The sequence below is a fragment of the Mesoplodon mirus genome, assembly GCF_964341445.2.
Source record: "Mesoplodon mirus genome assembly, chromosome: 5".
In the NCBI taxonomy this organism is placed as follows: Eukaryota; Metazoa; Chordata; class Mammalia; order Artiodactyla; family Ziphiidae; genus Mesoplodon; species Mesoplodon mirus.
In genome coordinates, this window is record NC_138980.1 from 80238231 (window position 1) to 80310319 (window position 72089).

The window sequence follows — 72089 nt, forward strand, 5'->3', positions numbered from 1 at the left end:
GCAAATTATAATGACTTGTATCCAGTATTATAGTATCATACAGAATAGTTTCACTGACCTAAAAATCCTCTGTGTTGTGCTTATTCATTCTGTCCTACTGCATCCCCCCAACCCCTGGCAACCACTGATCTTTTTCGTTCTCCATAGTTTCCCCTTTTTCAGAATGTTGTATAGTTGGAATCACATAGTACGTAGCTTTTTCAAACTGCCTTCTTTCACTTAGTAATGTGCATTTAAGTTTTGTACATCTCTTTCATGGCTTGATAGCTCAGTTCTTTTTCCATTGCCTGGATGTCCCATGGTTTATTAATCCATTCACCTACTGAAGGACATCTTGGTTGCTTCCAACTTTTGACAATTATGACTGAAGGTGCTATAAACATCAGTGAGCACGTTTTTGTGTAAACTCAAGTTTTCAACCTCTTTGGGTAAATACCAAGGAGCGTAATTGTTGGATTGTATGGTAAGAGTATAAATAGTTTACCAAATTGTTTTTCCAAAGTAGTTGTACCATTTTCATTCTCATCACCAATAAATGAGTGTTCCTGATGCTCCACATCCTTGACAGCATTTGATGTTGTCAGTGTTCTGCATTTTGGTCATTCTAATAGGTAGCAGTATCTCATTATTGTTTTAATTTGTGTTTCTCTGCTGACATATGACGTGGAGCATCTTTCCATATGCTTATTTACCATCTGTATATCTTCTTTGGTGAGGTGTTTGCTAGGGACTTTGACACATTCTTTAATCAGGTTGTTCATTTTCTTATTGTTGAGTTTTAAGAGTTCTTTGTGTATTTTGGAAAACTGCCCTTTAGGAGAAATATTTCTTGATATATTTTCTCACAGTCTGTGGTTTTTCTTTTCATTTTCTTGACAGTATCTTTCATAGAACAGAATTTTTTATTTTAATGAGGTCTAGTTTATCAATTATTTTTTCATGGACTATATGCCTTTGATGTTTTGTCTAAAATGTTATTGCCAAACCCAAGGTCATCTAGATTTTCTTCTATGTTATCCTCTAGGAGTTTTATGGTTTTGCATTTAAGTCTATGATCCATTTTGAGTTCATTTTTCTGAAGTGTATAAGAGCTGTGTCTAGATTCATTTTTTTGCATGTGAATGTCTACTTGTTCCAGCACCATTTGTAAAAAAAAAAAAAAGACTATCTTTGCTCTATAGTATAGCCTTAAATTATTTTTAAAAAATAAATGATGTTAAATTGTTTCTTTTTGCACTCTGTCAATCACCATTGCAAAAAATTTTATTAGCTGGTGCTTTTACTCCTCACTGAATAAATGCCTCCAGTGTGAGGTCAAGGATGACTAGTTCCCCAGCTGTCAATATTCAGGCAGACAATTGATCTTCTCATTTCATTTAATCTTAGTGGCCATTTCCTTTCCCCCAGCTCCAACACTACTTAGAGAAGCTAAATATGTCCACTGTCATCAGTGCTTAGTGTAAGTGTAATATGACATGAATCAAATACGCTTCAGGCCAAAGTAGAGACTGGTAATTTATTACTGAAGAACAGAGGCTTTTCTGAAATTTTCTTTAGTTCAGGCAGATCACTATGAATTAACTAAGCAAGAGGGCAGCAGGTGCTCTCATTAAATTTACAGTCACTGGCAACAGATAGGAAAGTAGTTTTAAAGGAGTATGCAGCTGTGTGGACACCTGTAATGCAGCCATGCACTCCCAAATATGATGCAGTGGGGGTAGGTGGGCCAGCACTCCCTCACTTCAAGCAGCTCTGGTTGGAAGCGTCCAAGCAAGTGATTTCTAAACAGAGTGTGGGGAAGTGTTTTCCCTGAAATGACAAATGACCTTTTGAAAACTCAAGATTACATGACACCTTCCTGAGTTGTGTAGGAAATCAGTGCTATTTGTGGCCACTTCCCATGAAATGGAAGAGTCTTCCCTGGTCTGTCTCTTCTAGCCTCTTCTTTGTGCCCTTTTTAAAAACTGAGTTTAAAAGTGAGCATCATTTCTCTAGGTTAGTTTTGGTAATATATGTCAGTCTTATGATAATGGCCTTCACAGAGACATAATACTTCGTTAAAGTGGAATTTGTTCATTGTACATATTTTCTCAGAAAGGACCCACCATTCCAGTCAACAAGAGCAGAAAGAGTCCCTTGTCTTAGTTCTAAAATCTTTCTTAGACATCCATCTTTCTGGGTCTTTGTCTGTTTCTTCCCCTGACTATCTTTATCTTTCCTCACATTAATGGAAAGTTATAACATTTCCTAAGCTCTTGGACAGTTTGCAGTAATTTTGGTGAGGTGTCTTTCTTTTCTTCCTTCTTTCCTCCCTCCCTCTTTCTTTCTCTTTCTCTCTCTCTCTCTTTCCTTCCTTCCTTTCTTCCTTCCTTCCTTCCTTTCTTTCTTTCTTTCTTTGTCTTTCCTTCCTTCCTTCCTTCTCTCTCCCTTTCTTTCTTTCTTTCCTTCTCTCTCTCTTTCTTTCTTTTTCTTTTTCTTTCCTTCCTTCCTCCCTGCCTCTTTCTTTTTCTTCTTTCTTTTCTTCTTTCATTCTTTCTTTCTTCCCTTCCTTCCGTCCTTTCTTTTCCACTAGATTTCTTTTTCTCATTTATTTATTTATTTTCAAATCAGTCCACAGTTGATCTGTGGCTTACAGTTAGACTGCATTTAATAACATAACATAAAATATAAGTGATAATTTTAAAACAGAACTAAGAAAAGTAACTAAAACTATAGAGTCAAAATTAGAGGAACTATTAAGTAGGATAATAGTTAAGTAGGATAAATGAGCATGAGATATTGCTCTACTTGAAACTTGTATCTGCCCGAATCATTTTGGATAAAGAGTCTTGATGGATTTGTGGCAGAACAAATGATCTGTCAATAAACATTGCATTTTTCCTCTTTTGTACACAGTAAGTTACTTTAATCAGGAAAGCCACTGAAAATTTTTATTGTGATATTGTTTTGTTGGTGATACATTGCTAGTGAGATAGTAAATACAGTTACTCTATAGGCTACTAATTTTTCTCTATTCAGTGAGGATAGATTATGCCTCCAACTCTAGCCAACCACCTCATAAATCTAAACTAGAATAAGAGTAGAATTTTAGACCTGGAAAGGAGCTTAGGGTCCAACTCATCTGACAGTGGCTTTGCCACTAGTTATAGGAAATGAAGCTCAGTTGGATAAATCTGGCCAATCTGTCAGCACTAGTGAGGAAGGAAAAAAAGAAAACATGGCAAAGCTTGTGGTGACCGATGCTTCATATATACAGGAGAGCAGGTTTATTTGTTAATTACATTTCTAAAGCACAGTAATTGTAGCCTCCCTCCTGCCCCTACTATAGAGACAAAAATAACTTTTTAAATACAGAAATATTTGTTGAAATAATATTTTCTTTAATAGGAATTTACTTGTAATAAAGAAGAGCATATTCACTCTTAAACTTTATGAAATATTTTTAAAAACTTAAAAAAATGTGGTACTCTCTTTGTGTTATATCTTTATGTTGTAGCTGCAGATTGGCTTACCTTACATATAAGCATCCATTCACACAAGCATATTAAAATATCTCAAAATATGTCATGTGTACATATGACATTTTATGCAATGAATATAAAACATGTGAGAATTGTGTGTCAAAGGCCACTTAGTGGATAGCTATATAATCAGTGTAAATAAAATTTAGTAAAGGACTGTTTGCTTTGTTACTAGACTAACATAGCCTGTGGGAAGAGCAGAATGTCAAAAAAGAAATATGGGCTTGTGAAATTTTTGTGCTTGTCTTCAAGATAGCCATATGTTTGTAATGGGCATGGAAATAAAATTCAGTTCACAATATATATTAAAAATTAATATCTCAAGAAGATTTCAAATTACTAGTAGACAAACATAAGACTGATGCCCCCCTTTTTTGTAATGGAGTACTTATATGTAAAAGCAACTTAAATGTCTGACTGTTTATTTTGTGAAATATATGCTGGAACAGAAATGTAGCAGAATTGGCTATAAATCATTTAAAAATATGCCAATGGCAAGTGCCTTTATTTACTAAGATACTCTAGCAAATGCCTCTGTTGCCCCATGTCACATCACATCCCCTCTTGAGCCTCTTATTTTAAGCCAGAGCTACACTGGACTCCTCAGTGCCCTGACAGAGCCCCACCAAATATTTATCATCTGTTCTTCTGATTTCTGAGTATGGCCTTCTCTGTAGCAGCTCTAGGTGTAAGGGAGTTAGTGCCTCCACGGCAACCCTCTGCCAAGGGGAAGCTCAGCTGAGGCCAGAGTCTTCAGTCCCCTACACTTTAAGCTGACAATTCTGGAACGTATGTGGTCCACTTCCAGGGAAGAACTGCTAGAACTGAGCCCTTGTTGCCCACAAGGTTAATCTCTGAAGTGCACGCTAATGGTGACCTCTCCTCCTTTCTCTACCCTTCCCCCTCCCTTACTCCTGCTTCCAGGATAAACTAACTATCCCAGGCTCTGCATTCTGGGGAACCCAAACCAAGGCAGTTACCAACAGTATGGTTTTCTTCATTAACATGTACAGTGACAATTTGTGAGATTGAAGTGTATTCATATATAGCATCTGGTCAATTTGGGAGCTTAGGAAACCGGGGCTATACTCCTCACTGTTTCCCTGGCTATAGGTATGACCTTATCTGGGCTACAATTTCTTTAGCTATAATATGATAGAAATAGCCTCACAGCTCTTAAGGAACCATGGGCACAAGTATAGACCATGAAATAGTTTAATACACTCATATCTGTTGCATAGTATTTGACTTATTTTCTTTTGAGATGTGAAACATCCCTTAACCAGGGAGTGAAAGTCAGAATTAGTGGAGTTTATATTTATTGTTTTGTTATTTAATCAAAATATATATGCAGCACATGACAGAAACCAAATTATATGAAAGGACCATGAATGAAAGATAGCAATTTCTGTCCTGCCATTTCCCAGCTCTAGTCTATTTCCCATAAACAATCTTAACCATTTCTGTTTGTAATGTTTCAGCTCACTTCCATAATTTGAAATAAAATGCAAAATGTAATTTCTTAGTTTAAAAAATTACATTCCAGAAAGGAGTGGGAGAATTTCATCCCCTTAAAGTACTCCATGTCTCCACCCTGCCTACTTTCATAAGTACATTTTTTGATGATCCCATTTGTACCCTTATGGTCAATTTACTCTAACTCAATGTACAAATTCCAGGTCTGTACTAGCGAACATTACATGTATACTTGAAAAGAATGTGTATTCTACTGTTTTTTGGATGGAATGTCTTGTAGATAATCAGTAAAGTGCAACCCATCTATTGTGTCATTTAAGACAACTATTGCCTTACTGATTTTCTGTCTGGATGATCTTCTTATTGATGTAAGTGGAGTGTTAAAGTCCCTTACTATTATTGTATTGTTGTTGATTTCTCCTTTTACATCTGTTAGTATTTGCCTTATATATTTAGGTGTTTCCTTATTGGGTGCATGTATGTTAATGTGTGTAATATCCCCTTCTTGTACTGATCCCTTTATCATTATATAAGCCCTTCTTAGTTTTTTGCTATGAATTTTGTGTTAAAGTCTATTATGGCTGATATAAATGTTGCCATCCCTGCTTACTTATCATTTCCATTTGCATGAAATATCTTTTTCTGTCTTTTCACTTTCAGTCTGTGTGTGTCTTTAGCTATGAAATTTGTCTCTTTTAGGCAGCATATAGAAGGGTCTTGTTTTTTGATCCAGTGAGCTACCCTATGTCTTTTTTTATTTTTTCTGGTACGCAGGCCTCTCACTGTTGTGGCCTCTCCCGTTGTGGAGCACAGGCTCCGGACACACAGGCTCAGCGGCCATGGCTCACAGGCCCAGCCGCTCCGCGGCATATGGGATCTTCCTGGACCAGGGCATGAACCCGTGTCCCCTGCATCGGCAGGCAGACTCTCTCAACCACTGTGCCACCGGGGAAGCCCAACCCTATGTCTTTTGATTGGAACATTTAGTCCATTGACATTTAAAGTAATTATTGATAGTTATGTACTAATTGCCATTTTATTACTTGTTTTCTGGTTGCTTGTGTAGTTCTTCTCTGTTCATTCCTTCCTTTTGTTTCTTCCCTTTGTAGTTTGATGATTATCTCTAGTAGTATGCTTGTGTTCCTTTTTTTTTTAGTTTTTGTGCACCCATTGTAGGTTTTTGATTTGTGGTTACCATAGGGTTCATATATGTTGGCCTATTACTATATCTACTTGTTTTAAACTGGTAGTCATTTAAGTCCAAAGACATTCTAAAATATCTACAGTTTTTCCTCTCCTTTCTCACATTTTATGTTTTTCATGTCCTTTTTTACATCTTCATGCTTGTCCTTCAACTATTTTTTATAGTTGCTTTTACAAGTTTTTGTCTTTTAATCTTTGTACAGACTTATTTAATTTGTTGATCCTAAGTCCTTACTATATATTTTTCTTTCTTAGTGGGATTTTCTCTTTCCTGTAGATTCTTACTTTTTTTTCCACTTAGAGAAGATCCTTTAACATTTCTTTTAGGATAGGCTTGGTATTGATGAACTCTTTTAGTTATTGCTTGTCTGAGGAGTTCTTTATCTCTCCTTCAATTCTAAATGATAGTCTTCCTGGGTAGACTATCCTAGGTTGCAGGTTTCTCCCTTTCAGCTCTTCAAATATACCATGTTGTTCCCTTCTGGCCTTCACAGTTTCTGCAGAGAAATCATCTCATAGCCTCATGGGGGTTACCTTCTATATTACTTTATTTTTCTCTTACTATCTTTAGAATTCTCTCTTTAACTTTTGCTATTTTAATTATGATATATCTTGGTGTGGGTCTGTTTGGCTGCCTCTTTTTGGGGAACCTTTTTGCTTCCTGTACCTGGGTATCTGTTTCTTTCTTCAGGTTTGAGAAGTTTTTAGCCATAGTTTCCTCAAACACATTTTTGATCCCTTTCTCCCTCTCTTCTCCTTATAGACCCCTATAACGTGAATGTTGGTATGCTTAGTGTTATCTCAGTGATTTCTTAAATTGTTTTCATTTTTAAAAACTTTTTATTTTTCCTGTTCTGATTGGGTGATTTCCATTATTCTGTCTTCCAGAACACCTATGCATTCTTTTGTATCATTTAGTCTGCTATTCATTCCTTCTAGTGTGGTTTTTATTTCAATTATTGAATTCTTCATTTCTGATTGGGCGCTTTTTATATTTTCTAGTGCCTTGTTAAAATTTTCACTGTGTGCATCAATTCTTTTCCCTAATCCAATTAACATTTTTATTATCAATGCTTTGAATTCTTTACATGGTAAATTGTTTATTTCTGTTTCCTTATTTTTTTCAGGGGTTTTCTTGCTCTTTCGATTGAGAGTAGCCTCTCTGTCTTTTCTTTTTGCTTAACTTTCTCTGCCTCTGTGAATTTTGGTGAAATAGTTGCCTATTGCAGCCTTGAAGAGGTGTTCTTATATGGGAGGTTTCCTATGTAGACTGGGTGCCTAATGCCTTTGATGGAAAAGGAGGATTTGATATGGATGCAAATCATGTCTCTCCTCAGGGTGTGCTGGCAGCTATCACCTTGGTAGGGATTGGGGCTGGAGATGGAGGGGCTAGAGCTGGTGCTGAGTGTGAGGCAGGAATTTCCTTCTGCTCAGTGGCTGTCACTGATCTAGTAGGGACAAGATCTTATCCTAAGCGGCTAGGGCAGAAGCCCTGAAGGTCAGGCTCGAGCTGGCTCTTTTCCCTTTAAGTGTGTGTTTTTTTCTCCTTTAGCACAAGGAACCTTGCCTCAGAGTGGGAGGAGTGCTGAAGTAAGTGGGGTCCATGCAGGCTCTTGGCTTATGTCGGCTGTGGACCAGCGGTTCAGTGCACTACCTGTGCAGGCACTGCCTTGTGTGCAAGTCCCCTTTGTCCCTCACAGCTGATCACTGCCCCCAGCCTCCGCTGCCCCTGTCCTGTTGTGGAACCACTCAGTAGGGCTGGCAGGACATGTGTGGACTCTGGACATATGTCAGGGTGAGCTGTGGTGGAGTGGCCGCCATCAGTGATCTGGGCTGCTTCTGAGTTGCTGCTTGAGTAAGCACTATAATGGACACCACTGCTCCACCCAGACTCCACCCCAGGACTGGGTCACTTCTGTGTCCCATGGTCACATCTTTTCACTGGTCGTGACTGCCCCAGATCCATTGCCACACTGTGATGTGGAGTGAGCAGGGCCAGAGCATTTGCTTGATTAGGGCTGGGGCATGTGGTGAGGGAGTTGCAGAAGACCCGCCATCCACTAGAGCAGACCTCTGTCCACCCTCTCCACCCTGCCTTGGGGACAAGCTCACTCATATGTGCTCCTCATGAACAGAGTCCTGGCTTCCCACAGCCCTTCTATTAGACCTAGCTCTCTTCCAACCAGCCAAGGGGGCTAATCTCTTTTGCATAGGACCCCAGGACTGTAGCTCAAACTGCTCACTCTCCAGGGCAAGTGTCCATAGGTGTAATCTCCCTTTTTCTCTGAATCCCCTCCCAGGGGCACAGCTCCCAACCTGAGTGCTTTTCTTTCCTTCCTACCCAGTAAAGTGTGTAACTTTGTTATAGCCTTGGTTATACAGGAGTCCTTCTGCTAGCTTCCAGTTAGTTTTCAGTGAGAATTGTTCCACATTTAGATATATTTTTGATGTGTCCGTGGAGGAAGGTGAGCTCCACATCCTCTTTGCCACCTTGATCCAAACCTCAAAACCTCTGTGTAGCTTATTTTTATTTATGTCTCTTAACCAGTAGACTGAGAGAAGGGACCATGTCTGGTTTTGCTCATCATTGTATTTACAATACTGAGATGAGTGCTTGCCATATAGTAGGTATTTAATCAATATTTTTACATAAATGGATTCCTTCTTAATAGTCCTGTGTCTCATTCAATACACCTCATACTGAACTAGTGACCTCTATTTTCATGATCTCAAAGAGGAAGTACCTATAAGATTATTTTGGCAATTCAGAATGTGCTGAAAAAGACAAGGTTTAATTTTGGCATACACCTCATTTTACATTTTCACCACAACATGGACATTTTTGGAATCACCATAAGTAAGAAGTTTTGTGTTCATTGGCAGCTCTTAAATCTCTAGGTCAACACAGGCCAAGTTATGCTGCAATAACGTATTGACACCAGAATGTCAATGGCCTAAAGCTAAAAAGTTCATTTTTCACTCGTGCTGTATTTCTAATGCTGTTTGATGGAGGAGGCTCTGCTCCACATAGTTAGTAAGGAATTCAGACTGACTGAGACTCTGCCGTCTGGAACCTTTCCTCTGGCTATAGCAGAAGAGAGTACATGGAGCTATTGTACCTGCTCTTCCATGCTTTGACTTAGAAATGACACTCATCAATTCTGCTCATAGTTTATTGGCTGAAACTGGTCACATGAGTCCATACAACTGCTGGAGATTTAGGGAGTCTTAAGGAGCACATGGATATTTGTTGAGTCAAAAATGTCTCTGCCATAGTAGTCTTTCTTAAAGTAAATTATTCACTAATCCTTTACATTTAGATATTTCAAGTAAATATTGAGCAAAATATAACCAAATGCATGCATGAATTTGTGTGCACATCTGCTCTGTATCTGTGTGTGTAATGTCCCAGACTAATTCTCTACTTATTCATTTACCTTCCAGAGCAAGTTACTAAAGCATAGATAAAACTAAGTCCCAAACTTAAGTCTCTTAGATTTTCTGAGATTTTCCAAGGGATGTGTCAGAGTGATCATAATGTTATCTATTGTTTGATATCTTGTTACATTTCCCTGAATTTTAAAATTGAGGCATTCTTGAAAATTCCATAGATTTTTCTTATTTATACTTTCTTAGTCATGAGTTTTCTATTGTTTTGAGACTTTACTGCTATTTTAGCTTTTCATTTTGTATACATTTTTGTTTAGTTTTGTTTAATTTTGCTTTTCATTCTGGAGGTACTGTGCTAGGAGTTGTGGTGTGTTGTAAGGCAAAGCAAAAATTTTGGGTAGTTAGACAGTGACCTGTTTTGTCCTCTGAATTGTTTTCATAATATGGCTTTATTATTTTAGCTAAGTGACCTGAAAAATTTCTTAACTTATCTCTGATTCTCAGTTTCCTTTAATGTAAAATGAAGTTTATAATAATGTAGGAGAGAAAAACTTGCCACCCCAAAATGTCTCATTGACATGTGGATTATTTTGAGCTGAGAACAATCAAGGCCCAAAAGACACAGGAAGAAACTTTCATCTTCTCCCTAACTGCCTAAATGAATTAAGATAGAGGACCTGTTCCAGCAAGAGAACTATTACCATAGATTACTATAGTATGAGGTGTGAACTAGGTCTGCAGACAGGGAGGCACTTAGCAAAGTCTGTTTGTTAAAATTCCTCTCTGTGTCTCATTGTCTTTGCATGGCCTAACACACATTTGTTTACCAAACATTTGCTTTTCCATCTCCATGTGAATTGCCTTGCTCCTTTTTGAAGTCCCAAATCCCGATCCCAACACCCTTCTTTGTCATTAGCTGGAGATAATGTTTAAGGTGAGTGTTTCAGCTGTTTTGGGAAGTTACACAGCTTTCCTGGTGTCTCCCACGTATACATGTTATTAAACTTTCGTTTGATTTTTTCCTGTTCATCTGTCTCATGTCAATCTAATTCTTAGACCAACCAAAAGAAACTAGAATAGTAGAGAAAATTTTCTTTCTCCTTGACAATAACTTCCGCAAGGGTTTTTGTTTTGTTTTTTTAACAGATACAAACACTCTGTGTAAAATATATAACACAAAGCTTAGTACATAATAGACACCAAATGACTGTCAATTCCCTAATAATCAGATTGGTAATCAGAGGTGGTGGTAGGGTAGTAAGAGTCCTCAAGAGCTAGGCTGAAATCCATGTATCATCACTTCATAAGTGGATAAAAATGGCCAGTTATTTGCTCTTTCTAGGTGTTATCTTTACTCTGAAGTTGGACCAGAAATGACTAACTGATCATACTGTCATAAAAGAGTCAGTGGAGCACAGGTATGGAAAGTGTGGTCCTGGAGTCACACAAGGGAAACACATCCGAGTGTGCCCTTCAACTTGTTGATGACTTTGAATTTTTAGGTACCAGGCAAAGGCAAGAATGATTCCATTTGCGGGGCAAAGTTGAACGTTCTGTCCTTTAAATGAGCAATTAAGTGGACATTTCAGAACACCAAAACTTTATTTGCCACCTAAAAAAATATAATGCAACATTTGGATATTTCTACTGTAGTTTCAGCCCTGAGCTTATGAGGAGTCATCTAACTTTTATATGTGCCACCAACCTTTTAGGGACTGAAGATGTGAAGAATTTTATAGCAGTTTATATGGTTCATGTATTTAAATAATATTTTATAGTTTAGGTACAGTTAATGCATTTTGTTAAAAGAGGGAAACTTTGCTTTCATACTTCTATTACCAGGACTTCAAGATATTAGATTTTATCCCCATCCCAGATTTAAGAGAGTAAATGAACTTACACAGTTATTTATATCTCACATAAATTAATAGCCCTGGATTTCTTGAATCTTAGAGCACTCTTCTATATGTTACAGATTAGTGTCCAAGTTCTTATTCCTGTTGATAAGATATAGATATTATATCTTATCTATATAGATATAGATGTTTATCTTCCTCAGTGACACACCAGAAGGAAGCTATTAAACAAGTTGTAACACCAATGAAATATTTACTTTTTTTTCTAAATTAAGATTACATAAGCTAAGAGTAATACCAATATTGGAAACAAGGTTTTAAATAAATTTCATTTATTCTGCTTTTTACTAGAGGGGGGAAAGTAGGTGTTGTCATATGGTTTCATTATAGGTAAACCATATTTATGGTGAGGTTTATTTATTTATGAATCATTCAGGTAAGATATTTTCCATTCATAGTTGTCACTATTGCAGAAATTGTATTTGAAAGTAGATATCAAAAAATATCTAGAGTTTTTTTTTTTTTTTTTTTTTTTTTGCGGTACACAGGCCTCTCACTGTTGTGGTCTCTCCCGTTGCGGAGCACAGGCTCCGACGCGCAGGCTCAGCGGCCATGGCTCATGGGCCTAGCCGCTCTGCGGCATGTGAGACCCTCCCGGACCAGGGCACGAACCTGTGTCCCCTGCATCAGCAGGCGGACTTCAACCACTGCGCCACCAGGGAAGCCCCCTAGAGATTTATTTTTAACCGAGATTAAAATGAACTAAATATATAAAATACCAACAACAAATTATTTAAAACCAAGCACATCTAACTTAGGTATTTTATTCATTTGTTTTCTATAAGAAACCATCACAGCTTGACATAACACAGTATTGCAATATCTGACCTTTAAGAGATATACTCAGGGTTGGGGGCTCTGTGGAGTGGGAGAAGATATCACTATTTCACATCATTCTGTCCATGTGCAGACTCTCTTTCAGGATTACAAATCACTAAAGAGAGAGTCATCTGTATACTCTTTGAGGAGGACATTTCCTCTCTTCTGTTTCCTATTTACAATACACTGGGCTCATAAAATGGTCAGATGCTACAGAGCCATGAAAGAACTACAGAGCTTTTAATAGAGCCATTCATCTGCTCCTTTTGAAGGTTAGTACTCTCCCTCGAGGGAGGGTTCTCAGATAATAAGAGGAAAATGAATGCCAGTTGAGCACCTGTAATCAAATTACTCTTAATTCCCTCAACTCTTGTCAGATATTGAGCTCCTCATGTCGTTTCATAGGTGGGCATTTTACAGAACCCCGTGCTGTAGTACAGTTAGTTTCTAGCTTCCCCTTCTCTTTCCTATGCTCTAGCTACTATCCATCATGATTGGGTAAATCCTGTCAGATGGAAAGTCCCAGCCATTCAAACAGTCATACACTACGCCAGCCTGGTCTACTCATGCACCTGTCAACTTCCCGGCATTCAGCTTGTGAGGAAGTGGGCCAAGAGAACATTTATGAAATGGATGCAGGCAATGTGCCCAGTATGTCAACAGGCACAGTGTGGCCTCTGCCTGGGTCCTGGTAGGATGATACTGCTCGTGAAAAGATTCACAGTCTGCCCACCCCCACCGCCCAAGGAAGAATTGATCTATGTAAATGCTTGCTGTTGCAAACCTAGAGCTAACCATAATTTAGTCCAGACTCTCACAGACCCAATGTGTCACATGTAACAAAACAAGCACAGTACAAAGCACTGAGCTTCTGACTCTTTCAGCTGGTCCATAACTCATCCTGCTGTAAAGGCTGCAGAGGGAATTTGTAGAATGGGGTGAAGTGTTCCATTTCATTTGTACTGTATCACTTGGGATCTGAGATGGATTCAGGATGCAGCCACAGACATGCTTGGAATTTCATTGATTTTATTATGTTGGTTGGAACTTACATATGCTTTATGGTTTTTTTAATCTCAACTTTTATTGAATGTAATCCAGGCATAACACATGGAAAATAATGGTAGTATACAATGACTGAGGAAAGTAGAACATTGAAGGTATTGTTTTTTTGATTCTATGTCAAATAACTTTACTTAAAAAAAAAGAAACTTGAGTCAGGGATATATGCAAAGATATAAATCTAAGAATTGTGCCCTTGTAATAAAAATAGTGCTTAAACTTTATTCTGAAACTGTTTGAAATCAGATAACTCATTATCAGTTACGGCAAAATGAATGTTAGTCTTGAAAATGTCTACCTCATCAGTTTGTTGTAAGGGCAAGTTAAAACATTTCCTATCAGAAATATGCTTGTTAAGTCAGTTGTAAAAAACCAGGTATGCTTCCTGGTTTTTGATAGATAGACTCAGAGGTCTATCTATCTATCTATCTATCTATCTCCACTGTATTAAGCTCTGGATTAAAATAGTGAATGAAACAGATAACATCTCTGTGCTTCTTGAGCCTATGGTCTCATATTTTCTAAGTATTTACCAACAATGAAAGTGGTTATACATATAAAAATCATTACTTAGAAGGATTCTTTAACCACCAAGTTTATACGGACTCTAAAAATGTATAGAACATGACTGAACCAGACTCTGCCATGAGAATAATACATATATTTTATTACTCTTCCTTTCAAAAAGACCCCCCACACATGCATTCTGATACTAATATGCAGTTTATTCTCCCTGTGGACCTGGTGATAAACCCTTAGCAGAACATGTATGGCAATAATATCTCTGCTGTTTGGATCGTATGTGTCCACACCTTTTATCCCATCACATTTTGTTAGGATGGTCACTTCTTGCTCCAAGGCCTTCTTTGTATTTGTTTTAAAAACTAAGACTTTGTCATTTGATTGCAAAGAAACATTAACTCTTCAAATACACGAAAAAAAAAAAACCGGTTAAGTGATTACCGACAGATGAATACTGGCTGCTCTGGGTCTCTAATCTAGTGTTTTTCAATATTTTATGATCCATGAAGCTTTTGAAAGCATAAATATTTCTCACACTCTGTGAAAGACACAAGTTGTCATCTAACCAGTAGCTATTTCCCCCTTATTCCTCACTTTCAAAATGCTGACTTTGTTCATCATTAAAGAGTATCCAAGTACTTTTGGAAAAGCAGCTGAGGGAGAATCTTGATTGGTCCTAGACACTTAGTAGCTTCATTTCCCATTGTAGTTAATTGGTTAGGTTGTGATCACGTGACATAATTCTGGCCAATGAGATGTTCGAGCAATTCTGGAAGGATTTTCCTCACTTGTAAAAGAGACAAATGAAGAGATATTTCGTTTTCTTCATCTTGGCGTTGTTTCAGTGTGTGATTCTGGGAACTGAGATAGCCATCTGAGGACCCTGAAGAGAAGAAACTTAAAGCAACAAGTCAAAACTCTGGGGAAGTATATAAGACATAGAAAGAATCTGTCTTTGAAGACATGTTTGCTTACCCAGCCCTGGAGTTACCCTCCTTCCATGCATTTGTTATGTGAGATAATACATATACATACTGTTTACTTTGCTTGCTATGTTTTCTGTGGCGTGTTGCCAAAATATATTCTAATTCACCTATCTTTCTTTAAATATATTTAAGTTTTCAAAATATAATGAATGTCACGACTAAGATTAAATCAACCCAATTTTGAACTCGAAAGAAATTAATTTTTACTTGATCATTTGGTGTCAGTGTAAGAACTGAGATTACTTGCTTATCCTAAGCTTTTACTTCCTAGGTTGTGTGGAAGGTAAACGACAAGATAGATTATTTTCAATATCATACCTGTGCTTTGTTTTGTTTCCAGCTACACATGTACCACTTTCTAGACTCTTACAATTCCTGTCCTCTTAAAGAATTATAGCCCTAATATCATATATCCAGTTCTGTTGTTTGGTGATGAGATGGATGTTTCAACTCCTGTGATAGGCAATCACATCCTGCTGGGAATAGAACTAAAAATATGACCCCCATGTTCATTTCACAAACACTCAGCACATGTACCTCTTAACTGAACCTGTGTAAGCTGATATCTTGTGGTGGCCATCTTCCCCACTTTATGGGGAGTACCTAAGAATGAAGCTAAATCAGAGAAAAGTGTTACCAGGATGGAGAGTCACAGAGTCCTGTGGGTATTTTGAGCTAATAGATTCAGCTCTCCCTAAAACTTAATCTACTCACTAGACATTTTCCGTCCCACAGTTGTAGTTACAATGACCATGGTAGGCAGAATAATGGCCCCTCAAAAATGCCGATGTGGCAAAAGGGACTTTGCAGGTGTAATTAAGAGAACAGATCTTAAAATAGGAAGATATTCTGAATTTTATGTGTGGATCTAATGTAATCACATGAGCCCTTGAAAGCCAAGTACCTTCTCTGGCTAGGGTTCAAAGATTCATGCAACAGGAGGGGGAAGTTGGAGACATTCCAAAAGCAAGAAGAATTCAGTTGCTAATGTAGGGGCCCACATGCAAGAACTAGTGAGGCTGCTGGGAATTAAGGATGGCTCCTAGCTGAGAGCTAACAAAAAAATTAAGGACCTCAATCATATAACCACAAGGAATATTCTGTTAACAGTCTGACTCAGCTTTGAAGTGCCTTCCAGTGACAGTTAGGCTGCTTGACACCTTGATTTTGGCCTTGTGAGACCTAGAGCAGAGATACTAGTCAAGACAATCCAGCCTTTTGACCTACATAAATGTGAGACAATAAATATGTGTTGCTTTAAGCTGCTAAGTTCATGGTAACTAGCTATAGCAGCAATAGAAAACTAATATAGCTACTAAGGAGAATTTGGGGTTTTTCTAAACAAAAGTGTCTTGATGAATATAATACTGGTTTTATACCCAAATATATTGCAATATTGGAAAAAACATGTTGGATTTTCTTTTGAGTATAAAGTAGCCATAGTCTTGGGGAAAAAAACCACAAAATTTATTCTGAAATATATTTGAGGTCTTAGAATGTTGTGGTGAGTTTTTGTTTGTTTGTTTCCTTATGATAGAAAAGCAGATATCTTGAGAACAAACACTGTGCACCGGTTGATAATACGTGAATTATATAGGGGGTAGAAATGAAAAGAAAAGAACACATTTGAAGTACTGGTTTGACAATGGAACTTGCTTCAGGGATGACTGAGCATATTAACAGGTCAGAGTCAAGTTAATCAGGAAAGACTCATGGGCTTGCACACAATGCCTGGGCAGGTGAAAGGCTCAAGGGAAAAGAAGGTTGATGAAGAGGGACTGGGCAGAACCAAAGGAAAATGAGACCTCTCAAACTGATTAGGGGACATTGGGGCAAAAATTTTAAACATAAAATTAAGGGAGGAAAATAAAAATCTAGGAAATTAGATTTATAATTCCAAAGCTGAAGGTGATAAAGGAGATGCTTGGAGAAAATTCAAGTTATGTCAAGTTAGATGTTCAATCTGTGTTAAAATGTAGCAAAACAAAACGTTGCCAACCAAGGATATTCCCCTGAAATGCTTGCCTTTGTGTTCAGGATTTTTACTGGACGTCAGTCACACAGGATTGACTGACCTCAGCTACTCAAGACTCCAGCCCCTCACAGCAAAGGCAGGCATTCACCGTAAATCCCATTGTTAGCATAAACTATCAAACCAGTCGGTAAATTGTGGCCCAAGTCTAAGGCATACAAAAAGACTATTACAAGGCAGAATATTCCAAGGCTCAGAGCTCATCTCCCAGAAGCTGGCCAAGAGCTGATCCCGAAAACAGGTCAGTCTTGGGAATGTACAGGGTTTGAACAACCCAAGCCTGTTAACTCTTCCTGCACAAGAAGATTTGTATCAGAGCCCTTGGGTTATAAAGCCCATGAGGTTATATTAAGAGTGATGGAATGCCTTTTACAAGCAAGTTCACAACATGCCATGACCACATCAGGAAACACTGTAGCAAGAATTCTCTTCACTGGAGCCACATACCCAACAGAGGAAGTCTGTGCTGAGAAGGAGAAGCAGAGGGAAGTATTTTCTCTGGGGCCATTGCCTCCACCCAGGCTGGAGTCTGCAGCCTTTTATCATGAACCAGGAGCCCATTTCTCAAATGCCACAGATTCCTATCAATACCCATGTAGCAGCTTCAAAGCTTGTGGGAACTTCCTCACTTTTCAGTGCTTCTTGTCCTTTCTCATGTCATAACTCATGTAGAATATGACACACTGAACCTAAAAGGCCACTCTTAGCCAGAGGACACCAGTTCAAGTGTCCTACTGATGCCAAAATACTGGCTTTCTGCGCACCGATGCTGAACAGAAATATGGAGACAGAATCTTGGAGGAAAGAGAGAGTAGCTTTATTCTTTGCCAGGCAAAGAGGGAACACAGCAGGCTAGTGCCTCAAGAACTATGACTGCCCCCCCCCCTTCCCTGGGGAGTAGGGAAAAGTTTTTATAGCCAGAGCTTGTGGTCTGGGGTAGGTGATAAAGCTCAAAGTAATGAAAGTCTTGCATTTATTTTTCTTCTGTAAATTCACAGCCAAAGCTGGCATCAGGTGGCTCAGCAACTGGGTCTGGTGTCCCTGAAGTTATCGGCCCATGACCTTCTTTCTGAAATGAAGAGTGCTACAAGGGAGTGTAGGGAGAGAAGAATGCCAACTGCAGAGTATAAGTCATATGGAGTCAGAGAGTAATTAGCTTTGTGAAGGACAGGTCTAGCTACAAGTGTTTGTTAGTAGTAACAGCTAAAGTGTAACCAAGATTGCTTAACTCTTTCAGGCCTGTTCATGCTGTTTCCCCAACCTGTTCATTGTTTCCTTATTTTCCTTGTTTATCAGAAAAGTCTCATTTCTATTTTTGCTGCAACAGATTCCCCGCTGCTAGTTCATTCCCTCCATTTCAATGGAGGAAGGGAAAGGGGTATCGTTCTTGTCTGGCTGAGGACAAAACTTCAGTTTTGCTTCATTTGAAAAACACCAGCTGTCTGGCCCAGGGGCCCACCTATCTCCTACTTCACTACCCAGGCATCCAAGGGCTGAGAGGGTTATAAGTTGCACATCTGCCAAATATTAGCCGCTTAACAAGTTTGGGAGCTCTTGCTTCATATTCTTTGGTATGGTAACTCCAACCCTGTGAGGAAAAACTGCTCATTCACTCTCAGAACTATGCCCTTTCTTAGCCAAACCATTTTACCTTGTTCACACAAGGAAGTAGAGGTGTGAATTTGATTTTTCCCCATTGGAAAACAATATTTTTCTGTTACTATACTGATTAAAGTAGTAGATTCCATTGTGGGAATACCCAGTGCCCTGGAAAAATTACACAGAGAGAATGAAATAGAGAGAGAGAGAGATTAAGAGAGAGAGGCTGACTGACTTTGGAGGAATCATGAAGGGTAATGAGGAGTCATTTATTTGTGTGCATGGTTCCAGGGGCTGGTTTAGTACTGGGGCTACAGCAATGAAAGAACCTGCTTCTACCTCTATCTTCAAGGAGTTCATATTCCATTGGAGGTGGGGGATAAACAGAGACAGTTAAAATGAAGTTTAAGTGGTGTTACTATAGTAGTAAGCACAAAACTATTGCATGGGAGAAAAGACATCTTATTTCCTTTGTCTAAAATAATATACAGTCTTCCTTGGTATCTGTGGGGTATTAGTTCCAGGACCCCTGTGGATACCAAAATCCAGGTATACCCAAGGCCTTAAAATGGCATAGTACGCCCAGCCCTCCGCATCCCTGAGTTCACCATTCAACCAATGGAAATTAGATCCGTGGTTTGTTGAATGCGTGGATGCATAACCCACAGGTACTGCGGACAAACCGCGTTACCTTGCATACTTTAAAAAGTTACTTTGGGTTCTCTTTCTCATCATGGACTTTGGGGACCTGAAAGCTTAAAAAAGAGAAGACTGGGCACCTTTGAAGATGTTTACTGTCTGTGTGCAGTGAAGAGCCCCTTGAGTACAGCAACCCAGGACCTCAGCTAGTTGAGGAGACTACAACTGGGACCATGATTCATATGCCTCAGTCAACAGTTCCCCACTGCAGCAGTGTCACCACGAGATCTATTCTCAGATAACCTGCTCTAAGTCTGACATGTGTTAGAGAACTCACATAGTGTGACAAGAGGGGAAAAGTGAAGGGAGGATTTTAGATATATTATCTCTGGGTTGGCATGAATTTCCAGTCACAAACATAAGTGTAAAATTGTACCTTTTAAAATTTCTCTAATTTAATTTAGCTCTGAGGTCGTTTCAGCTAATGGTGGAGAACATAATTTTGTTCAATTTGGAGTAAGCTTAAACTCATTCAAATTTATTTAAACACACATTTAAACGCAGTCAATTCAGAATTTTAAAAGCTTTTCTGGGCTTATATTTAGCAACAACATAATTCTTCCCCCTCCCTTCCTTCTGTCTGTGGTGGCCTCTGAGTTCAGAAGGGAGAGTAGAAGGTGCATGTGTATCGCCGCCTCCAGGTGAGGGGCTGCTCCTAGTCACCCTCTGGAGACCTGGACATCATTGAGATATAACTCACCTCTTCTGGTCCTCATTTTCATGCTGTAATTCCCAGTTCTCAAGTCTCAGGTCCACACATTCTGCATTTTCCTGATAAATATCTCAAGATAATATCCTATTAAAAAGCAATATAGACATAAATTTACTTACCATTGTGAGGACCCTTTGTCTTACAGGATCCCTCTCACTCCTTTATGAGCTCTAGACACCTTGAGAGACATCACCCAGGAGGATGATGGGTGATGTCTTGCCTTACCTTGTGCTCTTTTATTAGAAACTTCTTTTTTCTCCCATGTAGCCGGATGTTCATTGTATTGAAACTCAACAAATTACTTAGTGCATAGGAGAGAACTAATGTGGCTACCATTAAGAGAGTCATAGAAAGTGTGGGAAATTAATAGTGTGGTGAGAGTATAGTAATTGTGTGCTAATCTCACTGCAAGTTATAATTATTTATTCAGCATATATATGTAACAACCAAACCAAAAGGAATGGGACATGCATTTAAAGGAATTACTCTGTAGCACAAGCATTCATAAATTTAAGCTGTATTACAAGAAATGTGTGCCTAGGCCTTTTAGTGACTGCTCTGGGTATTACCCTGCTTTGCTACTGGTAGTGGCTGCTGGACAGATAGAATCTGCTTTCAAGTGTGTTTTCCTTCCCCTAGATTAAGGGTTTACAAACTTGTTTTGTAAAAGGCCAGACAGTAAATATTTTAGGCTTTGTAAAACATGCTGTCTCTGTCACATCAATTCAGCTCTGCCTTTGTAACATAAAAGCAGCCCTAGACAATACATAAAAAATTGAACATGACTCTGTTTCAATAAAACTTTATTTCCAAAAACAGGGGGCTGGCTTTGGCCCAGTGATCATCATTTACAGACCTTTCCCTAGTTTTGAAAGCAGTCCTTTCCCAATTTTTGTCCTGATGGAACGAAATGATTAAGAAAGGTGTCGTTGAGGAAAATATACCCATTAACAACACCTCTCAATTCTCAAGGCCAGACTGCATCTCTCTTGTTCCTGTAACCCACATGTCTGTCATGATGTTCAGTACATAGGACGCATTTCAGTTCCTTAAAAAAAAGATGAACTTTTTTCTCCTACTTGACAAATGAGGACACATTTCCTGCCTCTTCTTGGCAAGTGTCTCTAGTCCAGGGCAAATCTGAGACATATGGACTACTTCTCAGTAAAGAAGTAACAGACACTACTATTGACAGCAAGAACATTCTCTTTGAAACAGACCAGATTCTAAACGTGACACATTCAAATGCTGAACTTGAGTCTTTTCTAAGGTTGACATTTTTCAAATATGTGTTCTTTACAGATAATTTAAAATATTTAGCACCTAAGAATTGTTCTGAATAGTATTGTTCTGAATAGTAATGTTGCTTGCTAATTGTATGTTGCCATTTGGCTACTTCTTTTGAGGGGGACTAAATGATGTCAACTATTGTTTCATTAACCCTAAAGGATGGAGCGCCTCTAAATTATACTTCCCAGCCTTTGTTCCTCCAAATTACCATTGTTCTTATTAGCACGTTAGAGAGCATGCAAAAAATATATTTCTGGTACATGTATTCATCCTAAAGATATACCTATTTGTAGATGAAATTGCAAACAATTGGTTTGTTGTCATAGTTTTCAGTGGCACTCACAGAGCTAGAAGATTGCAAGAGATTTCAATGCCAGCATTTTATTCATGACACACACTGACATTTTCCACTTGGGGCAAGATGAAAAGTCCCTTATTTTCTTCATTGTGATCCAAATTAAAGCAAAGTTTAATTAAAGTTTCATTACAGAAAGATCTTTTGTAGTTCTGGGAAGCATCTTTTTCTTTGAGCCAAATATGTTTTAGAATGACATGCTTTCATCTCAAGTTTTTAATGTTTTGCTGAGGGAAGAAAGGGAATAGATACACCATTAATGAGGTGCGATGTGGCTTAGCCAAGAGTATAAAGCACCAGGTGTTCTAACAGTTCTGGTATAGGCTGAGTATACTGCAGAGCAGCACTTATAAGCTTTCCTGACTGGCAGTCTCTTCACATGTTGCCACCTGAGTAACCTCTAATAGGGTGCTACTCCCCTAATCAGGCTTCCCATTGCATTCTCATCACTTTAAATATTGTTCTTTCACATAAACCTTTCTGATGCCAAATTTCTTCCCCTCTTCTTTTTATTTCCTTCACTGTCTGCCTAGAAATCCCTCCTTCATCATCTGCAAACAAATACACCCTGCTAGTTATTCTCCTTGGAAACGTTATATAACTCTTATTTTCAGTATTTTACAGATGCATTAATTTATTATTCTATTTGGCCTTTGATATTATTACTTGCAAATGAATTTCAGCATTTTTGCCTATAATTTGGGTGGGTTGTATGAAAGGGGTACACAATGGGACATGAGGGTACAAATAAAATGTACACGTTTCCTTAGCTCACATTTCCCTGGAAAATAGACTCTGAGACAAAAAAAGTGCTTGCAGGAAGATTATTGGAGAATGTCCTAGAGAACAGCACCTATGAGAGCATAAGGGAGCCAGGATTGGGCAGAAGGAGAAGTTAAACTGCAATGCAACTTCAGCTGAGAATTGAGACAATCCACAGAGAGCTCAGGCACTATGCTGACCCCTTACGGGTATACCTTACTTAACCAGCCATCAAATGCAGGAGGGCATTCCTTTGGGCACGGGAGTTGTCTTTGGGTGAGAGAAAGTCCTAGTACTCTCCTCCTTACTTGAGGACCTTACCAACCTCAGAATCTGTCCCTTTACTACCTCTTGGCCAATAGGTTTATAACTTGGGTTGAGTCACTGCATAATCCAGCAATGGTCACATGAGTCTAGTAAGGAAAGAAGGGGACAATTCTCCAAAGGAGCTGTAAGAAGTAGTTGGCATGGATTGGAAAGGACCAAAGTCTGAGAGTTCTTGGCTAAGGAGAGCATACTATAAGAGTGGAAAGAGAAGAGTTTATATTGGAACACTTTCCTGAGATACACAGGATTGAAATATCCTGGGAAAGATCCCAGGAGATGGGTGAAATAATGACTAGGATGGTTCCTGAAAGCATGGAGAAATGATGGCCCACAGTAAGTGCCATTGAAATGTCAGAATTGTCTTGACATATGGTAGAGAAAGAAATGGGAAGACTCAAGATGGTGGGCATACTAGAGTATATGTGGTACATAAAGCTAGAGGACCCACCAGGTGGTTGCGTCCCATGGAAAGGCTATAAGGAATGTACTTGTGAGAGAAGCACAAGCATCAGTAGAAAGCTGAATGGTGGCTCTCTTCTGTTAACCAGGACTGATGGTAGGAAAAGGCATTACGGAACAGATAGGTACTACAGAACCCTGAAACAATAAGGGCCGAATGGCAATTCTTAGATGCAGGAAACCACATGGATACAATTATCTTAATGAGTTGCAGGGTTGGAGTGATAGACAAGAGGGCCTGACTCGTAGAGAATTATGTAGATGTAATAAAGTATTCCTAGAGGCAAAATATTTGTGTAGCCAACATGGGTACTACTCACCCTGAGCCATCAGAAGAAAGCAAAGATGGATGTTGCAGAGGCTGAGTGCTCTTGCCCTAATAAAGAATCATGATCCTGCCTCCAGTTTCTGAATCAAACTGGTTTTCAGACAGGAAACCTGAGAAAGGATGCTGCAACATTACAGAAAGTATACACTGTGGTGATCCCTTTAATCCTTTCTTAAAAGAATCTACATTAATTTATCCAAGCTTGTCTAGGAGTGTTGGACTTAGGGTCCAAGTTGACATTAATACCCTCAGAAGCAAAGTGTCGTCATGACTCCCCACTTATAGTGGAGCCCATTTAGGGACCAAGTAATAAAAGGAGTCTTGACCAACATTTTGCTTACAGTGGGTCCACTGGGTCAGCTAACCAACTCAGTGGTCAATTCCCTGGTTTGAATGTTCAGTTGGGTTGATGCATGTCATAATTGGCTTAACCCCCAAATTGAGTCTTTGGCCTGTGGCTTATGAGCTTTCATTCTGGGGAAGTCCAAATAGAAGCCTCTGAAACTACATCCCCTCCTCCTGTCAAAATAGTAAATCAAACAAGCATCCCAGAGTGGGGGAGTAGATGAAAATAGTGCTATCCGTAAGGATCTAAAGCAGTGCTGTCTGATAGAGCTTTCTGTAATGATGGAAATGGTTACAAAGCACTTAAAATATGGCTGGTGTGACTGAGGAGATGGATGTGTAATTTTATTTAACTTTTATTGAATAAATAAATATTTAAATCTAAATAGCTGCATGTACCTAGTGGCTACCTTAGTAGATAACATAGATCTAAAGGGTGGAGGTCCCCATCTTGTTTCCATTTAACTCACTGGTTTGGCCTCTGCAGAAACCTGTTGAATGCTAAAAGATGGTAGCAGGCTACTAAAAACTCAACTAAGTAGTATCCTTAATTGCAGCTTCTGTTCTGGATGTATTTTTCTAGGGCCATTAACATGGCCTCAGGTCCAAAGTCTGAGGCTGATAACTGGTGAATACTTTTATCTATTCTAATCAGAATGTAGGATTAGGGCTTCCCTGGTGGCGCAGTGGTTGAGAGTCCGCCTGCCGATGCAGGGGACACGGGTTCGTGCCCCGATCCCGGAAGATCCCACATGCCGCGGAGCGGCTGGGCCCGCGAGCCATGGCCGCGGAGCCTGTGTGTCCGGAGCCTGTGCTCCGCAACGGGAGAGGCCACAGCAGTGAGAGGCCTGCGTACAGCAAAAAAAAAAAAAAAAAAAAAAAAAAGAATGTAGGATTAGAATTTCTGTTCACATGGAAGAGACAACAATTTGCTCCAGTGCTGTGTTAACTCTCCTGCTCTCTCCCATAACATAATCCAAAGAGATTGGGACCATCTGGATATCCTGCAGAACACATTGATCTAATACATCGATGGTATACATGATAAATCTGCCTCCAGTGAATCCTTCCTAAGAGTTGCTATCAGAGAGTCTAAAAAAAATGCTGTTGTCTTTTTTCTAGTAAATGTTTACATGAATGCCACATTTGGTCTAAGACTTCATTTCCTTGTATTTCTCTACTTGGCATCAGGGTTCTAGGAGAAGAGGTCTGTAGCATTTACTTATCTCTTGCGACTGAAGAATTCAGTATCTGCCGAAATGTGAACAAACTGGCTTTGGTCAGTTCTCAACAATCTGATTATATGTAGGCTGGTTGGGTGTGCTACTTCAATGAGAAATTGTATCTCCACTTCTGGAATATTTTTTTATAAAAACCAAGACTGGTAATTTAGAATCGGAGCACTCTTTCTTTGGATATTGATTAATTTGTACTATTCAGTGCTTTTTTAGGTTTACCCATTTGACATCAGAACCTTTTTTTGGTTATTAACATAATTACTTTATACTTTATTATAAGCTCTAAATATAAAGATTATACGTTTAACATTTAGTGATTCTATAATCATATTTTCTAATATGAATAAATCTTCCCTTCCAGCGTATTTCAGAATCTTCCCTTCTTTGGTGACATCCTTGGACATTTCCTTGGGTGACACATCTCATTCACTTAGTGTAATATTGAGATCCCAACCAATAGAGTCTATATGCGTATCTTCAATGTTCTTTACATTCCCAATCTTTAGTCCTTAGGTCAGTAGTGATTCCACTTGCTAGTTCATGGTTTGTGTGTTAAATTTAGTATTTGATTGAACTGTAAGTTAAGGTTACTTTTTCATGCTTCATCTGCATTCAATCTGTGTAAAACCTTAGTAGTATCTCTTGGTTTTGTTATACTCAAAATCCCTTAAAACTTTGTATTTTTAGGACTGTTTATACTAACCAGTTTCTCTAAAATGACCTTGTGAAGCCCATTGCTATGTAGGCATTCTGTGACTAAGATTCCATTACAGAATGGGGCTGCTTGATGGCTGAAGTTTGAGCAGACTCAGCTGGTTGTTACAGCTGTGGGTCGCAGCATGCTACATCAGACCAAATGTTCAGTTTGTAGACACTGCTGAAATCTTTCACTGACAGAAGTCCCATTGACTTTGAACAAAACATATCCAAGTGTCTCTTCAATGAGCATACTAGAGAGATGAACAAAAACTCAGCACCCGACATTTCTATGCTTGTAGAAAGTGGAGTTATAACTAAAGTTTAAATTGGAAGGTTAAAGCTTGTGCACAAATGTAGTGGTCATATCAGATAAGACTACAATCTTTCTTTTCATATGCTTCAGGCTACTCAATATCTGTGTAGAATAGAATGGGGATTTAATCAGCCAGAATGAAATATTATTGCTGTATAGTTTCAAACAAGCTTGTCTGAACTCCCCAAACCAAATATTGTTCAAATGATGCAGCAATTGTCTCTTCTCAGTACATGAATTCGAAGGTTTTTTAATAACCATTTTAATAAATGTACTTGAAAAAGACACCTGTAAAGAGAAATTTTACGTATCAAGTCCAATTTTACTGATTCTTTCTAAGTATAAAGTTAGAGAATGATTCTGAAAGCAGTCTTCTAGAATTGTAGGATTAAAAGTGAAGGGGCAGGCGGTAATACAAACAAGGCAATGGTAGTCTTTTTACTTCTCTTTCATTCTTTAACTGTTATTCTTTTGAGTATCACAGTGTCTTTTTCATTGCATCTATTTTGTTACCACCATCAAAAAGAGGAGAAAATGTGAACTGAGAGATCTTAGAAATAGTATCAGGATGGGTAGAGTAGCTTACATTTTTCCAGATGGAAATGTTAAAGGAAACAAACATCTTTCTACCATTCTCTTTATCTGTGCTGTTATTGGGAACCTATTGTCATAGTTTCATAGTCAACCTACATGTTTGTGATTCTCAAGTCAATATCTTAGCCATGTTTTTGCTATTAATTGATACCCCTTCACAATCTCATTTTCAAGTACCCACTGTCTCATGAACATGCTCCATATTTCTTTCACTCTCTCTCTTTCTCTGGTACCCTAACTCTAACAATCCTTCTCCCTTGCCAGTCCTGACAACCCATGATCCTATCACCTTTCCATCTCCCATGCCTATCTCATTTTCTATCTTTCCTATGTAGCCAACTTGAATTCAGTCATTTTAACTACTTCCTTGCAAACATCCACAATTCCATTTTCTATATTTTGTTTCATCATAATCTCTTAGCAAACATCAACCCTAAGTAAATAAACTGTACTTGTACACCTAAGCATGACTGAAGAACCATGTTGCCTGGTTTCACTTTAAATCCATGATCATTAACTCAAAAGTTAATCCTTAATAATGCCCAGCAGTCATATTTTCCATAGTCCATTCACTCACCTACTATCCTAGACAAATAATTCTTAAAATTTCCTCTCGCCTCAAATCTCTAATTCTTCCCCCTCTATTCTTATTCACAGTTGAGGATCTCATTTTCTATTTCATTAAGAAGGAATCAGTTGAAAGAGAACATTCATAAATTCTATCCTCACATCTACACTTTCCTACCAGAATCTGCATCTACCTGTTCTACCTTTCCTCATACTACTGTAGACTGAATAGCTTTTCTCTGACCTAATGCCAGGCACTCCACTTGGATTCACATTCACCTCTTTCTCTTTCTTCTTTCTCTGTCTCTCTACACCCATCATTCTTTCCACATATGAGCAAACCAGTATTTCTCTCATCTTTAAAATCTTTTCTTGACCTCACTTGAGCAAGTAGAATTCACTTAAGGGTGGAACTCCTCCCACCCCCACTTCATCTATCACTCCATTTCTCTGCTTCCCTTTACAAAAATTAAAAAATTAATTTAAAAAACTCATTGAAACAGTTCTCTATGCTAAGCCTCTTTAATTCTCCTTTTCCATTGATCTCTTAAATCCAGTCTGGTCTGGCTTTTCCCCACATCTGTTGAATAGAAATGCTCTTGCATTTAATAAAGTTTATCACTCTGTCCTCCTTGACAGACTTTCTTTTGGATTCTAGGTAACCATGCTCTTGGATTTCCTTGCCCCCCACTAGCCCCTTTCTCCTGGTATCATTTTGAACTTTCTGTGTTGCACACTGAATGCCTTTTCTCTCTTCACAAATGTGCTCTACCTGGTCAATTCCAACTCAGTAAATTGCCAGTCCTTCCTTTTGGTTGCTCAGGCCAAAAATCATTCTTGAATCCTATCTTGCTTTTACTCTCCACATGTATTTCCTTAGCAAATCCTACCTATCACTTCTGACTTCAGAATATACCCATAATCTATCTTCCTATTGATCTGAACCATCATCACCTCTTGCCTGTATTATTACAACAGCCTCCTGATTTCATCCTGCTCTCCATCCTGTCGTTTTTCAACACAGTGACCAGTATGTCTTTTAACGTGAAAGTTAATCATTTTTCTGCTCAAAACCATCCAGACTAAACCAAAACTCCCTACATGATCTGCATCTCCTAGTTTTGTTCCACTTTTCTGCAGCTACATTATCCTTCTTACTGTTCCTTGAATATACTAGATACCTTCCTGCTCCAGGACCTTTGCACTGACTGTTTCCCCTGGCTACCTCTCCATGTACCTATGTAGCTTTCCCCTTCAACTCTTTAAGTCTTTGCTCAGAAGTCATCTTCTCAGTGAGACTACCCAGACCACTCCCTCTTTTATACCTCAAACTTCTTCCACCACCCAACATTGGTAACCTTGACCAACTTTTCTTTCTTCTGAATGTGTGTATGATCTGCTATTTTACTTATTTATTATGTCAGTTTTCTATCTCCACCTATTAATAGGTAAGTTCCATGAAAGCAAGGATTTTTGTCTGCTTAGATCTTTAGCATCTAGATTGTTGCCTAGAGCATGGTACACACTCAGCAAATAATTGTTAAATGAATTAATGAATGAGATCCAGAGTCTTTCCCCCAAATATCTATTGATCAAGTGTAGTTATCTTGCCAGGTCCCTTATCTACACATAACTGTGCAAAACTCCTGTCTACTCAGTAATCCAAGAGAGTAGCCCTTTCCCTCATTGAGTTTAAAATACCTGCAAAGTAATATACATCATAAAATGTTTACTTAGAGACAAAGTGAGAGAGTGGCATGGACACACATACACTACCAAACGTAAGGTAGGTAGCTAGTGGGAAGCAGCCGCATAGCACAGGGAGATCAGCTTGGTGCTTTGTGACCACCTAGCGGGGTGGGAGGGAGACCCAAGAGGGAGGAGATATGGGAACATATGTATATGTATAACCGATGCAGTTTGTTATAAAGCAGAAACTAACACACCATCGTAAAGCAATTATACTCCAATAAAGATGTAAAAAAAAAAAGTTTACTTACAACAAATGTTTTGCAGACATCTGATATAGCACTTATTACTTTAAACTCTAATTATGTATATTTAATTTTTGAATTATTTAACCCAAAAATGTTATGACAGATTCTCATGTATTCTTCCCACAGGTTTAAGAGATGTTATCATTTTGACATTTTTGTTTCATAAAATGGTAGTCTCATCTATATTTCTACATTCCCATTTCTATCCCCTCTCTCCCCAGTGATAACTACTGTCCTAAATTTAGAGAGTTTTATACTCAAACAGGTTTCTATACTCCATATATGTAGACATAAAAATATATAGTATTTGTTTACAGTTACAATTTTTCTTAAATACTATCATACTGTATATAGTCTTTGATGAATTAACTCTGTTATTTTGGTGTTGTGTTTTGGGTTTATCCATATTGATATGTTTTAATTACGTTAAGGTATTCCCCTTGATGAATCAGCAGTAGTTTATTCACTCATTCCTCTGTCAGTAACAACTGTGTTCTTTCCAATTTTCACTTAAACATGTGATAAAATGATCATCCTTACACTTGATTCATTGTGTACTTTTGCTGGATTTTCCATATTGAATATATCTACAAGTGGAATTGCTGAGTACTGTGGATTGTACATCTTTACTTCAGTAGGTATTGTCAAATTTCTCTCAGATGTAGCTGTACCTTCTAGTTAGCAATCAGCACATTCAGTTTTGCCAATTGGATCAATATGAAATGGTATTTCCTTGTTTTAATTTGTACTGAGAATCAGTAAGGATGAGCAACTCTTCATGTGGTTATTGGCATATCCAGGTTTCTTCTATAAATTACCTTTTCATATAATTCCCACTTTTCTATTGGATTCTTTATGGTGATGTATAGGATTTGTTTATGTATTCTGTATGCTAGCTCTAAGTCAATTAGGTTGAAAATAACTTTTCCCAGTCTATCACTTATCTTTATACTTGGTTCATAGTGTCTTTTGTCATGAAGAGTTTTTTAATTTTAATTTTTTGTGTCAAATGATAGTCTTTTCTATGAATTTGTGCTTTGTATGTCTTGTTTAAGAAATCTTTTTCTTTACTGATATAAGAAATATAGTTTTCTCTAAAAGTTTTGCTTGCTAGCATTAAGCTTTTAACCCCTCTGATATTTTTGTGTATGTATTTGTAGAGTGAGATATGGTTATGGCTTTATATTATTCCAGCATCACTTACTTAATTGTCCATTCTTTCCAAAGTGACTTGTGATACCACTTCCTTCGTATATCACTTTTGATGCATGATACATGTGTGTCTTTTTCTTGGCTCTTAATTCAGTTCCATCTCAATTTTCCATATCCCAGTGAGTTGACTGGTATAGATTTATGATTTTAACTATGAGGAGTGGTCCTCCATGCTTTTCCTTCTTAAAAATTATCTTCGCCATTCCATTTACTCTTTGATTCACTCTGATCTGACTTCTTTGGCTATCATTTTATTTAACATGTTTTTAAAGCAATCATCAAGAAACCCCTAATAGGAAATGTGGATGCTTTATACATTTTTAAAATTGCATTCCTAAGCAACATTGAATGTAAGTTAACTTCTATCTTCTTTTTAAAAAACTCTTGGCAGGTGTTCAAGGCCCTCTACCATTGGTGTCCAAACTTCCGGTCTGTCTTCATCTCCTGCCTTCTCTGGCACCCCACTCACATTGCAGCCCTAATACTGTTGTCACAACATACTTTTGTGCATTTGTTCCTTTGTGATCTTTTTCTTTGTCTGAAACGGAGTTCCCCATCCAGCCTAGGGAAAACACATTTTCAAAATGGGCACAGTGAATGCTTCCCAAAGAGTCTTCAAAATGAATTTTAAAGTAAAAACAAAAATAAATAACAAAATTGTATCATAGCTAGTTACAAAAGCATTCATTTCTTTCCTTGGGAGGTTGTGAACAACTTGAGAGCAAGAACCACATATTTTTGCTTTGATTTTCTTAACCTAATACACAGTACATGCAAGTATTCTTTCATTTATTTATTCATACAACAATTGCTTACTGAGATCTTCTGTGTACCAAATATTTTTCTATGCACTTGAGATACATCAATGTACAAAATAGACAAAATTCTGGTTCACAATCGGGAAAAGCTGAATTATATAATCTATACCATATGCATAATGTATTTTTCCTATCTTCTTTACACATGAAGAGTGGTGTCTATAGTTACAAAGCAATTATCACTGAAAATGTTTTAAGAGCTTTTCACACCAGCAGTAGTTCTGAAGTTAAATTTAGAAAAATTCAGCCTCAAAAGAAGTAGATAAACACAAGAGTTAATAGAGAGATTGTAAGGGCATTGAGAAACTCAGTTGAGTGCAAACTTGCTTCCTGTAGCAAGTACATGTGTATTTTGAATTTGCCCTTCTTGTGTCTACTTTTATGGCCCACTGATCAGCCTAATAATATTCAAATGAAAAATGCGTGAAACCAAAGTCATCAGATATGTGTTTATATTTGTAAGCTCAAAAAGGAATATGCTTTAAACAATGATAGGGCTATGGCCTAAAAGTGCTAAAATTGCTTTTCTTTGTCCTAAACTTAACTTTCAAACTAACTTTGGACAAAAAAAAATCAAACTGTACTTTATAAAAATTTTGTTTGTTTGTTTGTTTATGAAAACTAACAATTGTTTGGTCAAGCAATGTCTGAAAATATCTTTATCTCTTCCATTCAGTAATTGCTGGACCAGGAAAGACCTTCACACAGGTCACATTATTGCTTAATTAATTTAGCATTAAAGCATGACAGGGTGTGTTTTAGTGTCTATTAATGCTCGCCTTGGGTGCCTTCAACTGCTTGAGTCATGTATTAATAACCCAGTAAAGCATGCCCTAGAGTCACCTAGTGTCATTATAAAATGGTTATTTAATTTGGAATTTTATTTTTAAACCTTATTTGCCAATGAATTTATATTCTCTGTTCTTCTTCTGTATGAAATAGTTTCTTCCCAGTTAGAATTTTCAAAGTAATTTGCCATATGAGGGGTGAAAAGTCAGCAGGACAATTTAGCTTCCCTATTGTGAATGTGTTATATAATTATAAACTTGCTACATAAATACAAACAGAACAATAAAGGAGGGCTTTGTCTACTACATATGTGTTTTTAGAAAACTTGTCTGACGTGTAGAGGAATCATTTTCCATTCAGTAGAACTGGATTTTCTGTCACCTATAAATAACATTTGGTGACTCTTTGTTATCCCTCACCTCAATGATATACGTGTAAATGATCAGTTGGCTAGCTCTTCCCTTCTTCTCTCTACAGTGTTACTTTTGATTGATTAATGAACTATGGTATAACCTAAATAATGAAATGAAACCATATGAGGGGGTATTGGATATCTCAAAATACCCCAAGGCCCCCATATCCTAATTATCATCCCTTGTTAGAAGCAGCAGCAACCTCTTGCCCTCCACCCCTCCTCCACATTGCTTAGGCTGTCTTTTCTGTGCCTGAAGCCCTTGGATTGACCTTACCCCGGGTTATCACCTTTGAAGAGGAAACCAATACTTCTCAGTATTTGTCCTCATTGCCACCAGTCCTCATTGCTTCCAGACCTATATCAAAAGTCAGATCACACAGAATGCTCAAAAGAGATTGTAATTATAATGCCAATTACAAGGTCAAGCTTGGGAGAAGATGGCTTGCACATCAAAACAGTTGTGAGATTTCTTTTCTGCATATCAGTAAAAATTTGGAAAAAGTATGTGAGAAGTGTTGCTGAAGGGGTCAGGTGAGGGAAGGAGGAACATGATTTCTATGTCTGAAGTTTTTGGAAAGTACACATAAAATAGATTATGGAATCAGTGGCCTGGCTTGAGTGTGTGGAATTGGTTTGCATGGAAGATGCCTGAGTGAAGATTTCTATCACAACCCCTTTTAACTCATGTGGTGGACATATACAGAGGACATGTGGGTCTGGAACAAGGACAGTGATTATTGTGGGTTTAATTAAGTAACATCTTCCATTGCAGCTGTTATTGCATATATGTGCAAATCAGCTCAGGTATCGGCAACTGTTAGGCAGCTATTGAGCTGACAAATGCTTTTTTGTTTTCTTTATTATGTCAATAAGCAAAGAGCATCAGAAGCCATTTGCTTTTACCTGACAGACAGCTACTTACCTTCATCAGCTTGCATCTAGGCTGCAACAAACATACTGATATGTTTATAAGACCTAGAGAGTAGTGAGTATTCTAGAAGTCATAAAACATGACTGCCAGAGACCAGAAAATAAATTCTATTAAAATATAGAGTTCTGGAACCTCAGTGATGTTTCTGGACTCTACTCATGTCAAAATAGCCTTTTCAAACTGAAAGTTAGTTGCTATATCTTACACCACCTACCTGTAAAACAAACACACAAAAGAATGCTTGGTAGACCTCTTTGATGTTTGGGAACAGCTTAAACTTGATAGATGATCAGAGTTTGAAAAGACTTCCTGCTGGTCAGGGCTGCAAGGTAGCAACAAGGGCACCATCTCCTCTGAACCAGGGTACTCGGTGCAGCAGTGTTGGTAGCAGATTAGGAAACTGTCTGAACTGGTGGAAAGACACAACAGTAGAATTAGGAAGACCCTAGGCTTTTGTAGCAAAGCCATGCCTCTTCACCTAATAGCTCTTTTCCTTTTGAGAAAGGTTCCTGGTTTTACCCTGGACACACATATATAATGAATACCTGGTCATCAGGCAACAGCTGACCATGTAACCTGAGGTGTCCATTTTGAACTTCTCAAGAAGCTATAAAATCAGAAGGCTGGCATCACTTTATTATTAATTATAGGTGATAAATATATAGAGCTGGATAGATAGGTAGGTAGGTAGATAGATAGATAGCTAGCTAGATAGTTAGTTAGTTATAGAAAGCACAAATAGGTAATGTGAGCACTCCCACTAGACACAGTTCTCTCATATTACCATTCCTGCTCCAATCAACACCTATGGCTTCACGGGCAGTTTCACTGACCTGAAGGGGATGTCATTTAAACCTGGATAACAGAATGTGTTGTAATATATGCTGACATCAGCCAGAGGTAGGTTTCTGTGACCTTTGTAGCTCTGGAGTTCTGAAGAACACTGGATAGTGTCCACTCTCTTTGGACATAATTCCAAATGGCACATCTCACTGTCTACTTTGTTTGGCAAAGAGATGTCTAAAGCTGTCAATCTCCACTGATACAGAGGCAGCAGCTAATTGTGTAATTGTGGAAGGAATAAGATTTTAGGTGAGGGAGATGCTGACGTTTTGTGACAAAGAAGATTCAGTAAGAGTTGTTTGGATGAACTTCTGAGAGTTTGAAAATATGTTTTCCATATGAGTGGCCATAATGAGGCTCTGGTGTGGAACAGACTTTCAACACTCAGGTAGATAATATGACCTACTGTGTGGATGTCAGTCAGCCTCCTTCCCTGTCATGGAAGCCACCTCAATACTTTTCCATAGGGGTCATGAGCAATGTAGTCATTGAATGAGGAATAAAATTTTGCATGAGCTTTCCAATAGATATTTACTGTCACCAAGGCTAACCTAATTACCGTCACTCATAGGGAACCAGGTTTCTAGCAGCAGAGACAAATCTGGGATATGGTTCCATATCTTACTGAGTCAGCAACCCTATAATGAGAGTTCAAATATATCCTTCTTATTCTGTAATAGATGACTATCTGTATTTAGATTCCCTCTCCTTGTCTACCATGATTTTCTGCCAAGGACCCCACCTGTGGATTTATTAAATGCCTTGTTCATCATCATATATGAAGTATCCGGCATTATGAAAAGATGATAGGTCTATTGAAGCCTTAACTTCTGCGATTGCTGGAGGTCATTGTGAGATTGGGATATGTCCTATAGAATTGGGTATAGAACAAGCCAGTGGCTACTATTTTGTGTTCATTCTCCCATGGCCAAAAACATGGGTCTGGGCAATAAGGAGACAGAAGTGAGAATGGCTTCTTCACTTTTGCAGCCCGTGATCAACTTCCCCAGTTTTTGCTCCACGTGAAGTTTTCCCTAAACTCTATGAATTTAGAGGTATTAGGACTCAGTGTATTAATGCTTTTACCAGGGGGGACATAAAAATTGTTCCATTGAATTAGAAGCTGAAGCTGCTCTTGGCCATTATAGGTACCTCATGTTCCTGAATAAATCAGCAAAAAAGAGGGTCCTTATGCTTACTGGGGTTATTTTTCCTAGTTATTAAGAGAAATAGGATTGCTGCTAAGCAATGGTTAACAGAGAGGAATATCCCCTTGGGACAGGGACTGCCTCTGTTTTTTAAAAAATTTTAATTAATTAATTATTTTAATATAACATGTTATTAGTTATCTATTTTATACATATTATGTATATACGTCAATCCCAATCTCCCAATTCATCCCACCCCACCCCTGGCTTTGCCCCCTTGGTGTTCATACATTTGTTCTCTACATCTGTGTCTCAACTTCTGCCCTGCAAACCAGTTCATCTGTACCATTTTTCTAGGTTCCACATACATGCGTTAATATATGATATTTGTTTTTCTCTTTCTGACTTACTTCACTCTGTATGACAGCCTCTAGATCCATCCATGTCTCTACAAATGACCCAATTTCGTTCCTTTTTATGGCTGAGTAACATTCCATTGTATATATGTACCACAACTTCTTTATCCATTCATCTGTCAGTGGGCATTTAGGTTGCTTCCGTGACCTGGCTATTGTAAATAGTGCTGCAATAAACATTGGGGTGCATGTGTCTTTTTGAATTATGGTTTTCCCTGGGTATATGCCCAGTAGTGGGATTGCTGGATCATATGGTAGTTCTATTTTTAGTTTTTTAAGGAACCTCCATACTGTTCTCCATAATGGCTGTATCAATTTACATTCCCACCAACAGTGCAAGAGGGTTCCCTTTTCTCCACACCCTCTCCAGCATTTGTTGTTTGTAGATTTTCTGGTGATGCCCATGGGACTGCCTCTTCTAGAGAAGATTATATAATATCTACTCAGGCATACTGCTTTTGAGTGAAGTTTTGCAAAGAACCAGGCAAAGAACCCTGAATCAGCTGAGGTGCTACTGAAGGAAGACAAATGGAGTATAGACTGGATAGTGGAAGAAGGAACTTATTAGTGCCAGGTATAAGCTCATAACAATTTCAGAAACAAAGATTGTTTTCTTTACTGATGTGTTCCCTTGCTCTTATGTAGGGTATATTAGAGATGATTAATATCACAGTTTAGCTCTCAACTTACAGTCCATCATTATATAGTGATAGAACTAGAGGAAGAATGTTGGATACATTAACTGATAAGATTTTTGATTGTTCCTCTATGGGGAAAGGAAGAGTATATTTGTGTTAAGCAGTAGCATGTTGTTGTTATTGGGATTTTTAAGACTAGAAGAGGGAATATATGAATGTTGACAAAGCCAAAGCATGGACTATATAGTTGCTCAGAACCATCTGACTACACTTCCTATGTTTGGTACCCTTCCTGCCCTATAAGTACCACCTGCCAAAGTGTGAAGCTTGAGAACTCTCTTTCCCAGCTTCCTTGGGTACTGTAACCAAAGCCCTATCTAGCCTTACTGTTAACTACTAATTAGCTATTATTAACTATTAACTGTTAAATTAACTATTTTTAACACTTAATATTTAATATATGGTACTGGAGATTTCTAACATGGCTCAACTGTGCTAAGAAAAGTCAAACAAATGGTTGGCTTTTATCTGAGCCTTAGGGAAGAGCAGACTTCCTAAGGGTGAGTAAGGTGGGAAGCCCCAAGGGGAACTTAAAACTCACAGGGAGGAAAGACATGGTCACATCACCTGGGTCCTTCTTGGCTACAGAGGTTCTTTTCACGGCTCACACATGGCAGAACCTGAACTGTAAAAGAGGGTTGTTCAGTTATGCTTTCTCTTAAAAATAAGACAAAACTTCTCTGTCAGATGCTTTTCGCAAAATAAAACTTCTATTTTAGATGTAAGACTATACTGTTATTAATAGACACAGACATCTCCAAGTTGATCTAAGTCCTATAGCTAGAATTAAATTGAGGAATTTTTCCTCTCAAAGATATTTTGCTTGCAGAAGCGTTTCCAAAGCTGCTCTTTTTATATCTGGAGGAGACCAAGGAGTGTGAATAAGTAAGTGCTCATTTTTGAGTTATGCCAAGAACTGATCTAGCATTTTAGATTCCTGTGCAAAATAATTTCACACGCTCTTGAATGTGACATGAACATGAATGCGACAAATCCCTTTATTATTACTCTTTCTTCACTTGCTTGACATGGTTTTTCAAATTGTTTAGGAAACAAATGCAAAAATATTCCAGAATACTGTAAGAGTTTTGCGCTCTCTTTAAGGTTGATGCCACTTTATTCATTTTGAAAACTCTGTTTGCAATGGTTAATATTCAAATATTTGTTATTATCTTGGATTTACATTAGAATATATGCATTTTTCCAGGAAAAAACGTGATTTTGGCATTATTCACTTAACAGTCTAAAATGCCATCCTGCTATAGAATTTTGCCACGTAAGTCATTTCTCAGAGGTTCCTAATTTCAGAGTTGAAGGTGAGCCAAATATTTTTTCCATGCAAAAAGGCTTTTCAGGGTTAATCACAGAGAAGATAATAACAATACCAATAGACTATCAGAGTGAAAATTGGACTTGGTCTGTCTTTGGACATTAAGAGGGCAGTGTGAGTATGCTGGGTCCTTGGTGGTTTGGGAAGAGTCATGTGAATGAGAGGATACCAAAATAAATTGTAAGTAAATCTGCTATTTTTACCGAGCATGTGGGAAATGCAAAAAGTGAAATTTATGTCTTCATTCTTGTTAGATTAAACCTGTTTTTCTTAAAGGAGGTTTCTCTCTCTCTCTCTCTCTTTCCCTCTCCCTCTTCCTTTCCCTCTCTCGGTCTCTCTCTCTCCTCTCCCTGTTTCTGGGTCTTTCTAACTCCTCTGGAAAACTCAAGTTTGAAGTTAGGTTTGAACTGAGCCTGAGAAATTTCTGGCTTCGAATCATTTGGCTTAGAAAGAATATTCCCATTCAGCCCTTGGATCATAGAAATCCTGCTGGACCAAAACAAACACCACTGCCTCCTACACACTTATGTTCCCCTGTTAGGGGCCTGACTTTCTAGTTCACAAAGGTCAAGAGCAAGCATCATTAAAATGGGCGTGCTGGGAAGGGGTAAACATCCATTTTGCAGTAACTTATGATTTAATCTAGCAGGGTAAGTGCAAGTAGCTTGGCCTTACTTTACCTCCTTTTGTTATGAATAGCACCCCTTGATAAACACAAATTTTCTTTTTACTTAATCACAGCCCATTATAAGTCCATATGGGAGTCTTTTCAATGCTACATGCTAGTAATGTTGGTTTAAATGCCTGTAAAGTTTCCCTAGCTAATTACACTTCTATTATGTCATCACATAGACTGCCTGGGAAGAATGTTTAGAGAACTGAAACGGGGGGAAGGGTAGGCAAGTTCTCAAGAGCATTTCATCACGAATATAACTCTCTATAACAGACTAAATATTGAGGATAATATGGGAACTAACACACACATCTTTGCAATAAATTATTTGTTTTTTTCTCTCTGGTATGTTTTTGGTAACTTCTTCTGTGTCTGTTCAAGCATCCGTTCCCCATATGTCGGAGGTGTCTCCATGTTTATTAGTCAGACTGGGTCAGCTGCGATTTGCAGTGTTTACTTTCACAATAGCTATGTGCACTATATATTTCTTGAAGGGGAACTAGCTCAATGCTTCCCCTTTGCCTTCAATCACTAGCAGATGCAGAACCGTCAGATCATTTCCTTTTAACTGGCCTAAGGGACTAAAGGAATTCAGAGGAATTCTAAACCAAGTGGTTCCTCTGTGTTGCCTGATTTCACTTCTTGAACCTAAGGCTAAGAGTCTGGGTAACATGATCTGACTTCCTTCTGAAGTATTCATTTCCTTTCCTTTGTTTTTCTTTTGAGCGTCAAACTTCGTAAACTCATTTACCTTTAGACATTCATGCTATGTGTGAGTTGGTGTTGGAAGAAGTGCAGCATTGAAAACTAATCTTGAGCTTTCTATTAATGCTTCTTCTGACGTTTTTTGAAAAGACTGTAGCATCACTTAGACAGGTCCTTGGAGTCAAGAGGCCTGGGATCAGCTTCTGACTTTGAAATTAGCCCCCGGATTACTTGAGGCCAGTCAGACCCTCTAGGTCTCTCATCAATAGACTATGCCTCTTAGACACCATAACTATGACCTCCCTATCCCTGGTTACCTCAAACTTCTGCCATTTGAAGTTATCTTAATTGCAAACCTGTATTTATGTGTATAAATGTACACATGCTTACATATATCCATTAGGTCCCCAAATGAATCTGGGAATCTAGAAAGGGAGAAGATTCAAAGGAGAATTTGAAGAAGAACGTGATGAAACAAAAATTAATGAAATTGGAGAGGCTTTAGGCATGATGTTGAACTTGGAAATTTGGGAAAATAGGAAAAAGAAGAAAAGCAAGGGATAGCCTAGAAAAATCAAAAGATAATGTTACGAAGAAAAGGAAGAAAATCCCAAACCTCATTTGCCTCCATTTATTTCTCTCTAACAAGGAAATTCTAATGAACAGATTTTTATTGAATTATCTCTGGTTTGGCCCCTGAGCTCTAAGTTTTGGCCAAGAAAGAAAATTCCCTGCTGAGAATAGATACTGCATTTTTTGTGGCCAGCAGTAAATGGTTAAACACAGAATGTGTTGGGGCCTGTGAGACTTAGATCTTTCAATGAGTATATTTTCCAAAAGCCACTCTACAGTAAGGTAAGCATTGAATTAGAATTATTCTCTGAGTCCCACAATTATCAGAAAACAGGCTTTTGTGATTTAGGGTGCTGGTGTGGACCAAATCTTATTTTGCCAAACAAATTGACCCTTCTTTTAAAAGCTTTCCATGTTGTTAAAAGGACTACTTTTATAAGTTTATAATATATCATCATGTATTTCCCATGTATTTGCTCTTACCTTCTTATATGATTTTTTGGTAAATACTGTTTGAAGTCCAGAAATATTTCAGATGGTTTCATAAATCCTGGTTCAAGAAATAAGAAATTGTCCTGTAGTTTGGACAGTAGTTGTACAATCAGTATGGATTCTGAGTCTAAATTTATAAAGTTCTTTTTAAAAGAGAATAATTCCAAATGTCTAAAGTGCTACATTATTTCTAAGCAATATTATGATGGTCGTCCAGAAAACTCTTCCACAAAACCAGATATTTACCAACGCAATGAAATATTTTCTTCAATGTGCTTATTTCCATTTTGCAAAAAACCCCTCAATTTAAAAACATTTAGTTTTGAACAGCAGTCATGCGGTTTGCTGAATGAAGCTTTCTTTTATTTCTGATTAGTTGTTAAGGAAGGTAAACGTTACCCAGCACACCGAACACCTAAACTTCAAAGATGTCACAGTTGCTTCAAAATGTCCCTCTTCGTTGTTGTTTCATTTATAGCTAATTACATATGATGATGTGGAGAATGCCCAAGTGTTAAAACTAGGACTGTGGGTATATTTATCAGTTTATATGTCCATGCTGTTCGCTATGTGTAAACTCTTGGCTGAGATTGTCATACAGCTCCTGTTTGTCTCACAGTGAGGGTATGTGTGGCAGTCTTGTTTTGCCCCACCACACACACAGATTAAAGAGAAACAAAATCACTTCATAAAACAGATACATTCTACTTTTCGTTTTCTTGCCCTGCCCTTTCTGCCCAGAGCCAGATTTTTTTCTTTGCTGGTATTATTTGGGGTTAAATTTTTTTTGAGTGACATAGAGCAATTTATTAAAATTACAATCTGTCCAAATAAATATTTTACTGAAATAACTTATCCCTTATTATGAATTCATACATGTAAGGTACTCAGAACGGGGCCTGACACACAATACGCTCTCAAAATATGTGAGTTACTCTTGTTATTTTCTCCCCCTCCCCAACCCCTGCTCATACTTAAGAGGAAAGCTAGTTGGCAATCAGTCTGCCTAACCTTTAAGGGAGAGAAGAAAGGAGGGTATGTGTTGCAGAGAGTGAGGTTAGGTTCATGGGGCATTCTTAATAATAGCTAACATTTTTTGAGCACTTATATGCGCTTTCCATGAATTTTATGATAGACTTCTCACAAGAGCTCCAGGAAGTAGGTGTTGCTGTTATTTTAAAGATGAGGAAGCTGAGGTTGAGAGAGGTTCAACTGTCCATGGTTGCAAACTAAGTGAAAGAGCTGGAACCCAGGTTAAAAATGTTTTTAAAGCTTATGCTCTTAGCCACTTTCTGGTCTGCCTCCGTGTTCTAATCACCGGGCATGTTCTCAATTCTCTAGTTAAAGTAGCATTGTGCCTGGGACAGAGTAAGCCCTCAATGAATTTGTGTTGAGTTTTTTTGGTCCCTCTAATGTATGTGGGTGTGTATTTATTATTTTGTGAGTCACAATGAGTTGAAACCATAGCTCTGTTTTATACAGAGCTAGGATGGACCTAGGGCCATTACATCATGCTGCCCAATAGGGTTGGCCTTTGTTATTAAGGACCTTTAGATGTCAAAGATCTTATCGCTTTTATATACCCAGTGAATAAGACAGTGCTTGGCACCTGTAGTATCTTAATAAACATTCATTCACTCCTTCACTTCAAGTATTTTCTCCCATGTTCATGTTCCTGTTTTTTTCTATAGCATTCTCTACTCTCATCCCCATCTCCTGCTTGGCATGTCTTTTTCATTATCCTTAAATATCTAGCCCTTTCCTTTTCCAGGTTTAAACCCATAACTTTGCAGCTAGCTAAGTTTCCAGAGCCACCCCAATTCCAAACAATGCTTCCCTCCTCTGAAGTTTGAGAGCCCTTATTCTCTGCACCACTCACATGGCACTTACTGCTAAATGTTGCTGGCGATTTTCCAAATTTTTTAATACTTTTTGCCCCCATCTCACTAGTTATAAGCTCCTCCAGGGCCAGAACTGTTTTATACAAATATGTGTTTAACACAGTCACCAAATTAGTGCTTTTTTACATAGTGAGTTTCAGTTTACTACAAAGACAGCTTTATTACCTGCTACATTTCTGTGTGGAGGAAAAACAATTGCTCCATGTGGCTGTTCAGTTAACTCAGGTGCAAAATGAAATTTCCATCTTGAAGAAGAATACTTTCAGTCAAAGTAGTCTGTGTGTGTGTGTGTGTGTGTGTGTAAATATTCTGAGCACGTGTATTTAGGTTAAGAAAACCTAAAAATGTAGATTTTTTTAAAGGTGCTTGTAATGAATGTCACATCATCAGGTAAAATTAGTACTTAGTAATTTAGGGAAGGGTGATAACAACCCCTGTGATGTGAAACTAGGGTCTAGGTGCTAGCATTTACTATGCCAGCAATTGCAATGGAGAATTCACTACTAAATATAGTGAGAATGTGCTAAAAAGTGACTTGTTAATCTAAAGGGGAATTTCTGATTGAGAATGGGCAAAGAATTGGCTCATATCCTGTTACACGTTGCTGTAGAGTTTCTTTTTAAACCCTAAGAGTAGCCTCAAGTCACGGTTAGTGCAAAGGACATTAAATTAAAAGATGCATAAATGAGTCATCTTGATTATTGCCCAACTTCTACACCATTATTCTTTATGTATTATTTTCTAGCGTTGATGCCATTTACTTTGATTCATCTATTCAGTTTCTCTAGGGATCCTGCTCCGAACCAAAAGGGAGAACATGCTTCAGAGATGTCAACATTCATGCATTCTGCTAGTCACTCTGCAGCGGAGTCCTACTACATCATTTTTCCTTTTTTTTTATTTTTTAACTTCTGCTCTTATCACAAGGTCCTCCTGCTAGAAAGCACTGATTGTGCTCACCTCCACCTTTAGAGGTGGTTGAAGATTATTTGTTTTGGTTTTGTTTAATGGAGAGACTTTATAGTGTATCAAAATCTATAATATAAAAGTGGATTAAACTTTTTTACATACTGAAAAGCACAATTAATTCAGTATGAAGATAATTTCTTTGAAGTACAATAAATCAGCCATGCTTGAATATCAATGAAAAGCAAATGCTGACTTAGAAGGAAGAACAGTCAATTCCAGGTTTTAAAACATCACATTTTAAAAATGCCCCTTGCAATATATCATCATGTACATAGATTTCATTGATTCATCTGCTTCCTTCATTTAAATGAAAAATGATTGCCCACAACTGTTATTGTCTTACTTCCCCAAACTTCCACCAACACCAAAAGAGTGGGATGTGATTGCCCCATGATTTATGGTTTATGCTCAGAATTTTCCAAAAGGTGGTAGATCTGACCAGTCTGCCTTCGCCTTGTCCTACACTTTTCCTAGTCTCTGTACAGTTGACTTTTGAATAACTCAGGGGTTAATCTGCATATAATTTATAGTTGGCCCTCTGTATCTACAGCTCCTCCACATCTGTGAGTTCATCCAACCATGCACCGTGCAGTACTTGAGTATTTACTATTGAAAAATATCTGCATGCAAGTGGACCCACACAGTTCAAACCCACATTATTCAAGGGTCAACTGTATTTCATGTTGCTTTGGGTCTGGAAAACTGCTCTGATTTCAGGCTTATATAGTAGGATAGGGTATATTTCTTTGGGCTTTCCAAAGTGTTTATTTCTCAGAGAACTTCTGGGACCTTCATATTTCTGTTGGGAAGGAAGACATTTTTTCCCACCCTTCTAGGTTCTTCTGACTGATATAAGAATTAAATTGACATTAGACAGATTAATAGGAGCAAATCAAACCAACGTTTAATAGCATGTATACACGGAAGAGACCCAGGAAAACTGAGTAACTCGCCAAAATGGCCTAAGCCTTCACCTTAAATACTGTCTTCAGGTAAAGAAAAAAAAGGATGTTAGGGATAGTGGTTTGGGACTGAGGGGGGTAGGGGAGAAGGCAATTGACATGGAGATGGAAAAGCAAATGTTTGGTAAATAAATGTTTGCTGCATCATGCACAGACAATAGGACACACGGTAAACTCTTATCTCCAGGCACTACGTAGAGCTTTCCCCACCACATCTAGCCCATGTTCTTTGCAGATACCTCGGGTGATAGGTCTATTCTGGGAATAGGCCCTCTATCTAAATTCTTCAGGTAGCTAAGGGAAAGGTTGAAGTTTCTTCCTGTGTCTTTTGGCTCTTGATTGTTTTCAGCTTGAAATAATCCTCATGCCAAATAGACATTTTGTGGTGGCAAGTTTTGTTCCCCTACCCTTCAAAGACCTTAGAACCAGTGAAGTACATTTGCATTGCGATTCTGCAACAGTAAAATGGCTGTATGTTGTGCATTTTGAAAACACCAGAAATGCATGGATCTTTCTGATCTACTTTCCTTCTTCATAAATCTAGTACCATTGGAAGGGAAATGAGAAGAAAGGTTGGAAAGACTCTAACTTATCTTTTACTGAAAGCATAGAACAATTAATAGAGAAAGAGCGTACCCTCCAGTTAGCTTTCTCCTATTTTCTCTCTGTAAATTCCCCCAAATTACACTTATAATGAAACATCACAAAGCTATCATGTTAAGCAGTCAGATAGAAGCTATTATTCCCCTCTGCACTGTGAAACCTCCGGTAAATTTACATTTCCTAAACATGGGAATCTTTCCTACATTTTTCAGCTGTAGAAGAAAAGGTAAAGAGTACCACACACACAAAAAGATATTTTAAGTCTTTGTCAGACTGGGGAATCATTTCTCAGTAGAAAGTACAGTTGTGGCCAATGGACTTGACTAAGGTAAAGCAAATGATACAAAAAGACATTTCTGTTGTGTCTGAATCAAGGACCAGTACCTGGAAGAGTTAACTACTGCTCCACCCTTCCTTCAAACTGCATTCCACTGATCTGGAGCTCAACCTTGCTCAACACAGCTCATTGTTTTTGCTTTGCCAGTGTCTCCTGAAATATATCAGTTTTGGACAAAATCAAGATTACACAAAGCTAAAGGGAGATGTGGGAAATATGAATCCTAAAGTGACAGTGTCTTCTTTGGAGATGTTAATAGTCAACACATTCAGAAATATCACAGGGAAGGAACCAGATCCCTTGCCAAGGCATGTCTTTATATCCGGCCCAGTGATACACGTGTGTGTGTGTGTGTGTGTGTGTGTGTGTGTGTTTCTTTCCCTTTTGTCCAGTGGGATTTTTTTCAATGGACTGGCAAAAAAGAGCCATATGATTTTAGCAGTGTAAGGGGAAAATCCTTTGTGACTGCTTTGTGCTGAATTGCATTCCCTGAACTTGTTGTATATGCTACTGTGCATGAAAGGGGACATATTTTATCCCACAAAATTGAAGAAATGGTGTGCCGAGGGTATATTTTAGATTTGAGACAAAAGTGAGTGTGCCCTATTTTAAAAAAATATGAGGCAAATAAGCCTACTGATGGAATATTTTTAAAAAGAAAAGAAACCTCAATTGAATCACATCAGAAAATATACTCACAATAGCCCAGCTAAAATCTAACAGTGTGGAGTGCATTAAGCTACTGGGAAGCTTTGTCTTACAGCTCTGAGAGCATATTCTTGATACAGAGGGGCAAGGTTTGCACTAGAAACTCACACCGCACACCACATCACAGCTGCCCCAGGCTTCCTCTCATCTTTTCACTCTGTTCTCCTTGACTCAGAAATGAGAGGAAGAAACAAGAAAACCTGTCCCCATAAGGCTGGTGTGAGGTGGGAGTGGGGAGAGGGGGCTGGAGGGGAGGAAGGAGGTTATGGCGCTGTCACTCAGCACCAGAAAATGCCATTTATGTGGCTCCAGTGCTCACTAAGGAAGTAGAAATAAAGCACTCTGATGTGGCGCCGCCCCTCCCCGATGCACTCTCGCTCATTACAGCTCTTTCTTCAAACTGCTGGGTAGACAGCTGGCAGCCAGCTCCTCAGAGGAGGCTGGAGTAAGGAAGCATATAAATTACTGTTGCATTTTACAGCTAAGATAAACTCAAACTGCTGGGTTATAGCCTAAAATGACATGAAGAAAAGGCTCCAGCAGGCCTCGCAAAAGAACAAGGAATCGAAAATGGATAGAAAGAGTTACTCAGGGAATACGGGATCATGGAGAAGGAAAAAAAAAAAACTAAACAAGTTGTGTAAAATCCGATGCTTTAGTGGGTCTTAAAGAGCTTATGTCAGCTTAATTCTGTGTGGTAGCATAATGTAAATCTATGGGAAATGGGGCTTTAGGCATCTCTGCTCTATTCCATTTCTGCAGATTGCCAAGCATGGCAATAAATGTCAAGTGATTATTTATTTGATCATTAGAAACTTCATTAGATTTTGATTTGATGCTCTTCAATCTCCCCATTCCCCATGACTACCACCAAAAAGAAAGCTCAGTTTTGAAATTCAATCCAGCTAGTTTGATTGGGGGAAAAAAATGTTATGAAATAAAATCTAGTAAATACCAGCATCTAGATGACAACATTCTGCATAAATATAGGATCTCCTCTCCAGGGAGTTTATAGCACTTTGCTAACACGATGAAAGATACATTTTGGCTCCAATGGTGACATTTTTGGAAGCTTCTTTAGTATTTTGTTAGATGGAAGGATGTTTCTGAGGTGAGATCAAACCCCTCTGGCTACAGACAGAGTCTGATTGTATGTTCTTGGCTTAACAGCCTTAGCTCATAATGTATTTAAACTTTCACTCAGCCTTCTTGGATGTGATCTAATTGCAGATTATATTACCTGAGAAAGAGAGTTGGTGGGCCTTTAGTTGGCCTAGGTAGTTTGGGACTCGTCTGGTTGGTGCCTGAATGTTTGTTTCACCCCTGCTCAAAGCATAGGACCCGAACCTTATTATCTTCATAAAACAGGGTTTTTTAACTGTAGTCAGCAGTGTCAGATATACTGTTTACAGCTGGCTTTTTCATTGCAGTTTCAGTTTCTCCTGTGCCTTTCACGCTACAATTTTCCTGAGAATCATGTATAATATGGGAAACAAAGAAAGGATGAGAGAGACACTGTGCTGCATCAGGGAACAGTACTTGCATGTCAAAAACCCCACCAAATAGGAATCAGAGTGACTTTCATAAAACCAGGGATTCGAGCACAGTGTGGGGTGTGTATTGTTGCCACAGAGCACACGCTGCATAGAAGCATAAAGAGACAGGCTTTATCTCTCTGCCCGCAACCCTTTTGGAACCTTCTGGGAGAGCACATTTTAAATCAAGAATCAAAACGTTTTCCCAGCACAACTGCAAATTGAAAATAGGCATTGGAACAACACAGGCAGAGATATAGGAGAAGAATGACTTTGAAATGCCTACAACCCACCCCAAGCCACCCCAGGTCTGTCTGTAGACATAAGTGGTATTCATCTCTGGTAAAGGGTATATAGCACTTGGTAGAAACAAATGACAGATGACAGAAAGATCCATTAGATGCCTGAACTTGCCCCTTGCCAGTGCAAAGTATTTTTCTTTTCTTTTTTTTTCCATCATAAAGAAAGGGCAGATATTTTTATTTCAAGAAGCAGTCTATAGCCATAGATTTTTTTTTTCCTGTAGCACTTTCTAGTATTGTACATCGCAATTGAAACAAGCACGGAAATGATGAATTTCTTTCATTAGTCTAGGTGGTGTGAAACATGGAGGGAAACAAGCTTAGGGATATATTATTATGCTGCATGTTTAACGACAACAATAACAACAACAACTTGGTGGTCAAGAAGTCCATCTTCTTTTTGTGGGAGAAGTTGCTATCACAACAACAAAGCAAAATCTTAATTGCTGCATATTGATCAGTGACATTTATTGAGTGTGTTCCTGATGACGAACTCTGCACTAGGCCCAGCTGGGATGATGAAAAAGCATAAGCCTGCAAGGGTCTGGGTCCAGTTAGGAAAACAGACAGCCCAGGCAAGGAAGGTGAGTCCTTCCTGAATGAAGTCTTTGCTAAAAAAAAGAGAGATGGAAGCTAAAGGAAGTGTGTGAGGCCCAAAGCCCTCTGGAGCAGAGAATGAGAGGTTACGTGATTGGTTTCTTCTTTATGCAGGGATGTTTGGAGGAGCTGCAAGACTATTGGTCGAGAAGAGGAGAGAGGGAATAGAATGTGCTGTGGCCCAGCGGAAGGGGAATGTTCTGGATGAGGAGCAGGGAGTGGTCTAGTTTCAGTTGATCATAGATTCTCTGTGAGAGAAGTGCTACCAGCTAAGAGACAGGCAGGAGTTTGGGCAGAAGCTCTCCATAACCAAGTTGAGCAGTATCAATCTGATATCCTAGGCAACAGGAGGCGATTATGATTCAGCCCGCAAGGGTGGCCTGTCTATCGAGAGTGTGCTGTAGGAGTGTGGGTGGCAGAGATTGTGAATTTTTGAATCAGGCTTTTTAGGACATAGATTAGCTGCTGTATGTATGCATTTTATTCTAGGTGATTTGTCGATGAACAGGTCATGACCCCTACATCCAATCTTGTGGAGGTGAGAGATATGGACTTAACTAACACAAGAAGGTGACAGAGGGCAGGGAAAAGAGCAGAGGGAGGGTGAAGCTGCAAGGAATAGCATTCACAGTTACTCAGTACAGCCCTGGGGCTCTGATGTGGGCCGAAGCACAACTTCTCAGTTCCAGGTCCTGACAGCAGCTTGGGTAGAGAGGGGAGGAGAGCAGCATGATGGAAGAGGTTAGGAGTTTTAAGTGTAAGATAAATCCATGGATACGGAAAGATACTAAAGCTATGTGATCAATCAGACAAAAATGAAAACATACCTGGGTGTTTTGCCAGAGGTGAGATTTTTGTTTGTGTGTTTGTGTATTTGTGTGTGCGTGTGTGTGTGTGTTTCCTTTAACTAGAGAGGTCACTATCTGATTCTAGGTGATACGAAGACAGAGAATACCTTAAGATAAACATTCCTTGTTCTGTGAAAGGCCACTAGGGTACTTATTTATTAAGTATAGAGCAAGTATTTATATAAATATTTGCATTTTTATATTTATAATATTCATAAGGTTTATTTATATGCATATTTAAATAGTTATGTAAATATAGAGCAAGTTGTCCTGGGTAAGTAGCCTAACAAGACATATGTATTTTGAGTGACTTTTCTAGAAACTGCTTTATTGATTATAATTGTGGAAGCTAGATAATAGGTATGCATATATTTGGGGAATTTACATTAAATATGTTATTATTAAATATTAAATATATTTAATATATAAAATAAAAATTAAAATGTATTAAATATTAAATGTTACATATTAAACATACATTTATTTAATGTAAATTTCCAAAATGGGGGAATTAGCCATAATGGGGGAATTAATGACTAGAAAACAAAGGGAGCCTGTAACGGATCCTGGAGCAAGTCATGATTTGGGATGCTCCCTGGCTCGAGGCCATATATTAAAATGACAGAACTGTAACACTGGGGCAAGATACTAGAACACAACACAGAGGGATTTCCTCCTCTCGGGACACCATCAGAGAAGGGCTCACTGTCACATGGATCCTGAGCCAAAGCACCATGTCAGACTGAGGGAGCTGTGGGTCCAGCCTTCCCGAGTCAGCTGGAGCATCATGGCCCTTCCCTGTAGCGTGAATCCTCCCCAGACAGACTCAGCCTCTGCCCAGTTCCTGGTCACCTCGTGCTCAAGCAGCACGTGGAACACTTATAGCAACTCAGCTCTTCCCTGCCCCATACCCTTTGTATGACTCACACCAAAATTATTCCATCTCTACCATCAAGTATATCAGCCTGGTTGACAAGGAAGTGTCTGGGAGAAGGAATTAAAAGAGACTCCTCCTGAAGGGCTGCAGAGAGCTGGCTGCATCAGGGACCCATGGAATTGGCCAGAGCAGAGGACATAGCTCCTCCTCAGTGCTCTGTGCACAACATTCACCAGTATCTTTGCTGGCTCATAACATCATTCCATCCCCAAACTATGTAGAGTGGTGTTCACATTACCTAAGTAAAGGGAGTCAGATTCAGTTGTGGGGATTTATGACCAAGGAAGACTTGAAGAAAGATGCCTGAATGGGGAAAGGAGGAGTCCTGCATACATTAGTTTCAAGACTAATGAAGCTCAAAATCTCCCTTTGCTGAAGCCTTTATCACCTGAGCTAGAAATAAATTTTTCTTTGTCTTAACTCTCCTTTATTGGCATAAATATTTCATTTTAAATTGTAATATATGTTGCAATCTCCTAGCCACCCTACCTCCCCCATAGTGATTTTAAGTTCCTGATTGCGTAAGGGTTGGTTAAACAACTTTGTAAGTGCTGTGGTTCATAAATAATGTGTAGTGAGTTCTTATGATGGGCCAGACACAGTGCTAAATACTTTTACATGCATGAACTCCCTTAATATTCACAAAATCCTAAGAAGTATAGGTGATATTATTATCTCCATTTTATAGATGAGGAAATTGATGTACTGAGAGTTTAATAAACTGTCCAAAATCACAGGATTTGAACCCAGGTAGTCTGTTTTTAGAGTCCAAACACTTAACGGTTATCTTTTCTGCCCTGCTCACAACATGTGCATACAGCATGGGCTCAGTAAGTATTGATGAATAACTAAATGGAAGTGGGATTAGTCATGGCCTAGGGTCTGAACAAGGCTCTGAGGTGGGACTGTGGTGGTAGACATGGATAAAGGAGTGCCTTTTTTGTGATGAGAACTGTGTAGGAGTCAGAGGTAATATGAAGATGAACTAATTTAAGTACACTTCAACTTGTGAATTAGAGGTTAAGGGGGATGAGAATGGTTTCTAAGACAGAAGCAGTAGGCAAGCAGTAGACAATAGAATTTAATAACAACAATTGATAGGGAAATGGATGAAAACTTGGAGGCACAATGTTTTAAGGACTTTAGGTTGGACTTCTCTGGCAAACTATGTGCCAGAGAAAAATAAGAAAAGAATGTGGCCAGACAGTGAGAAAAGTCTTACTAACCAGGGAAACCAATGGTGTATCAGTTAGGGATATACTTGGTTGCAAGCAAAAATATGCTAACAAAAAATAGCTTAAACAATGCAATTTATTTTTTTCTTGAATGACAAGATATCCAGAGTTTCACTGTTAGTAGTGTTGGTTTATTTTCAATTAGGATCTTTCTTTCTCCTTGGACATCTCAGAATGTTGATTTTCATCTCCAATGTTATCTCACAGTCACAAGATGTCTGCTGCAGATCCAGCCATTGTGTCTGCTTGGGAGACAGAAAGAAGCAGTGAAGAATAAAACCTTCCTCATCTATCCTCTTTTACAAAGAAAGCTTTCTATGGTGCTATCTTTCTCAGCTAAGTTCTGTTCAGATCTCATTGGCTAAACAGGTCACAGGGTCACCCCTAATTGCCATGAATAGCTTATACATCACCAGGGCTAGGCAATTTGCTGCTCTGAACAAAATCATAATTCTTTTAGGAAGGAATAGAGATTGTTTCCATCTGAAAAACAGATGGGAAACATATATATTTCCCAGTTAAAATAGGAAACACATATCTACTTCATTTTGTCTTAAACCTGTTGTGTGGTTGCCTATCAAATAAGTTCTATAATTACAACGTTTCATGCTCATAAATGTCCCAATGTCATTCTTGGCCAACATTTGTTATTTTGCTATGATACACCTCATGGCATTGCTGTTGTTTTGGTTTGCCAGTTTGAGTAACATATCATTAAGTAGTTTTAAGACACTTCTTTACAGAGCTTTAAGAGTTTTAAAAGATAATATTTATTTTGGCAACTTCTCAGTGTGGTAATTTCTAGTCAGAGTCCTGTTGGGGCTGGAATGAAACCCAGATTCTCCAGCCTGAACTAGAACTGAACGCACAGTTCTATGGGAAACAACCCACAGTTTCCTTCTGTGGGAGGAATTGTAGCAAATCCTCTTGCTCTGTGTGTGTGTGTGTGTGTGTGTGTGTGTGTGTGTGTGTGTGTATAAGTGATAGAGATAGGGAGAGAAGGAATAGGCCACATATAATATGTCTTAATAAGGTTTATCTGTTGAGTTTTAGTGTCAAATCCACTGTTCTTTCCTCCCTTCCTATCCTCCAATCACTGTTGGTGTTTCATGGGTTCATACCTGTGATTTTTGTATAATTGCCATATTTACCATTGTGTTTAATTCTAGTATCAATTTTAATTAGACATTTCCAAAGTTAGTTTAATCCAAAATCATTCTAGCATTGTTTATTTTCCTGGTTTTGACAACTCTCAGATTCACAAAGTTGATATGCAGTGATCCAAATAAGAACAGAAGCAAAAAAGTTTTAAATCTATAATCCTGCAAAATTAGGTTTTCCATTCTACGATGATTGCTGGTTAGTTCCATCTCTTTACATTAAACATTTTCTTTCTTGTAAAAAGCTGACACATTTGTAAGTGACCCCTCAGTCCCTTCCTATTTTAGTACAAAAGAGAGATGACCGTATTTAGAAAATATTACAGAATTGCTTTAACAACTTACAACATTATGTGTGTTTATTTATCATAATTGCATACTGTTCTGTCTTCCCCACTGAAGCATTGGCTTCTTGTTGGCAAGCACTTCACCAAAAAGGTTTCCCACAAGCCTTCTGTTTCCCACAAGCCTCGATTTGCACTTATACAAGCAAGGGGACAGACTGGCAGACCCTGGGGGGATAAAATAGGCTTCTGTCCTTAAATGGCTTTTCTCTCACGCTGGGACCTATGATAGACAAACATCTTTGATAGGCAAACAATGTTCTCATTGTTCTTGTCCATTTCTTCCATTCTCAGAAAAGAGGAACCCACAATTTTAGATGCTTCCATTTCTTAAATCCTTTATTTCAAACTCTCCTGTCCCCTCTGAGCTCCTGAATTGTTAGTTATACCATCTCTTTACTGTCTCAATCTCTTCCTCCCCACTTAATGCTTTTCTCTCAGAGTACAAATGTTCTCAAATCTTTCTCATCCTAAAAATCCTTCCTCTCAATGTATCCTTCACTCCCTTTCCCATCACTGCCAACTTCTTTCTCCACATTTACATGTTTTGATCACTCCTCACCCCCATTATAATCTGGCTTTCACTGGATTAACAAGTCTTAACAAGAAGCTTGGATGGAAGAACTAGACCTGGCACAGACTCCATGTGGGTAAATCTGTTCTAAAGAAACAGAAGGAAGTCAGTTCTGCTGGGCTGTGTGGCAAGACCAGAAACATTTACCAGGATAGACACAGGTTCAGCCTCTAGCTCCACATTGTGTGGAGTACGGTTGCTAATGATCTTGTCTGTGGATGAGGGAGCATCATATTAGAGCTGTTGGAAGCATAACTGAACCCCCAAATCCAACATCAGGTAGCCTAACCTGAATCACCCCCGTGTGCACCCCAGGTGTATTTAATCAAGATCAGTTTTTCACAGGTATAGTGTGAATGCTAGAGAATGAAGTATACTTGTACTCCAACAGTTATTCAATGGACACTCAAAAAATAAAACACATATATTTGCACACAAAACTCACAGGGTGAACTTAAAGAGGCTAAATCTGAAATCGTTACAGCCACCCTGGATTCTTTTATAAAAGCCCCATGGACTGTAACATAAATGTGCAGACATGTTTTGCTAGAGAATGAGGAAACCTAGGAGAATATCAAACTCTTTGGGAAGTAGGTATGTATCATGAAAAGATGGCTGTCAATTCATACAGCAGATTTAGAGGAGGATCTTTTGGAATGGATGACAAGCAAAGTTAGGATCTGGGGTGCAGTCATGGGAACACACATCATGAAAGATTTAGGTTCTAGACTGCTTTTCACTTGACTGAGAAGAGGTTCACAATCTTTTCTTCACATATTATGATCTTGTTATATTGGGGAACAATTCAGTAAAGCCTGATATGCACGTGTGACTTGTATAATTGATAAGTGGGAAGACATCTGGAGGAGCCCAAGAGAGTTTGAGGACTCTGCATTGTCTGTGGGCCAAATCTGTGCCCTCTCTCTTTCCAGATACACTCGCTGGAGGTGAAACTTAACGAGGGGAACAAAATGAATACATGTCTCATTAGCATTGCCTTGGTTTTTGTGTCCCACTCTCTCCTCTGCCAGCGTGTGCTTCTAGGTGGTCTGTTTTGTCGCATGCATATGAGAGATCACCACCATCATGCTGACTCCCAGATCCTTACATTCCATTCAGAGTATGTATCCAATCCAAGCTCAGCTTGATCTGGACATCTCCTGAACACACCCTCTCAGTCTGCTCCTGGCCAAGTGCTTTACCTTCTCTCCACCACTCCACCACCTTCCTCCCTATAAACATTGATGTTTGCACAGTAACTCAAGATAAACACAAGCTTTTTTTTGTATGTGTTTGCATGTCTACAAGTTCTTTCCATTTCATCTCTATATTTACCAATTTCATTTCTTCCTCTGCATTTTGCTCTCATACTGCCCTTACTGCCTCTCACTCAATTGATTCTTCCTGCCTCTGTTAACACCTCCTCAAGCCACTTTTCATCAACATTATATTTCTAACTCACAGGTCAACTTAAATACAGTAGAAAATAAAATATATAATAAAGATTGAAATTTCTATGTAGCACATTTTTATCTGCCCTTCCTCCCTGACTGCAGTAATAAGCCCTATATTCCAATACTATGATAGACAAGCTATTCTTCTAACGTAACATATTCTTTATTTTTTGCTGCATGATTTTGTACACACTATTCCTTCTAACCAAAATACCTCTTCCTTCCCCCTTTTCTCCAAATGTCAAACACATCATCGTCCCACAAAATCAAATTCATATGTGATGTCCTCAAGAAACAGTGCCTCTTACCATCAGACCTCCTCAGAAATGCCCTCCTTTTCTCCCAAGCACTCTGTATGCAACTTTATGATAACATTTCTTTTTAACTCAGCATTTTATTTTATTTTATTATTTTTTGGCAATGCCACGTGGCATGCGGGATCTTAGTTCCCCAAAGAGGGATCAAACCCATGCCTCCTGCAGTGGAAGCACGGAGTCTTAACCACCGGACCACCAGGAAAGTCCCTATGATAACACTTTTGTGGGAGGATGTCTAAATATTTTTTTTTGACTGAGCTTTTTTGAGCTCACATTGTCATTTAAATTTATATTTCTATAACATAGTACAGTACTTTGTACATAATAGCTTCCTAATAAGTGTTGAGTAACCAAAGAGGGAGCAAATCTGGGGCAAAGTCATACTATACAGTCACTAAGAGTGGAATTCAAACCACCACTGGACACATTTGCTGTTGAACAGAGAAAAATTGCCACCTAATTCAACTGGCAAGCGTAACGCACGTAGTGTGTATGTGCTCTCTCCCTTACGTAGTTTTTCACTAGCCCATTAGGATAGAAACCTAGGAAGTTTTCTCAACACATATTGCTAATTTTATTTAGGATCAATGTGCATTTTTTACTCACACAAGAACAGGATTTTCCCCTAAGGTTGCTATTGTAGGCTTCAATGATATATTCATGACACTTAACCTTCAGCAAGTAATGATTCATCTCCCTGGATCTCACTCTGAGTCTGTAGTAGATATGGTGAATTTTCTGAAGTTTCTTTTATGTCCAGCATGACTGGCTGAGACTGGACATGAAAGCTGTCTAAATACTCTAATCCATTCCCAACCCACAGAAATGCAGGCTTCACACTCTCTCTGTTTGCTGTCATGAATCATGATGCTGACAAGGAAGTCAGATTCATAGCATTAAACACAAGCTGATAGGAGGAACTTCATCCTGCATCCATTGGAAAAGGGCAAGGGTGTTCTTCTGTAGATCTGAGCTGCTTCTGCCAATGCAAATGTAAAGCTAGAATAGAGACCCAAAGATGACCAGTTTTTATTTCATTTTCACTGGGATAAACAAGATTCATTTTTTTGTCATGAGAGGTCCCAATCCTGTTTTCTTTAAAGCTGCTTGCTGCCTTCTGTAAATTCCATTGTGTCATTTTGCTGAAGTCGATTCATATTCTATTATTGGGTTGTTATTATCCTGGCCTTTATTGTAATGAATAATAATAGTCTGCAGCTACATGACATCTTTCTTCTTGGATCATCCTGCTTAACCTCATAAAAGAAATTAATCAAGTTATACCTTTAAGGGAAAGCATTAAGCTACTTCACTGTAAGGCAAATTGTCTTTGTTTGCTCTGATTGCAATTGTGTACAGTTTTCTAAAGAGGCATGTTAAAATATCAGGGGGAATCTCAAATTGACCATTACTTAAAATGATTGACTAGTCTCCCCAAAATTAAAAAAATAGTGTTTTGAAATGCTAAGTATGTGAGAAAAACAGATATATGTTCCTGAAGCACAACAAAGAGATCAGTGCATATATCAAGTATATAAATACAAAGTTAGTCTTTTAAAGTGCAGTACACATTTTTAAATGTTTGTAAAGAAGAATACCTGGTAATATTGAGCTGGCTGTAATTCTCTTGTTCTCCCTGCTCAGAATACAGAAGTCTATGCAGAAGCCACAGACAGGAAATGTTTCTGACAATATCTCAGTGTGACTCTTCATCACCTCCATCCCCTCCCCCCAACCTGGATAACTGTTACAGTTCCATTCCCTGCAGAGGGAAATAAGAAGGATGGTGATTATCACATTTAATTTTTGTATGAAGAAATTTCTAATAATACCTAATTGTTGGCTTAGACTTGAATTTAGTTTTTTATTTCATTAGAGGTTTGTTAAGTATTTGACATACTACCCCATCTCTCAAACTTATCTTTCAAATTCTCTACCTTTGATAGAACAAAATGGTAAGGAGATAAACGGGGAATTTCCATCTTAAGCTATCTTTAGCGCCATCCACCTGCCATCTGTAATTATGGCTTTGCAGGTTCAGCGCCACCTGAGTCCACATCAATGCAGTCAGGTCTGGTAATAGATTATTTTTGCATTGGAAGCGTTCCATGTACAGCCAGGCCTTTTGGCTGTGTAGCTTTTGATTTAGCGTCTGTGTGTGACTAGAAGCAAGTAAAAATAGTCTATTGAAAATTACAGCCATAATCAAGAAGTATATACAAGCTAAGAAGAGCTCAAAGCAATTTTTTCTGAATAAAGCAGAGAGATAGTATTGATTTAGTCTTATTTCAGAAAAAAATTTATAATTCATATGTGAAAAAGTTTGAGAGAGTGAAATGAAGAGTCATGATAGTCACTTCTAATTCCCATATACAATTCAGGTACTTCTCTTTCATATTAACTGTGACTGACTCTGGCAGGGTGAATAATGGTTCCCCAAAGATGTCCCTGTCCTAGTCTCCAAGACCTGTGAATGTGTTGCCTAACATGGTACAAGGGACTTTTCAGGTGGGGGTTAAATTAAATATTTTGTGATGGGGAAGTTATCCTGGATTCTGTGGGTGGGGCCCATGTAATTAAAAGAGTCCTCCCTCTTATAAGTGAGACAGCAGAATCAGAGTGATAAACAGCAGGTGATGTGATGACTGAAACAGAGAGAAAGACTTTTGAGATGGGACCCTGCTGGCTTTGAAGATGGAGGAAGGGGCCAGGAGCCAAAGAATGCAGATGACCATCAGAAGCTGGAAAAGGCAAGGAAACAACTTCTCCCCCAGAAACGCTAGAAGAAACACAGCCTTGTCAACATTTGATTTTAGCCAGTGAAAGCCTTTTTGGACTTCTGATCTCTAGCACTATAAAATTATAAATCTGTGTTGTTTAAGCCTCCAAATTTGTGGGTAATTTATTACAGTAGCAATGGGAGACTAATACATTCATTAATGATGATTAAAGGAAGTGCAGAGGTTAGGATCACATACTCTGGATCTGGCTTGTCTGGGTTTGAGTCTTGGCTCAGCTGTTTATCAGTTCTGTAACCCTGAGCAAATTATTTACACTCTCTGTGACTAAGTTACCTTATCTTTAAAATAGGTGTACATATGTAGCACTGAGTGTTATAAAGATTAAATTAATTAGTTCATATAAAGAGCTGAGAATAGTGCCTGCTACAGTATAAGTGGTCAATAAATGTTAGTCATTTGAGGAAAAAAAATAGCAAGAGTTAACTAGTGTATGAATTAGGGGAACTTTGACTCATGTAATGTTTAGTGATAGGAATTTAAAGTTAATCTAATTGATCTCTATCTCTTCACATGAAGGATGTAGTAGATGCTACATTAGTATATCTCTCAATTTCCTATCAATTTTGATTCTCTGTCCATAATTGTGCTAAGATTACTATCTACTTCTGCTTAGTTCTTTAGCTATGTATAGGAGTTGCTTGGCTTCTGAGCTCTAACTTACTAAATGAAATAAGATATCCATCCAGGGATTCTGTAGAGTTTATTAATACTTAACATTTATTGGGTTTTAATTCATTTTACTGAATCCTTTTGTCTTAGACAAAGTATCACTAAAAAATAATCCTAGGCCTTAATGCCATTTATCAGTTTACGGAGGGAAAGAGCAAAAGTATTAGAGACAATGAGGGCAGAAGAATTTGGTTAGCTTCAAGTGCCTCTTTGGAAAGTTCATTGACAGAAAATGTGTGGTTTCTTAGCATGTTATCAGATGTTCTTATGGTGTGGACTTCAGAAGGATGGATACTAAGTAAAACTGAAGTTTATTCTAGTCATGTTTTGAAGAAAACTTTCAGAGTCCTGAGTTGGAGATGCAATAATGGCAACCAATCATCTGAACAAATCCACTTTACAGTTACTTTATGAATCTCAAAAATGGAGAAATGATAAAAAAAATAATCAGATGAGCACAAGGTGATTCTTTGTTTCCAGGATAATATATCATCCTGGTGAGAGAAACAAAAAACAGAGAGAAAGAATGGCATCATTCTTTTTCTCCTAAAACTTTCAAAGATACTTTAATTTCGAACAAATCACCCCTATCTTCCTGCATAGTGAATATCTCTTTATCACTACCAACCCTCCAAAACAGTCAAGAGGTAATATTCAACTAGGAAAGACTCAAGGAAGAATGTTGGTATGAAACCAGCCAGAGAATCAAAGTACTGGGGAACTGAAAACCCAGAGAGGTGCAGACCTTTTCTGTGAAGGGCCAGTGAGTTCCAAATTGCTCTAGAAAATAAGAAGCATTTCTCTGAACATATTACAGAAAATATCTGGACAGGAGGGACTTGACTTAGTTCCTTATAATTTGTTTTCTTCATGATTTCTTTGAAAGGATTTTTTGATCAGAAGGATCACTGAAATAATTTCATACCACAACATTCCAGTATTACATAGAATCACTCTATAACTGATTTTGAAGTAAACAATTATTTTCTCTGGTTTATTCCCCAAAGTCATACTCAGTTTTTTGTATTGTCACAAGGAATTTCAAAGAAAGAAAAAAGACATAAAGAATTCTTTATTCACTGAAAATTTATTGTGCAGTATGTCGTGATAGGCACTGGGCTGGCCACTGGAATGTGTTAAAATAATCCCTTTTAATAATGGATGGATGAGTTAAAAATATTACTATAGTTAAATAATTTGTTTACTACTTGGGAATGTAGCAAAACAACTATATGGAAAGGCTAAGATAAGACAAGAGCTAGCTTCCAAGCTGAGGACAAAAACAGACAGTAAAACAATAAGGAAGGTTTTAGCCAGGCACCTAGTGCAGCTCAAAGATCATGAATAAGTCTTTTTAGTTCTGAAGTCATAATATCCCACAAAATTGTATAGATACCATGAGCTGCTGAATTTCATGAGTCTTTTCTAAAAAGATTAAATTAAAATTTTTCCTCTTTATGTATTTTCTTCCTATTGAATAATTGTCTTAGGCATCAACAATTTTGACAGCTTTGACATATTTGTACTAGTATTCTTCTAGGAGAAATAGTCATTTAGAAAGTATTCTAACTGTTACAAAATGGATTTGGAAGAAAAATACCCACTGAGATCCCTAAACCTTTGTGTCAGATAAGAAAGAGCCATCAGTGTGTTTGCTGCTCCTCTTGTGGGGCTAATCAGTCCACTTAGCCTTACAGAATGGTCAGAGTAGTTAATTAAGAGCCAGGGGAACTGAGTTCTATAGAGCGGAGAGCAGTTTACAGTGAATACAGGGTGCAGTAGCTTATGGCCAGTGTTAACACATTAATCCCAAATCAGTTAACCAGTAGAGTTTAAAGAACAACAACATCTAAATTGGGCTTTGAATAATTGATGACAGCAGCTGAACTATTAAAGGAAAATGTCTCTTTCCTCTAGGAAGCCTATATGCCTGTAATTGCTAAGCTTATTTTCTCTCTGATTGGATATAGATTCTCCCAGGAATAGTTTCTTTCCTCAGAAACATGAAGAGGAACTCCAGTGACATATTTTTGATGGAAATGATAAAAAATTATATACTTTTAAAAGGCTGCCAAATTAACTAAACTGACTTCAAAAAATCACACCCTTAATTTTGCTCTTCATGCATGTACACAACAGGAGAGTCAGAAATTGAAAATTCCCTTTTTGCTCAGGGTTTTTGGGAGTGAGGGTGGGATTGTGAGGGTGTCCACCACAACACAGGCTTTGAGAAAAAAAGGAAATACTTTTAAAATCAAATCAAAAAACAGGTTTTTAAAATATGGTGACTACAAAGAATCTTACAAAAGAATTGAGTATATTTTGTTACAAACTTGTGAATCATTTCCTCTGATACAACAGTGATCTTTCTAACCTAATTCTGTCCAGTCTTCAGAAAGAGTGTTATTTGTAGAATCAGTTCTTGCAGAGCTATGAAACAGTACATAATGCAAGTGACACTAATTTGTTCCATTACCTCTTTTTCATGTATATTATAGATGTTACATCTCTAATAGTTTCCATAGAAACAGTTAATGTTGGACTTTTGAAACTAGTAGTAACGGGTAGAAGAGCAAAGAAGATAGCTTGGGAATGAATGACCAGCAAATCTGTTAAAATAAAGTTAAGGATGTGTGACATTTAATTGCTAAGTGAAAAGCACAAATATTTTATAGGTGCCATATAAGGTTTTATAAACTTGATGAGTATAGATTATACTATACATGATAAGGTTGCAAGTCAAAAGTCTGGGCGTTACATTCTGATCTTAAAAATGTATGCAGGGCTTCCCTGGTGGCGCAGTGGTTGGGAGTCCGCCTGCCGATGCAGGGGACGCGGGTTCGTGCCCCGGTCCGGGAGGATCCCGCATGCCGCGGAGCGGCTGGGCCTGTGAGCCATGGCCGCTGAGCCTGCGCGTCCGGAGCCTGTGCTCCGCAGCGGGAGAGGCCACAGCAGTGAGAGGCCCGCATACCACACACACACACAAAAAAATGTATGCAACTATTTACATGTGTGTTTACAGTGTCTTAGGATTCTATGGTAATCTTGTAGCCTTACTCGTTTACATAAAAAGCACAATTAAAAATTATGATGCATTTTTTCATTCAATAAACATGTAAAATGCCCATTGTATGCCAGGTTCTCATCAAGGCATTTGGGATACATTAGTCAATAAAGCAGAAAAGATCCCTTTGCAAAGCTTACACTGGGTGGGAGATGCAGATAATGAGTGGAATAAAAATGTTATAAATTATTATGTTCTCTCTCAAAAGAAAAGGAAAACCTGGGGGTAAGAGAGAGCTGGGGTAAGAGAGCTGGGGGGGGCAGTTGGTTGTAATTTTGATGAGAGTGGTCATGCCTTATTGAGAGCATGATTCAGACTTGAAGGAATTGAGGAGGTATACCACTGAAATATCTGGGGGAGATCTCTGCAGACAGAAGGGACAGCACTAAGGCAGAAGACTGCCTGCTTATTTCTGCTACAGCAAGGAGGCCAGTGTGGCTGGAGTGGGGAAAGCAGGTTGGAGGGTTGTAGGTCAAAAACGTAGCTGTCAGCCAGATCATTTAAGTTTTTATGCCATTATAAGGATTTTGGCTTTTATTCTGAGTAAAATAGGAAGCTAGTAGGTCATTGGTTCTCAAAGTATAGTCCCCAGACCAGCAGCACCAGCATCATCTGGGAAATTGTAAGAAATACAAATTCTCAGGCCTCACCCCAGCCCAAAATTTCTGGGGATGGAGACCAGCAAACTTTGTTTTAGTAAGTGCTCCAAGTGATTCGGATGCACGTTCAAGTTGGAGAAGCACTATACTAGATGATTCTAAGCCAAAGGATGTCATGATCTAACTTGGTCATTTATCTTAAGACTTCTATAGATTAACCATAAATAGAATGGCCACATGATATTCTAAATTTGAGCATTTTTGAGACTAAAAGGGGGGCTAAAATAATTAACAGTTATAATTTATCTACAACAGTTTGTAATTTGGGATTTTCTGGGACAAACCAGGACATATGAGGCCATAAGCCACTCATTTGTCCTGTAAGATATTATAGGCTCTTCTTATAAAAAAGAGATCTAAAAAAAAAAAAAAGAGATATAGTCACCAAGGCAGACTTTTATAGATTGAAAAGAAGAGGAAGAGGAAAAGCACTCAAAGTGTAGCTTCCCAGTCTGGGCCTTTCACTCTCATAAGCAACACTCAGCCTGAAGTTCAGAGGAAGAATATCTCACTTGAAAATATAGACAACTTACCATACGTAATCTGAAATGATTTAAAATGAAGCTGGAACTAGAATGGGATTTTTATGGAAGCCTGACCTTTGGTCTTGCTCATTTCATTGTCAAGTATTTTACTGCTGACATTTAGTCTGGGCCAAAGTTTGTCCCTATGCATTTTGGAGTCATGACATTTCATCATGTGGTATTTTGCTTTTGATTAAGGTGCTATGACATTAGTTGCCTTATAAATTTAATAGTATTTAAATATTTTATATGAACATGCTCTTTTTAAAAAATGTGCCTATGTAGAGTACTATCTAATTTGATGTGAAATATTTAAATGAGGAATCTCTCAAGAATGAAATGTTGCTATTATCAAGGGTGGGCTGAAATGCATTCTAAACACACTCCACCATAGACATAAAATGGGAGAGCATGAAGTGCAGAGCCTGTGATCAGTGTCTGTGCCTCTTGTACTCTTGTTTCCTCCCTATTACACTGTGAAATGCTTCATACTTCAGGGGAGCTTATTTCAAAATGGTGGAACCACAGAACGTGAGGATGACACCCTTCACTATTAAAATCGTTGCCTAAGGAAAATGTAAACTAGCTAAAAATAGAAAGAAACACATAATTTAAGCTTGAAAAGAGGTTAAGAATTGAATCAGATGCTTCTGAAAGGCAGTCCACAGACCACCTGCATAAAGGTCACATGGGGAGTACATGAAATGTACAGATAATCAAGGCTGCCTGCCAGACCTGCTGGATCAGAATCTCTGGGCAGGAGACTTAGAAATCTGCATTTTTAATAAGTACCCTAGATGATTTTTATACACACTAAAATTTGTGAAGCTTTATGATGTGGACAGTATCCAAAAAATTTATTCAGGGCCACAAAAGGTAAAGAGAAAAGAACACTTATAATGGTAAGATAATTTTCAATGGTTAGACTGTTTTTGGTTTGAATGACTGTACATTAAGGAGAAAGAGGGAAGAAAGAGATATACCAAAACCCAAAGGACTCACTGCAGTAAGTCGGAGGAAATGTTAAAAGCTTGAGAAGCAGCCAAATAATTTCTGGGGGTAGGAGGTTGGTGGAGCCTGCTTGGAGATTTCTTGGGACTAACTTCACATTGCTAATTTACAGTCATATGCTGCATCTGTCACTTTTACAAATCAATGAGAATGCCCACCCTTTAGAGCATGAGGTTACTTGCAGTGGTCACCAGTGTGGGCCATCCAGACAAGACCTTTCAGGATGTCAGGAAAGAACCTTGGTGATGCACATTAACACACACATGCTCTTTTATGTCACTTCCAATTTACTTTGTCTTAAATTGTCAGCAAGAAGAACTCACACCCATATTAATAACTAGAGGTTTGTATTTAAGCCAAGAAAAATAAACCCTGCTGATAGCTCTGCAGACAGCTGGTTTGCTCTAAGTAGAGCCAAAAAAAAAAAAAAAAATGGCTCTTTGTATTTGTGGAAATTTTATAATATTTAGGAAAAGGAACTGGTGGAAGAATGGTTTCGAGGTCTTTATTTAGGAAAGGTATTTTGAGAAAATAATTGAGCTTATAATTAAACATGATTTTTATAAACAGAAAAAAATACAAACACTATTAAGAAAAAGTCATGATAAGTTTAAACCATCTGGGAATCTAATTGTGCTGAAGAAAGTGGATCTAAGATATTCTTTTTACTTTTCTAAAGACTAATGAAGAAATTAAGATGCTGCTCTGATAATCTAATGCTGATCAAAAAGCAAGAAATTGTTCATGAAAAGTGCTTAAGTGGAAATAAGTGCTGGCCATAACCAGACATGGGACTAAGATATTTAAAAAGTAGACTTCAGAAGTACTTAAAGGAAAAAATCAGGTTTTCCTTCTGTATGAGCCTTAAAAGGGAATGTTGCTCAAGGGGCATGGTAGAAAAATGAACTTCAGTTTATACAGTATCCTTTCGAACAAGTGAGAAAATATTTCTAAGGGAACTAAATTAGCTGCACAAGAAGCTTTATCAAGAACTGGGAATATAAAAGAACATGTAGAAGAGGTGGAAGGAGGGGCATAGGGCAGGGAATGAAAACGAAAGAGCTGCCTAGACTTGGAAGAACAGTGTCAGAAAGGTTCCAGGCCAGAGTTACTGAGGCTTGTGGAACTGCTAAAGACAAGGAAAGGCTTGGCAAGCTATGTTCAAAGACAGACTGTGAACAAAGAAGGGATAGGATCACTGCTGGCGGAAAATGGTACACTGTTAACAGATGACCAGAATGTTTACCAGATTATCAATTTATTGTCCTTTATATGCCATAGGTCTAGCACAGTGCCTGTCACCTTTCAAGTATACCACACATGTGGAGGGAATAGATGGATGAGGAGTTCAGGTAGTGAGAGTGATTTCAAAAATAGAAAAGTAGCAGAATAAATATGATTTTTATAGGAGACATTTCAACACTAAGATAAAACATGGAGTTAATAAAGGGACTTGGTTGTTTTAAAATTACATCTCTCTTCAGACTAAGAATTGACATCCCAAGAGGCAAGAATCTGAAAATTTGATGTGAGAAGTGTCATTAACAGTGTTCAGGATCAAAGTGTAGAAGTTTCAAAGATGCAATCAGAGTACTAATCCACAATTTCAAAAGGGGAAGGAAGATGGATTGGGGATATTTCAGAAGAGTGAAGTGACTGTTTCTGCTATAATCTATATTATCTTATGAAGCGGAGAATTTGGAATGATTTAGATTTTAAAAAAGGTATTTAGATTCTACTAAAAAAGAAAGGTGTAATCACAAGTAGTAGAATTTATTTTTTGTGGGATTACCTGGTCTATTTATGAGACAATGCTATCATCATTGTGATTTCAGTAGGGCATCCTGCAAAATATTTTTTATATGTAGAGAAAAAATGGAGAAGGGTTAACTTGGTGATGATACAAACAAATGGATTCATACTTCTCAAACATAGTGCAATAAGATCAAAATGGAATGAGACAGTCCCAAGCTGTGCTATATGACTCTGTGTTTGGCCTTGTCTTATTCAATATTTTGAACAGTGATTTCAATTAAATACAAACAAACAGAACAGGTACTTGTAAATTTTGAATTTGACACAAAGCTAGAGACAAAAATAATATTTTACTGCCAGTCCAAGCAATATGGCATATACTCGTTGTCTTAGTTCAGGCTGCTATCACAAAGTACCACAGACTGGGTGGTTTATAAACAATAGAAATTTATTTCTCACAGTTCTAGAGGGTGGAAGTATGAGGTCTGGTGAGGACCCTCTTCCAGGTTGCAGACTGCCATCTTCTCACCGTGTCCTCACATGCTGAAGAGGTTAGGAATCCTCTCTGGGGTGTCTTTTATAGGGGCACTAATCCCATTCATGAAGGCAAAGCCCTCATAATCTAATTACCTTCCAAAGTCCTCAGCTCCTAGTATTATCACATTGGAAGTTAGGATTTCAGCATATGCCTTTGGGAGGGACACAAACATGTAGCCTTAAGACTCATCTCTTCCTTCTTCTCTCCACTAAGTGTAACTACATACCCTAAAAGCAATATAAGACAACCAGAGGAGGACTCTGAAAGGTGGTGTGGTGGGTTGAATAATGTCCCCCACAGATGTCTACGTTCTAACGCCCAGAATAAGTATGGGCATTAACATAACAAATATGTTACCATACCTGGTAAAAGGGACTTTGCAGATGTGATTAAATTAAGGATCTGGAAATGAGGAGATTATCCTCAATTATCTAAGAGGGCCCAGTGTGATCACAAGGGTTCTTATAAGAGTGAGGCAGGTTTGTAGTATAGTCTGAAGTCAGGGAGCATGATTCTTCCAGCTCTGTTCTTTTTCAAAATTGCTGTGGCTATCCAGGGTCTTTTGTGTTCCCATACAAATTTAATTTTTTTAAATTCTAGTTCTGTGCAAACTGCTGTTGGTAATTTGATAGGCATTGCACTGAATCTGTAGACTGCCTTGGGTAGTAAGGTCATTTTAACAATTTTGATTTTTCCAATCCAAGAACATGGTATCTGTGTTTGTTTCCATCTGTTTGATCATCTTCAGTTTCTTTCATCAGCATCTTACAGTTTTCCAAGTATAGGGTTTTTTTTACCTCCTTAGGTAGGTTTATTCCTAGGTATTCTATTTTTTTTGATGGGATTGTTTCCTTAATTTTTCTTTCTGATAGTTCATTGTTAGTGTTTAGAAATGCAACAGATTTCTGTATGTTAATTTTGTATCCTGTGAATTTACCAAATTCATTGATGAACTCTAGTAGTTTTCTGGTGGCGTCTTTAAGATCTTCTACGTATAGGATCATGTCATCTGCAAATGGTGATGGTTTTACTTCTTCCTTTCCAATTTGTATTCTTTTTAGGTCTTTTTCTTCTCTGATTGCTGTGGCTAGGACTTCCAAAACTATGTTGAATAAAAGTGACGACAGTGGGAATCCTTGTCTCGTTTCTGATCTTAGAGGAGAGGCTTTCAGCTTTTCACCATTGAGTATGATCTTAGCTGTGGGTTTGTCATACATGGCCTTTATTATGTTGAGGTATGTTCCCTCTCAGCCTGCTTTCTGAAGAGTTTTCATCATGAATGGATGTTGAATTTTATCAAAAGCTGTTTCTGCATCTATTGAGATGATCAATGCGACCAGCAAGGGATTAATATCCAAAATATATAAACAGCTTATACAGCTCAATATCAACAGGCACATGTAAAGATGCTCATCATTGCTAATTATTAGAGAAATGCAAATCAAAACTGTAATGAGATATCACCTCACACCAGTCAGAAAGGCCATCATCAAAAAGTCTACAAATAATACATGCTGGAGAGGGTGTGGAAAAAGGGAACCCTCCTTCACTGTTGTTAGGAATGTAAATTGGTAATTAATTTTGGAAAACAGTTTAACACTTTCCTTTAATACTGTACATGTAACTCTCATATGATGCCACAATTGATCTCTTGGGCCTTTATCACAGAGAAGTGAAATCCATGATCAAACAGAAACCCATATATAAATAATCCATAACAGCTTCATTCAAAATAGCCCCAACTGGAAACAACCCAGATGTCTTTCAATAGGTGACTGGTTAAATTATCAGTGATACATCTATGGCATGGAATATTACTCAATAATAAAAAAAGTATAAACTTTTGATACATGGAACAATTTGTATGGATTTTGAGATAATTATGCTGTTACAAAAGCCAATCTTGAAAATTATTTTGATCCCCTTTATATAACATTCTTAAAGAGGCAAAATTATAGAAATGAGAATAGGTTAATTGTTGTCAGGGGTTGGGGATGGTGAGAGGAGTGATTATGAAATGTCATTATAAGACATCCTTTTGGAGATGGAACTGTCTTATATTGACTATATCAATGTCTGTATCTTGCTTGTAGTATAGTTTTGCAAGATGTTACCACTAGAGGAGACTTCTAAAGGGTTCACAGGATATCTCTGTATTATTTCTTATAGCTACATGTGAATCTGTCTCAAAATAAAGAGTTTAATTTTTAAAAAAGAACTTCATGGAAAACAAACCAAAAATAAATTTCACAGGTGATAGAGTTCAGCAGCACTCCTAATAATGAATTTCCTCAGCTGTTATTTGTCATAAAAAGTTTTTATTTGTCCTTTGTTTTTAATAGATATTTTCACTGGGAATAGAATACTAGGATGACTTCTAAAATTTCTTCCCTGCCTTAAAGATGTTACTCTACTGTCTCCTGGCTTGTATAGTTTCTGGTGAAAAACATTGTTCATTTGTATGTAAAGTTTCTTTTTTCTCTCTGACTTCCTTTAGGACTTTCTCTTTCTCTTTGATTTTCAGCTGCTTGAATATGATGCATCAAGGTCTAGTTCTTTTGTTATTTTTTTCTGCTTGAGGTTTTCTGCACCATTTCAGCAATCTTGAAAACATGAGCTAAAATCAAATTTTGGGAATAAGTCCTTCACTTAGTTGTAGGAAAGCATTTCTAAATGGCAGATTAAGAACCTCTGAAAATCCTAGGGGCTTCCCTGGTGGCGCAGTGGTTGAGAGTCCGCCTGCCGATGCAGGGGACGCGGGTTCGTGCCCCGGTCTGGGAGGATCCCACATGCCGCGGAGCGGCTGGGCCCGTGAGCCGTGGCCGCTGACCCTGAGCGTCTGGAGCCTGTGCTCCGCAACGGGAGAGGCCACAACAGTGAGAGGCCTGCGTACTGCAAAAAAAAAAAAAAAAGAACCTCTGAAAATCCTTTTCTCCATAAAAGTACCAAGAACAGTGCAAAATGGTCAAAATCAACATTTTCCTGAACTCTTCGAATTAACCCAAATCTTACAAGAGTCAAGGAACATTTATTCAAGAAAAATGGCCGAATCTCAGTATGAACAGCAGATAATGCTAGATGAACTTGCCTTATAGCCATGTCCTTCTTCCCAGCTTGATGGAATCCTTGAAAATAATTAGCCTCACAGCCATGATAGCTGTGAAAACCAGAGTCTAGCAACCACTTTAGGGACAAAATCTCTCTGAAGCTGCCCTAAAATCCATATCACTAAAGAATTGTCACTCGAGTTGCATGACAGCTCTCTGTAAAAGCTCATTTTAAAGGATTTGTCTTTATTTGACTTGACTCAAAACTCACTCGGTGGGAAAGGCCCTACCCACAGAATGTTTGTTGAAAATAGTATAAAAAGTTTAGAAAAATTTGTTGAACAGAAGGTGTTGAAGGAGAAGAAGGACAGGAAGAAGCAGAAAAAGAAGGAGAAAGATCATCTTGACTGCTGCAATGAAAATACAATTTACCAGTGGAAAGAGAACAGAGATACATCAAATAATAAGAGGACTGAGAAGGGATTGTTGTAGTTAGTGATATGGATATTATTGTGTATCTCAACAAGAGCAGTTTTAATGAAGTGGGAAGGGCAAAAGCCTGATTGAAGAGAGGTTAAAGGAGAATGAGAAAGGAATTACAAACAAGTATAATCTTAGAATCATGATATTTTGGTGTTTCCAGAACTTTAGTTAGCCACTTCATTTTGTAGGTATGGAATGGAAACCCCAAGAAACTGACCACAAAACACATAGCTTTTTAGTGGCAAATCAGGAGCTAGTGCCCACATTTTCTCACTCCCATTTTAAATATCCTCCCGTCACACAAGATTGCCACCTTCTGAAAAAAAAAAGGTAAATTACTTTTGTTTATTATTAGCTACAAACAGAGATTCTGGACTTTAGAAATAAAATATTTTCGCTTTGTTCAAGAAGAAGCCAGCCATTACTTTGGTTATGACATTCTGAAAAAGGTGAAAATACAGGAATTGTTTCCCAATTCCCTTTTTTTATTTGTGCTCTGCTTTTCAGAGGCATAGCAGATGATTTCTGCCTAAGTCTCCATTATACAGATACCATATTCAGCTACTCTTTGAACTATGAGTGTTAGCAGCAAAAAGACAATTTCATTTTTGTATTTTGGTCACTTTTTTTCATGGACTTAAGCCTGCAAAAATATATTATCTCTGGTTCTTAAATCTTTTTGCGCAGAGTGAGTTGTATTTTGTTTTAGAATAATAAGAATTGAATTTCTCTTTTTACTCAAAATCAAAGCCTTCTAAAGGTCTTTCTGCACCTCCTCCCAACCTCTTACCCAGTTTTGATGTTCTCCACAGAATGTAGGCGGGTGAATAATATCAAGTTTTGTCTATATATCACCCAGCTCAGCATGATTTCATAGAAGAAAATGGAAAGAATAATCCACTGTGGTCAAGCAACTAAAGACTAAACTTGATCCATAATTAAACAATATATTCACATGGCCAAGCAAAGAGCTCACAGCTCCTGCTAATCTCTGATGTTCTTTTACAAGGCTTATCTCCATTTGAAAGCTTTCTTTTAAAGCATTTCTTTGGTAATAGTCTAAATTATTCCCTGCTTCCAATATTAATTTTCATTATATATTTCTAGTGCATTCTATACAATGGGATAGAAATATTTTATGCAGATTTTTAATTAAGATTAGTCAAAGCCACCATGCTAATAATAATAACAAATAGATACATAACACACATATACACTGTGTAGTTCTGGCTCATTAGATAGACTATGTGGCAAACAGCAATCAAAGCATCATTTCTTTGAACATTTACTTTAATTATGATACTATATACTACATATAATATTTATTCTAGGGGTGTGTAAAGGATTTTAAGATGAAAAAGCATAATTATGATAATTATGATTTGAGGGCCTTCTTTCTTGAATACTTCCTTTGGAGGTGCCATGAAGAAATATTAAGTAGAAAAAGGCTCTGGGCATGAACAAGCACTTCGTTTTTTAATAATCCTCAGCATATTCAGTGCTGCTAGCCTATTAGCATATTGTCATTTCTGCTTTTTCCTTTTTCTTAAAAAATCCATTTACATAATTATGTAGAGTGCAATCTCTCTTTCAGATTCTTCTTGGGTATGGAGTACTTAGCATTGCATATTACTACAGGAGATAAGCTTCTGTAGATACACATGACTTCGGATCTGAAAAGAAAATAAATTTATGTTTTCTATCTTATTTCTGACTTCTTTGTGAAGAGGAAAGCTTTGTCACATTAGAACAATGAATGTTAAATTGTCTTTCCAAAATTTCATATATATGATTTAAAAGTATATACATATACACAGGTGTTAAGTTTTGTTGTGATGAGGAATAGTTATGTGAAATCCTGACCTCTACATTTATTTCTCAATTTCTATTCAGTTACATAAATGAGGTATGAATACATAATAAAGGTAGAAAAACATTTTGTCAAATAGTGGGCTAGTTTCCAGTGATCCTTAAATAACACACATACAAACACATTTATATACATATAAATGTACCCTCCCATGTGATGAATTGCCTACACAGGGAAAAATATTTCTTAAATGTGCGATAAATACTTTGAATGGAACTGTTCATTTATACTAGTTTTTAGTAAATCATTTTATTGCCTTTATAAAAAACGCCTATTCATATATATAAAAAGAAGAAAAAGCAAAACAAGATGGACATTTCCAGAAAACGAAACAAAAATTTACTACGAATCTTACCACCCATCACCTAACATTTAGTTTTAGTGACCATCAACCCAGTCTCCCTTTATTCACACACAAGCCGTCTAAAAGATAGGAATAGTTTAGACAATTTAATGGTATCATGCAGAGTGTTTTAAACTTAAAATTAAGCTTAACTGTATTTAACTTTAATTGAAGAAAAAGAAACAAGTGAGACAAAGAATTACTGAAGTTTATGTGTATATGTGTGTGCAGCACATGTACATGTATGCAAGACACACCTGTTAAAGATAGCTTTTAAATTGAGAATAA